The sequence below is a fragment of the Malus sylvestris genome, chromosome 9, assembly GCF_916048215.2.
Source record: "Malus sylvestris chromosome 9, drMalSylv7.2, whole genome shotgun sequence".
NCBI lineage: Eukaryota > Viridiplantae > Streptophyta > Magnoliopsida > Rosales > Rosaceae > Malus > Malus sylvestris.
The window spans coordinates 11,512,474-11,573,421 of record NC_062268.1 but is presented as its reverse complement, the minus strand read 5'-3'; the positions used below and the strand labels follow the sequence as shown (position 1 = coordinate 11,573,421).

At 36.6% G+C, this 60,948-nt stretch overlaps 6 protein-coding genes, 1 long non-coding RNA gene and 1 pseudogene across 9 annotated transcripts; 2 read left to right on the top strand and 6 right to left on the bottom strand.

Annotated features, from left to right (window-relative positions):
• Positions 1-1,128: 1,128 nt before the first annotated feature.
• Positions 1,129-11,018, bottom strand: LOC126583955 (GDSL esterase/lipase At4g10955-like). Its single transcript, XM_050248511.1, has 2 exons — positions 10,672-11,018; positions 1,129-2,324 (listed from the first exon to the last, which is right to left on the bottom strand). Exons 1-2 carry the CDS (start codon positions 10,884-10,886, stop codon positions 1,304-1,306), a joined length of 1,236 nt encoding a protein of 411 aa, XP_050104468.1. The 5' UTR covers positions 10,887-11,018; the 3' UTR covers positions 1,129-1,303.
• A 2,458-nt stretch (positions 11,019-13,476) lies between these two features.
• LOC126581884 (uncharacterized) lies at positions 13,477-14,934 on the top strand. Its single transcript, XM_050245813.1, has 3 exons — positions 13,477-13,757; positions 14,404-14,478; positions 14,584-14,934. The coding sequence occupies exons 1-3, from the start codon at positions 13,577-13,579 to the stop codon at positions 14,877-14,879; spliced, it is 552 nt and encodes a 183-aa protein (XP_050101770.1). The 5' UTR covers positions 13,477-13,576; the 3' UTR covers positions 14,880-14,934.
• Positions 14,915-18,264, bottom strand: LOC126581882 (cytochrome b561 domain-containing protein At2g30890-like). Of its 3 annotated transcripts, none has more exons than XM_050245809.1 (5): positions 18,220-18,264; positions 17,748-17,889; positions 17,502-17,666; positions 16,656-16,804; positions 14,915-15,744 (listed from the first exon to the last, which is right to left on the bottom strand). In XM_050245809.1, the coding sequence occupies exons 1-5, from the start codon at positions 18,240-18,242 to the stop codon at positions 15,432-15,434; spliced, it is 792 nt and encodes a 263-aa protein (XP_050101766.1). In that variant the 5' UTR covers positions 18,243-18,264; the 3' UTR covers positions 14,915-15,431. The 3 variants fall into 3 exon arrangements, with proteins under 3 accessions (XP_050101766.1, XP_050101767.1, XP_050101768.1); XM_050245810.1 differs by having other exon boundaries at positions 17,502-17,663; XM_050245811.1 differs by lacking the exon at positions 18,220-18,264 and adding an exon at positions 18,069-18,134.
• A 2,636-nt stretch (positions 18,265-20,900) lies between these two features.
• LOC126581881 (3-hydroxyisobutyryl-CoA hydrolase-like protein 5) lies at positions 20,901-24,860 on the bottom strand. The gene is made up of 16 exons (XM_050245807.1): positions 24,662-24,860; positions 24,436-24,504; positions 24,232-24,315; positions 23,669-23,737; positions 23,486-23,549; positions 23,332-23,405; positions 23,146-23,229; positions 22,970-23,054; positions 22,807-22,892; positions 22,419-22,540; positions 22,249-22,309; positions 22,049-22,147; positions 21,675-21,776; positions 21,517-21,558; positions 21,290-21,396; positions 20,901-21,181 (listed from the first exon to the last, which is right to left on the bottom strand). The coding sequence occupies exons 2-16, from the start codon at positions 24,463-24,465 to the stop codon at positions 21,127-21,129; spliced, it is 1,164 nt and encodes a 387-aa protein (XP_050101764.1). The 5' UTR covers positions 24,466-24,504; positions 24,662-24,860; the 3' UTR covers positions 20,901-21,126.
• Positions 24,861-27,137: 2,277 nt separating this feature from the next.
• On the bottom strand, positions 27,138-29,221 carry LOC126581883 (60S ribosomal protein L18a-2-like). The gene is made up of 4 exons (XM_050245812.1): positions 29,027-29,221; positions 28,720-28,835; positions 28,122-28,185; positions 27,138-27,654 (listed from the first exon to the last, which is right to left on the bottom strand). The coding sequence occupies exons 1-4, from the start codon at positions 29,204-29,206 to the stop codon at positions 27,313-27,315; spliced, it is 702 nt and encodes a 233-aa protein (XP_050101769.1). The 5' UTR covers positions 29,207-29,221; the 3' UTR covers positions 27,138-27,312.
• A 7,341-nt stretch (positions 29,222-36,562) lies between these two features.
• On the bottom strand, positions 36,563-39,037 carry LOC126581880 (aspartyl protease family protein 2-like). The gene is made up of 2 exons (XM_050245806.1): positions 38,890-39,037; positions 36,563-38,473 (listed from the first exon to the last, which is right to left on the bottom strand). Exons 1-2 carry the CDS (start codon positions 38,901-38,903, stop codon positions 36,772-36,774), a joined length of 1,716 nt encoding a protein of 571 aa, XP_050101763.1. The 5' UTR covers positions 38,904-39,037; the 3' UTR covers positions 36,563-36,771.
• An 11,823-nt stretch (positions 39,038-50,860) lies between these two features.
• On the bottom strand, positions 50,861-55,194 carry LOC126583421 (persulfide dioxygenase ETHE1 homolog, mitochondrial-like; annotated as a pseudogene).
• An 868-nt stretch (positions 55,195-56,062) lies between these two features.
• Positions 56,063-57,551, top strand: LOC126582855 (uncharacterized). The gene is made up of 2 exons (XR_007609604.1): positions 56,063-56,446; positions 56,615-57,551. It is a non-coding gene; the product is annotated as an uncharacterized LOC126582855 (long non-coding RNA).
• The last annotated feature ends 3,397 nt before the right edge of the window (positions 57,552-60,948 follow it).

Here is a 60,948-nt window from a genome sequence, read left to right as displayed (position 1 = left end):
AAATAAAAAATAACGCAAAGCTTAGGGCGCATTTATACTTCATTTGAGTACAAGTTTTTTTTAACTCAAAAATCGCTTTTGAGTCACAAATTTTAAATTCTTGTTTGGTACATCATTTTTTAAAACTGGACTTGAGAATAACTCAAAAAAAAAAAAAAAAAAAAAAAAAAAAAAAAAAAAAAACATGTCTAAGTCCTGAAAACACAAAAAATGAGTTTTTAATTTTTTTCTTTTTCATAGTCCCGATCTCTTCTTCGCGAGTCGAGATAGTCGCGTTCGGTCCACCAGTCGAAGAAAGAGAGAAAACCACCGATCGCCGATCGAGAGATTTCCATCGACTAAGAGGTATCACCTGCCGGTGATGGCCAGCGCCGACACCACCGCTTCGCAGCCATCGGGCCATTCCTCACTGGCTTCTCATCCTCTCCCTCTCTCTCCCTCCGTCCCTGTTACTGTCGCCGTCATCGGCCACCAAACACAATCCAATTTAATTCAAAGCTTATTTGACGCTGGTGATACACAAATCAGTAGAATCATGTGTGTTATGCATGGAAGCATGTAAGATCAGAGGGAAGCTTTTAACTGATTTTATAGTGTACTTCTGCAATGAAATTTTATGATTCGAGCTAATGTCTCGGACATGGTTACTCAACCGAGAGCTATAATATTTCTTTTCCGCCCACGCACCCCTTTTTACTTCTTTCACACCCTTTTAATTTTCGGCCTTCGAATCAGATGAATTGAAAAAAATCAAAGGATAGAAATTAAGCGGGAGAAGTAAAAAGGGGATTGTGGAGAGCACACCCCTTCTTTTCCGTCTGATGCAGTTGTTGGCTTTAGCACCAAAGTCTATGTCCAAAAACTTGCATTGGGCAGGAAACCACTCTAGCTAAGGGTGCTTCTGCCCTTGCTCATCTTCACCGTGATGCTCAAGAAACTGATGATATAACAATTCTAAAGATCACTCTAATCAAGGACCAAAGAAGTTCATTGCAGAAAGCACTTTTCAAAATACCTTGTATGGAAAACATTGCTGAAGCTTACTCCTGAAGAACATAATAAATCTGGTGAAGCAAGCACTTTGAAAATTCCGAAATAACACACGCACACACACAATTGTGCTCAGAATTTATCAAACTGATTAGATCATATATGTTGGGCCAATTTAGAGCAGTTGAAAAAATCGAAATTACAATTAGAAAACAGTGTAGCTTACCAACACGAGCAAATAAAAACATGACAGTATGATAGACACCGATCGAAAACGAGTTATTTAACAAACGAAGAAAACAAGAAGCCTTTGTCATCTAGCTTGTGTTTGTTGTGGAGCTGGAAGGGTATACAAGGATTTCAGTTGTCTGCTAATAAGCTTACTGTTATGCATAGCCAGTTGAAGTTCCAAGTCATCCGACCACCATTGCTCTAACCCGTGAGCCTCCAGAAACTTCTGGTTTCCTTTGGACATCACAAACAGCTTCGCTGCTACTTGCCCGTTGGTTGGACGCACATTCTCTTTGTCGGCATTGGCTCCTTCTATTCCATCATGTTCGGTGTAAGAGCAGCAGATATAGTCACTATTATTTACGTATAAATGAGGAACCCATTTTCCCAAGCCTACGCCAGGATTCTTCAAACCCGAAAAATTTGGTATCCAATTCTTCAATGCAGAACCAGGAGCATTATCCCCCTCTTCACTGCTGACCTTAGTTGCACTGCCCAAAGGGAGCATTGACTTAAACCTCTTCCAAGCAAACCCTGCTTTCTCTCCAATATTTCTGAAGCTCATTGCTAGCGATACGGAAGGCGGGTTGAACAGATGAGTCTCCACATACATCCCTTCTTTGGCTAATGCTTTTCCTACTTGGAGAGCAAATCCGGCCCCCAATGAGTGTCCTGCAATACACACATTACTGCTTCCATACCGTTCAGCAACTGATTTCAAAGCTTCCATAGCTGTTTTGAACCTCACAGAACCCTTCAAGCTCTCCCAAGCAAGAAAACGAAGGTCGTCTTCAATATCCCTTCTCATAGTTGGACCTTTGAGTAATGTTCCTCGAAGTGCTAGAACCACCTTTGGCGCTCCGCTTGGTCTGATAAGTACAAAGTCAGCAAGTGCTGCAGATCGATCCCATTCCAGTATTGCCCCAAATATGGATCCATCTCTTTCATCGATTAAGGTTTGCGACAATTTATACTTAAAGGGTATCCACCATTTGGGAGCTAGAGCATGTGCTTCATCTCTATTCTCTTGTCTGTCGAGTTCAAGCAAATATATTGATTGTATGAAGCACGCGATTACAGTTCGTTTATAATTCCCGTCCTTCCTGTATGAACAGAAATACGAGTCATTTAACAAAATTGAAACCCTACATGTTTCTCCGTCCCCTAAACTACAGCTTCATAAGAATTAATTACTGCATAGCCATATGAGTGAGGCAACATATATACTAGCTAAAATAGAAATATTCAACATGATCTAATCTCAAAGGTTTAGTATAAGTACAACCCCGAACCAATTGCGCCTACATTTGAACCAAAGATAGCATTTGATTAAGCGATTTTAAATTCAGATCACGGAATCAACAATGTCAGAAACATTCTATCTTTATTTGTAATCATGTAATTTATGCTCTTGATATATGTTGCCAAAGCAACCAACAAACACAATCGAACCGGAAAGTCCATAATTTATCAATGTAAACATGGATTAGTAGAATCAAATGAGATAAAACTCCCAAAACCCCAGAAATATAGGATCCCAAAATATAAGAAAGTCCCACTAAAATGCAGCAACATTTGATACAATCACAAATGCACATTGGGTGAATCAGGTGGTGATGGGTCTGTTGACCCTAGAAATTACAAAGCCTACGTGGCGCGCAGGCCGAATATATTCTAAGCTAACTACGTCCTTCGGTGATTGCGGGGCGTGCCAACTCGTCGGCCGAGGCTCGGCCGAGGAGTAAATTTGATGATGCTGCGTTGGGTCGCGCTACTGACTTCTGCGTCTTGCGATTGCGGCCGAGAAAGGAACGCGTCTCGGCCTCTTGGGTTCTCGAGCCTGAAGACAAGGCTGCTATTTCTTACAAAGTTCACGAACCGAATTCGGCTTACAATGTGCCGAATGTAATAACTGTAACACCTCACCTCGCCGAGAAGGCTAATGAGATGACCTCGACCAACAAGGATTCGAAAACCCTTCTCGACCGAGACTTGGATAGGCAGTCGACCGTTCTCGCCGCAGTGCTGTTGATGCCAACGGAAGATACTGCGAGACCGACCGACTCTACAGTGACAGAGCTATCTATGCCGACTTAAGATATCACCGGTTGCTTCCACAGTGCTGTTGATGCCAACGGAAGATGTGTCAGCGAAAAAGGAAAAGAAAAAGATCTCAAGTTGTGAGAGTTTGCGCAGGGCAATTTTGTATTGATTTTTGTGGGGCTTTGAATGGTGCGCAACCCTCCCTACTTATAGTGAAAGTTACACCCGTCCGCTTGATACTCTTGGAGAGTCCTAATTGGACTCTGTCTTGTGGAATTGCATCTGGTTGTACATTCGTCTTATATCCTTTAGCCAAGGATCATATCCCTTTATGCCAATAAGCTTCCCGCCTTGAAATATGCCAATAATATGCATGTATGGCTGACCAACGCCAATCATGCGGCTGATTAAATCCAAATTGGCATCCTTATCTTTATGCATGCGCAAAAATCCATACCAATCCATAACCATTCGCCAATAATCAGTAATGCATTAGGATTCTAATGCCCCACCATCCTACGAATAAATTGGGGTTTTAGATAAAAACTAGGTTTAATAAATTATGATTAAAATCCCAACATTATCTCAATCATAATTTATTTCAACCACTTTGTCGTTCAACGGCCTAAAACCCTGCTCATCCGACGGCCTTGATTGCTCGGGCCGATATTGTAAAAATGGGTCCAAACATTGCCCCCCAGTTTCCTTGAGCTTCAGCCCGTAGGCCGAATGGTTAAGGAAATTAGCTCAGTCGAAGAAATGTACGGTCGAGGAGTCCACTCCATAGCATGACACGTCTTGAATATGATCAAAGAAGTAATAATCTTGGTAGCCTTATGGTCCCCTCAGTCAACACAATGCCAAATGAACTACCATCCCCATTTGTTTTCAGCCACCATCTGTGAGATAGCAACAAAACTGGGGTCGAGGGTAAAGTGGGCCGAGGCCGAGAAGAATTGAGGTCGAGGTCGATAAGAAATGGTCCCTATGAATTCGGCCTGCCTATATATATATATATATATATATATATATATATATAATTCGACCCAGCCGTATATCATCGAAGGATGAAATCCACTCTATTCATAAACTCCTCTCGGCCAAATCAATACCTGCCGAGTCATCACCGAGAGCCACCGTCTAGCACCCACCATCGAATAAAGATTGGTCGCTGAATTCCGGGGAAAACAAATAAAACCACTTTACTTCGTTCGGTCGTAAAAAAAACCTTTGGACACAACCGAACTCGTCGTACTGAGGCCAAGCTCAACAACATATACTGGGTAGCTCGGCCCATGCGTCGGTAATACGAAACCAACTCATTTACCAGCGGAGATCATCGTCGAACAGCAAAACCTTTTCAATACATGACTCGGCAAAAATTTGATGGACCTGCCGAGCTTGGTGAGAACCATAACAAATTGGGCCGAGGTTGATGATTTGGCCGAGACTCCAATTTGTATCTATGCCGAGATTGTTGTGTGAGTGAATGCATAAGGCTGCCATGCACTCACTTTGAGCCGGCCGAATGATTTTTTTTTTTTTTTTTTTTTTTTCGGCCAAAAGCAAATATATATATAAACACCCATACACACACACGGCATCAGGCCTATATAGACACATTCGACCAAAAGCTAATATATATATATATAAACACCCATATATATATAAACACCCATACACACACACGGCATCAGGCCTATATAGACACATTCGACCAAAAGCTAATATATATATATATAAACACCCATACACACACGGCATCAGGCCATAATGATGTTGGCTTGAAATAATATATAAATATATATATATTTGTTGCCCCCCCTTATTTTCTTACGCATCGGCTTGCATAGCCGTATGTTTAAGAAAATAATATATATATTTAACAAACGAAAAGAAAAGTGGCCGAACCATAGTCAGGAGGAGGCCAACGATGCTTTATTCCAAGTCGAGATCTTGTAAAATCTTCAAATTGATTTCGCTCTAGGCCGAATAAAGAATTTCCTCCAAATATTTTTGACTTGGAGAAATATTTTTCATTCTCGGCCGCCGAATGTATTGAACAATTATTATGCCCCCCAGGCATAATTTCGGCTTTTAATTCAAACCACTTAGCCGAACAGGATTTCTCCATATCGGCTTTATTGCCAATAATCATATCAATTGGCGTATTTTCTTGGGCTAGGCCAATATCTTGGCCTCGTTCGTCATTGGAGCATTCCTCTGACGAATCATTTTCCAAGTCAATTTTTGTATCTAGCTCAAGAACTTGAATTTTTTCTTCTAGGCCTACCACACTTTCGGTCTCGACCGAAAAAATAGGTGGCTTTTGTTCTTCGGCCAAATTAACAATTTTCTTAGACCGATGTCTGATTACGGCCGAAGCGAAAAATTGCCCCCCGGCCTTTGGGCCTAACCATTTTTCAAATGGAATTGATCTGTAGTCGGAAACGTAAGGAAAATTTTCTTCATCTAGCCAGACATTAAATCGAGCCCTGTCTTCATTTACCCATTGCCCTTGTAGGATAACAGGAGCTTTTATTTTCAACATGCAAGCGAATGACTTTTGCATCTCTCTATGGCCACGAAGAACTTTTTCTGCTTCCAAAGATTTTTTACATTCCTCATTATGTTTTTTCAATTCCTCCAGGAGCTCGTACAATCGGCTACGTTGAGCCAGATTAGAATCTTGATATATCATATGAACTTCGTAGTATAGTACTGGGTCCCACTGGGCGTGCCAAAATGTTGACCCTAGAAATTACAAAGCCTACGTGGCGCGCAGGCCGAATATATTCTAAGCTAACTACGTCCTTCGGTGATTGCGGGGCGTGCCAACTCGTCGGCCGAGGCTCGGCCGAGGAGTAAATTTGATGATGCTGCGTTGGGTCGCGCTACTGACTTCTGCGTCTTGCGATTGCGGCCGAGAAAGGAACGCGTCTCGGCCTCTTGGGTTCTCGAGCCTGAAGACAAGGCTGCTATTTCTTACAAAGTTCACGAACCGAATTCGGCTTACAATGTGCCGAATGTAATAACTGTAACACCTCACCTCGCCGAGAAGGCTAATGAGATGACCTCGACCAACAAGGATTCGAAAACCCTTCTCGACCGAGACTTGGATAGGCAGTCGACCGTTCTCGCCGCAGTGCTGTTGATGCCAACGGAAGATACTGCGAGACCGACCGACTCTACAGTGACAGAGCTATCTATGCCGACTTAAGATATCACCGGTTGCTTCCACAGTGCTGTTGATGCCAACGGAAGATGTGTCAGCGAAAAAGGAAAAGAAAAAGATCTCAAGTTGTGAGAGTTTGCGCAGGGCAATTTTGTATTGATTTTTGTGGGGCTTTGAATGGTGCGCAACCCTCCCTACTTATAGTGAAAGTTACACCCGTCCGCTTGATACTCTTGGAGAGTCCTAATTGGACTCTGTCTTGTGGAATTGCATCTGGTTGTACATTCGTCTTATATCCTTTAGCCAAGGATCATATCCCTTTATGCCAATAAGCTTCCCGCCTTGAAATATGCCAATAATATGCATGTATGGCTGACCAACGCCAATCATGCGGCTGATTAAATCCAAATTGGCATCCTTATCTTTATGCATGCGCAAAAATCCATACCAATCCATAACCATTCGCCAATAATCAGTAATGCATTAGGATTCTAATGCCCCACCATCCTACGAATAAATTGGGGTTTTAGATAAAAACTAGGTTTAATAAATTATGATTAAAATCCCAACATTATCTCAATCATAATTTATTTCAACCACTTTGTCGTTCAACGGCCTAAAACCCTGCTCATCCGACGGCCTTGATTGCTCGGGCCGATATTGTAAAAATGGGTCCAAACATTGCCCCCCAGTTTCCTTGAGCTTCAGCCCGTAGGCCGAATGGTTAAGGAAATTAGCTCAGTCGAAGAAATGTACGGTCGAGGAGTCCACTCCATAGCATGACACGTCTTGAATATGATCAAAGAAGTAATAATCTTGGTAGCCTTATGGTCCCCTCAGTCAACACAATGCCAAATGAACTACCATCCCCATTTGTTTTCAGCCACCATCTGTGAGATAGCAACAAAACTGGGGTCGAGGGTAAAGTGGGCCGAGGCCGAGAAGAATTGAGGTCGAGGTCGATAAGAAATGGTCCCTATGAATTCGGCCTGCCTATATATATATATATATATATATATATATATATATATATATATATATATATATATAATTCGACCCAGCCGTATATCATCGAAGGATGAAATCCACTCTATTCATAAACTCCTCTCGGCCAAATCAATACCTGCCGAGTCATCACCGAGAGCCACCGTCTAGCACCCACCATCGAATAAAGATTGGTCGCTGAATTCCGGGGAAAACAAATAAAACCACTTTACTTCGTTCGGTCGTAAAAAAAACCTTTGGACACAACCGAACTCGTCGTACTGAGGCCAAGCTCAACAACATATACTGGGTAGCTCGGCCCATGCGTCGGTAATACGAAACCAACTCATTTACCAGCGGAGATCATCGTCGAACAGCAAAACCTTTTCAATACATGACTCGGCAAAAATTTGATGGACCTGCCGAGCTTGGTGAGAACCATAACAAATTGGGCCGAGGTTGATGATTTGGCCGAGACTCCAATTTGTATCTATGCCGAGATTGTTGTGTGAGTGAATGCATAAGGCTGCCATGCACTCACTTTGAGCCGGCCGAATGATTTTTTTTTTTTTTTTTTTTTTTTCGGCCAAAAGCAAATATATATATAAACACCCATACACACACACGGCATCAGGCCTATATAGACACATTCGACCAAAAGCTAATATATATATATATAAACACCCATATATATATAAACACCCATACACACACACGGCATCAGGCCTATATAGACACATTCGACCAAAAGCTAATATATATATATATAAACACCCATACACACACGGCATCAGGCCATAATGATGTTGGCTTGAAATAATATATAAATATATATATATTTGTTGCCCCCCCTTATTTTCTTACGCATCGGCTTGCATAGCCGTATGTTTAAGAAAATAATATATATATTTAACAAACGAAAAGAAAAGTGGCCGAACCATAGTCAGGAGGAGGCCAACGATGCTTTATTTCAAGTCGAGATCTTGTAAAATCTTCAAATTGATTTCGCTCTAGGCCGAATAAAGAATTTCCTCCAAATATTTTTGACTTGGAGAAATATTTTTCATTCTCGGCCGCCGAATGTATTGAACAATTATTATGCCCCCCAGGCATAATTTCGGCTTTTAATTCAAACCACTTAGCCGAACAGGATTTCTCCATATCGGCTTTATTGCCAATAATCATATCAATTGGCGTATTTTCTTGGGCTAGGCCAATATCTTGGCCTCGTTCGTCATTGGAGCATTCCTCTGACGAATCATTTTCCAAGTCAATTTTTGTATCTAGCTCAAGAACTTGAATTTTTTCTTCTAGGCCTACCACACTTTCGGTCTCGACCGAAAAAATAGGTGGCTTTTGTTCTTCGGCCAAATTAACAATTTTCTTAGACCGATGTCTGATTACGGCCGAAGCGAAAAATTGCCCCCCGGCCTTTGGGCCTAACCATTTTTCAAATGGAATTGATCTGTAGTCGGAAACGTAAGGAAAATTTTCTTCATCTAGCCAGACATTAAATCGAGCCCTGTCTTCATTTACCCATTGCCCTTGTAGGATAACAGGAGCTTTTATTTTCAACATGCAAGCGAATGACTTTTGCATCTCTCTATGGCCACGAAGAACTTTTTCTGCTTCCAAAGATTTTTTACATTCCTCATTATGTTTTTTCAATTCCTCCAGGAGCTCGTACAATCGGCTACGTTGAGCCAGATTAGAATCTTGATATATCATATGAACTTCGTAGTATAGTACTGGGTCCCACTGGGCGTGCCAAAATGTTGACCCTAGAAATTACAAAGCCTACGTGGCGCGCAGGCCGAATATATTCTAAGCTAACTACGTCCTTCGGTGATTGCGGGGCGTGCCAACTCGTCGGCCGAGGCTCGGCCGAGGAGTAAATTTGATGATGCTGCGTTGGGTCGCGCTACTGACTTCTGCGTCTTGCGATTGCGGCCGAGAAAGGAACGCGTCTCGGCCTCTTGGGTTCTCGAGCCTGAAGACAAGGCTGCTATTTCTTACAAAGTTCACGAACCGAATTCGGCTTACAATGTGCCGAATGTAATAACTGTAACACCTCACCTCGCCGAGAAGGCTAATGAGATGACCTCGACCAACAAGGATTCGAAAACCCTTCTCGACCGAGACTTGGATAGGCAGTCGACCGTTCTCGCCGCAGTGCTGTTGATGCCAACGGAAGATACTGCGAGACCGACCGACTCTACAGTGACAGAGCTATCTATGCCGACTTAAGATATCACCGGTTGCTTCCACAGTGCTGTTGATGCCAACGGAAGATGTGTCAGCGAAAAAGGAAAAGAAAAAGATCTCAAGTTGTGAGAGTTTGCGCAGGGCAATTTTGTATTGATTTTTGTGGGGCTTTGAATGGTGCGCAACCCTCCCTACTTATAGTGAAAGTTACACCCGTCCGCTTGATACTCTTGGAGAGTCCTAATTGGACTCTGTCTTGTGGAATTGCATCTGGTTGTACATTCGTCTTATATCCTTTAGCCAAGGATCATATCCCTTTATGCCAATAAGCTTCCCGCCTTGAAATATGCCAATAATATGCATGTATGGCTGACCAACGCCAATCATGCGGCTGATTAAATCCAAATTGGCATCCTTATCTTTATGCATGCGCAAAAATCCATACCAATCCATAACCATTCGCCAATAATCAGTAATGCATTAGGATTCTAATGCCCCACCATCCTACGAATAAATTGGGGTTTTAGATAAAAACTAGGTTTAATAAATTATGATTAAAATCCCAACATTATCTCAATCATAATTTATTTCAACCACTTTGTCGTTCAACGGCCTAAAACCCTGCTCATCCGACGGCCTTGATTGCTCGGGCCGATATTGTAAAAATGGGTCCAAACAGGGTCAAATCTACAATTATGTACCAAATTTATCGCCAATCCTGGTTGAAATGATCTGATTTGAGATCCAACAATGCATTTCCCTAATTAATCAACCAATTAACAAAAGCACAAAACATAGACAGGCAAAAACTCTGTTATCTTCTCTGTTCCAAAGGGAGTTTCCTTTTATGTTCCACAAAAATAAATAAAATTCAAAATTAATCATTCATCTCCAAAATTTCATGGGCAAGTTTCTAAATTTCCAAATTTTGTAAAAAAAATCCAAAACTGAAACCCATTCTGCTAAAACAATTTAGCAACAATCCAACATATTTCAAATCTGTAAAGTTCCAGAATTTATGAAAATCTGAAATGAGTACTTACCAACTCGAGTTTAGAAGGTCTCTCCAATTCGGAGAGGTCAAATTGCGAGGTCCGGATACATGGAAAGCGTATGGATGAGCAGCCTCTGCTGCCACAACTTCCTTAGATATCTCCTCTCCGCCGCCGTGCTCAGTCATTAATGCACCGCCACCAGAAACAGCACCGCCTCTTTCTGCTGCTTCTTCTTCCTCTCTTTGTTCTGGGTTTCTTTGCATGATGAGGGGAGAGAAAGAGAAAGAGAGAGAGAGAGATGGAGTGGGGGTACGGAAAAAGGAAGGTGAAGTCTTTGAGTTGGTATCTGATTCGAAGAAGTTAATGGGAAATAGGATTATCGGCTTCCCTTTTAATTTTAATTTAATGATTCGAAACGCCTGGATTTTGTAGGCCTCCAACGGTCATATTACTGGCTATCTCCGTGGGTTCAATATCAAATGACCATATCACCCCTGCTCGATTTCAAGAAAAAAAATATCCTTATTTAAAAACATAAATGTTCAATTCTCGTATAGTGAAAAATTCAAAAATGCAACATATATCATGAAAATAATGTTTATTTTTTTTAAATTTTATAGAAAGAATATAAAATAGTTGGCTTGATTTAAAATCAAAAGCATAAAATGCATTTTTTAGATTGCAATAAGGCCGAAGGATGTTTTGGTCATTTGACTGTCCTTCCTGGAGTTTTAGCGTTTGATTGTACGCTGGATTATGTTGTGTCCCCGGTTAAAGAAAATCAAATTGAATATTGTGAATTTAGGATATCCTCAGGATCCTTCCTCAATGGTGATCCTTTGTTAGATTGTGGGGTCCATAGTGGCTTACTTAATCTAGAAGTTAAAAATATTTGGGAGCCAAGCCAACAACATATGTTGGAATAAAAACAGCCAAATCAAACCAACCCATCTCAATTAGGTTGGAGAATGTTCTAGATTCTGATTCATACACAAAGTGGCGTAGTTAGGATTTTCAAATAATGGGGTCATAATATCAGTAAAAAAAATTTCATTGGACCATTTCGTCGAGCACCTTGTATGCACTTGTCAATTCCTGTCAATATATGTCAAAAGTTTATGCCAACATATGTTGACAACTATTATTATTTGTAAAGGCTTGTCTATGGTGGATACTAGATATGGAGTAATGTTCAAAACTGTCAGGCTTTTCAACTAAAGTATTTCATCAAGCACATAATCGCACAATAGAGTAATTGGAAGTTAGCCCTCGTGGTGAAAAAATTCGGATTTACCACGAGGGTTTAAATCAGATTTTTTCATCACGGGGGCTATCTTCTGATTACTCTATCTACACGGGGACCGGTAATTCAATTTAGCCTAGAAGAAAATAGAAGAAGTAGGAGGAGGAGATTGTAATTTAATTTGCCTTAATTGTTTATAGATGTCAAATATAATACACAAACAAATATACATGCGGTTTTCGAAGTTGTTGGGGTCAAGAACAAGTGACCCCATGTTGGCTCCACTATACATACAGATGCGAGTGAAATGTATAATTTGTATTGAGTTTGATACTTGGTTATAATTCATTGTGACTTGTTATGTATAGATTAGCACCACGTTATAAAATAAATAATCGAAAAATCAGACCGAACTAGAGAGAGAAAACCGAAAAAAGAAAGGGAAAACTTGATATAAGTCCAATTTTTTCAACCAATAGTAAGAATAGTCTAATTTATTAAAATAAGTCCAATTCCTTAAATTTAATTATTTTATTATCAATAATTATCTATTCTATGATCAGATTTATTATAAAAATCAAATTTCTTCATAATTATCTCTTTGATTATTTATTTTTATTTTTATTTTTTGTTATTTCTTGTTCTTCCTCCTGCTTTAAACCACATTTATAGATTTTATTTTTAATTTTTATAATCAACCTATATCACAGGTTAATTATTTTTATGTATCTATGTGACATATTCTTTTTTATAATCAACGTGCCACAAATTAATGTGTCTTGCTTGTAGGTATATTATGTTTTTTCTTACCTTTTAGTTAGGTTTCATATCTCGCTTACATGTATAATATATATTCATATATTTGTTACTTGAGTTAAGGTAGAATGTTTTGTAGATAATTTATGTTAGTATATTAGTTTTTGTTGTTGTAAGATATTACTTAGATTTTTTGGAGTTGAAAAATGCATAATATTAGAAGATTTTAATTGATTTTTAATATTTAAAAAAAATATAAAATGAGTATAAAAGAAATAAAAACATGTAATTAGATAACTAGACTCACTCCTAAAAACCATCTATGTTTTTGGACCTAGATCTAAAAGCTCCAAAAAGAAATAATGAGTTGACTAAATAAGTCAAAACTCAGATCAAACCAACCTTCCAATTTGGTTCTCGATTTGAAGAAAATGAAAACCGACTTACCAAACCGAACCAAAAATTAATCACTAGATAGATTAAGACTGATCCTAATCACTAGATAGATTAGTTTGATTCAATTAGGCTACTAAATGTGGGTGAGAAATAATAGTTTTTTTTAAGTACAAAGATATATTTTACACCAAGAGGAGGGACAAGTTTGGTTAAGCTACACAATGGGGCTACCTAATTTAGTATCGAATTCGTCATCCACGAGATTCAAACCTAAAACCTCTCAGTCACAAGTAAAGAGAAATATCATCGGTAGAGAAATAATAGTTATTTTGCTTCACAAATATTTGTTTAATTTTCCACATGGACAAAAGACACGTTCAAGTGGTTTATGTGTCAACATGTGGAGGAGCAATTTCCCGCATTTATTTTAGTCCATATAAATAATAAATTGAGGTGTGGGTGTAATGCGACAGGAGGCGCAACTGAAGTATTAGCCTCAAAGGCCTACATGGCCAATGAAGAACCTTGTAAACTCACACAACCAAATCTCAGAGAATTATGGCCCTGAATTTAACTGCTGCTTCTTCATTTTCTTCTTCTTTTAGTCCTCCTCCTCCATTTCTAAACCCAAAGCACAAACCCCACCTCAAGTTGTATCCTTTTAGAACATATGCAGCTCATTCGTCAGACGGAACTGAGAGTTGGGTTAAAGAGGAAGACCCTCCCGCTTCTTTCTCCGGTATGCTTTTTGTTAGCGTATTATCGATTCAGTTCTTATGTGATCTGGGTTCGAAAAGTATGCTTCTTCATTATTTAAAACACTAAACTTTACAGGATAAGTCACTTTGTTTGAAGTAACAAGTCCTCTGTTTGATCAATTTAGTCAGCCCTTGAGCGTATCAAGAACACTGGAGGATGTCGTTAGTGGCTTCCTCTATAAGCACTTCTAAACAATCTAATCACAGCTTTTCACTTTCTGCTACATAAACAATCTAATCACAGGTTTTACACTGTCAGCTATATAACAATTTGATTCAACTAGCACCTAAGGAATTTAGCATGCCACTAACACTCTATTTGCGGCTTCTTATATCATGTTTTTTTTTTACGGGAAGTGATTTCTGCACACCCTTTTGACCTTTTGCACTCTTCTGTTTAATTATGACCCTCGATCTCCGTTTTAACGTAATTGATAATAATGGAGAGAATTTCATAGCTATGTAATCTGGTATTCAACTTCTGGTTGCCAGCATCTTTTATTTCGTTCCCTTTGAAAAGCAGTTGATTTTCTTTTGGCATTGATTACCTGAAATTTAGAGTACATTGACTTCACTTTGTAACCCTAAAATGCTTGAAACACTTTTGATATGCCTTCTTCTTTATAGGATCATCGTCATCTGCTCGCACACAGCTGGATCTTTTGGAGCAACTTACCTCTTCTAGCTCATCAGTTGACGCCAGTATGCAATTCTGTCCATATACCGAAACAGACACAAAAACGTATCATGTGTTGCTCAGAAATTTGAAGAATGAGAATGCTAATAAGTTACATATTTGATTGCCAGGTTATGTTAGTGATGGCAACTCCCGAAAACTTACAATCCGTCAGCAGCTAGCGCAGTTGGTTGGGGACAGAGACGGGGATTTCGTCATTCCACTCGGTAAAAACTTTAAAAAGGTGAGTGCCAAGGCTCTAACCGTCTCTCAGAAGCGAAATATCAAACGACAGGCTTACTTAAACGAAGTATCGAAGAGGAATGATTCAGTTTTCTTTGCCACCATTGGAGCATTTGTGCTTGTTCCACCTCTTGTAATATTAGGAATCGCCATATTGACAGGTTATGTACAGCTTTTCCCATGACATATATACTACTGAACCAGTATAGAGAAATTCAGTTAACTATAAAATTTGAAGATGCAATGCTTCAAATGCTTCATTTTTTGTTTAAAGTGGGGTACATACACCGACTTCTTGGAATCGCATTCCCTTAATGACTTAGTAAAAATCTACAATCTGTTTATAATCACAGAATCTCCAAATCTTATACAGAATCCTACTTACAAACTTCAGTTAATGGTGTCTGTTACCAAATAATTTCAAAATATACCAGCAAAAACACCATTAGTTCATCTTATTGGAAGAATTCCTCATCCCAACACCCAGTGTTTCACCTGCTATAAACACCAACTATTCCTAGAGACGAAGGGAAAATGATTCCCGCAAATCCCATTTTCTCCTTCTACACTCCTCCCTTTGCTTGTCCCTTGATTCTCCTTTCGATCTATTCAATCCAACGGGAGAAGAATAGGGGAGAGAAAGGGAATGTGGAAATCATTTTCTGTGAAAAAGTTGAAGACATATATATATATATGTATATATATTTTATGTATTAAGAATAGGAGGGAACACTTCTCAGCAAGAATCAGTGACTGCTCGCTTTTGCTTTTCTATTGGCAAAAGGACTTGATCTGTAGTGGGCCTTACTGGTTCACGGCCCAGAAGCACTCCTTGCTTTTGGATGTACCACCATTTGTCTTGGAATAGGTAGAAGAAGGTCATGAAAGAGACTTGAGCAGTGAAAATTATGGTCCAAAGCTTTATGCCTTTTGAGGTCCTCTCATGGTAGGCTTGTAGTCCTGTGTATATGTTGAGGATCCCAAGCAGTGACACTGCAGTTCCAAGAATCCAATGCACAGAAAACCATACGCTTCTTCCCTTGGATCCCCTGTATAGGAATAAAGAAAAACTGTAATTAACTCGTAAGTTAAATTATTTTTCGCCTTTTGTTTCCTCTCACACACTTACTGAAGACTCGTTGCGGAGTTTCTGTACTTTTAGATTTGTTGTTTTGATAAGGCGATATTCAACTACTTTAAACTATGAAGTGGGGGGTCAAGCTTTGGTAAATGGAACAGGCCGACTGTTCAACTAGCCTAACCCACATTTGCGTATTTTTGCTCTATCAAAGCAAGTTCAGCGTTGTGCATTGCCAGGGGACCGGCTGCTCAAAAACCCAAATCGCCAACCTTCCTTGCTCCAGCCCATGCGGGCAATTGGGCTAGGGGCGGGCCCGTGGGAGAGGGGAGGCAGGAATCCACGGCCCGAGCACCTAAGGCGCGCTGATGCAAGGCTGACTTCATCATGACGTCAGCCACGTTATAAAATTAATAAAAAATGTAAAAAATTAAAAATTAAAAAAATCTAAAAATTAAAAAAAAAGATTTAATTTTTCTATAAATATCTTATCATTATCTTCCAACTTACACCACAATTTTGTATTTTCTCAAATACTTTGGGTTGTAATTTCTTATCTAATGACACGTGGTACAACGAGACTGATTAAAAATCCTATCCGAAATTACAAATATTTTTTTTTATTATTTTATAAAATAATAAATACTAATATTTTATTGCATATTGCTATGGCTATTCAGTTTAGGGATGGAGATGCAAAAGATAATTACTGTTTATTAAAGGTAGTTACTATTCACTGTAGGGGATTCAATACGCTGTTCCCCGGGGGGGCCTTCCAACACTGGAAGTGCTTTCAAACAACCACACTTTCCTAGCACCCCAAAGATAAAGCACATTCGTTTTATTTTGTTTTGGTGAGGACATTTGGATTTGATAATTTACCTTTGTGGCCTTATAAACCCTATTAGGGCTTGCAACCATATGAGGCCATATAGGCCTAAGCCAACTCTTTGGTGTTTATTGTTGAAGGAGTTGTTGAAGTTTCTGAAGGACATCACTGCTGCTGCTGTTGCAAGAAGGATAGAGAGCATCTGTTGAACAAAACTAATCAAGCAAGAATTAATTAAAGTCAAGTCATGTCCTAATTAATCGAATCGAATCAAAAGCCACTACATATAATTAGTTGTGTGAATGATGGGATTTGACATCAGGGAAATTCAGCACCTAACACTATAATTATGTTCCACACACACATGTAATTTAAAATGAAAAAAAAATCAGAAGCTTTGAGTTTCTAATTACCCAGAAAATTATAAAGATACTCCTGTCTTGCTCTCTAAGCATTAATCATAATCTCCTTTAAACAAAAAAATAATAATTTTTTTAGTTTTAATTTCCTTTCACCATCTTTATAAGTAAGAGCGGGGTATCTGACCCTAATAAATAAGCATGTAGCTTAAATAATTTAGTTTTCATAAACACTGTAGTCTTTTTATTTATTTATTTATTATTATTACATGGAAGGTAGGGTTTGAATCTGCGAAACTCTTCATTGAAGAGAAATATCCTATTCACCACGGAAATCTTCCACTTGCAATTTTAATCTTTTTTTTTTAACCAAAAACACAAAGCAAAATAGGAAAGACGGGTGAGTCAGGTTTCATGAACAAAGCAATTTTAATCGTTTTTAAGTGAAAGAAATCTAAAACTATTGAAATGTCTAATTCAATGTTAATCTAGATTATTAGAGAGCAGAATGATAATGTAACAGTAAATAGATGAACTTGCCTCTGAAAAACCATGAACATAGAAAAGAATTCTGAGCCTTCTTCCACATTCCTCTCTCTGTGACATTCTGATAGCAAGTATTCCTACAGGCATCAAGAACCCCATCGAAGCCCAAAGAAGAAACCCGTGGAGTCTGATTTCAAACGATAATTTGTGACTCATCTGCTGTAAAAGTCATGCACCAAAATTCTGAGTTATGAGCATTTGAATTCCTTCACAAAGTAATTAGATGGAGTGGAGTATTACCTTATGAATGTTGTCTTTGTGACTGCCTCCACCCTTCATGTGTTCTTGAGAGGAGCTGACGAGCGGCGAAACAAGAAAAAGAAGAAGACTTGAACGAATGCAGAAGAAACCCAGTTTCTGCAGAAACTTCATCTTGCTTTCTCTATGATAAAATGAAGAAACAAACCCTAAGCTTAATATTATATATTTGGAAAGCGCTTTGGATGTCAGCTGCAGACAATAAGGCACATGCAAAATACCCCACTTCAAAAACAACAGATATGTCAAAATGTAAGAGAACAAACTGATCAAGAAAGATGCTTAAAAGTTTGTGAGATTAACCATTCAGTCTGTTTCTTTTGGCTTAAAAGAATGCTAAGTGGGATGTCTTTAATGTAATAAGGATGGGAATTGCATGGACGTTGATGGTCTAAATGAATGAGAGTAAGAAAAGAAAGTGGAGGATAATTGAAATATGAATTGATGTTTCAACCTTGTGGGGTTCCACTTTGACATACTTTTTGGGTTGATGGAAGAGTGTGGAATTTCATCGAGCAAAAAAAATGTCAGGTTTTCTGCTCTCCACTAACCAATATATGGTGTGCCTGTACATAACTCACAAGTCTAACATGTTGCACCAACCCATTGAAAAAACACAAAGCATTTCACACTTAACAGTAAAGGATTGTCCTAGCACTCGAAGTCCCAAGTTCAAATCTTCCGTTTTTCATTTTTGTTTTGTATAAAAAATAAATAAAACATCAGTAAACTTGTTTTTATTGTTTTCTTTATTTCCATTAGAGCTTGCTTTAGTGTGAATTTTAACAAAAAAATATCAAAGATCTGATAGCGGGCGGGCGGACCTTGACGAGGATGTTAGGCAATCAAGCGAGGGAGGTCGTGACACCCCTGGTATTGCGTCTCACATTGGTAAATTACTAGATCGATTTATTTAGTAACTGATCCTTTTAATTTTAACTCAGACTAATCCAAGCTGTTAAATTATCCATGATGTAGAACAGATGGTAAGTGAAGTAATTAGTGAATAGTATGGATCATTTCTCGGTATTTTAAGAGGCAGGTGGACCAAGACAGCGTAGGTCATGCATATATACTTTTTGGTTGTGGGAAATCTAATCTTTGATTGCATAAGAAAAGCTCTGTGTGTGTTGTCCTCCCTTTTCAAATACAGCCACCTCTGGATTCCTTCAAATTCATGATTACCATTTTGTAACTTATACGTGTTTGACACAGACCCTTATCTTATTTTGATGTTTTTTAGTTGGTAACCTCAATCAACAATCTAATATTCTAAACCATATTAATCTTAAAGCATAAAAACGTTTGTGTTCTCCTGATAAAAATAGAGAATGATTAGGCGAGATTAGCTCTTTGTAACAGCGCATGCAGAGTACGAAAAAGGCCATTGCACTCGAAAAGCGTCTTTGCTTTATGTTTTTATGGGTTGGGAACTAAAGTAGAACATAATGCACATTATTTGATCTTTATCAAAACTCTAATACAGTTTTGATTGAAAATGATGATAGCTCGACAATAGCAGAAACTTGTATATTATATGAAACTCACCTAGTTGTCAAATGTACTAGTAATAGCAATAAAATGGATGTAATTATAAGAAGCTTAGGCTTAATCAAGTCAAGAATAACTTTGTTTATGAATTAATGAACTTTCAGATAAAATTATTTCTCCTCATATGATACATCATATGATTATTTGTACACAAGAAATTGAATCCCTGTTGTAGGAGATAATTAAGAAGGAAAAAGGTTTCACCATACCATTGATAGGATTTTTAGTACTTACGCAAAGAGGGTTAAAATCACATAAAATACTTGTAAGAGTACAAGATAGTTGCAGTAAGAATGCTTATGCAAGGTGGTTCTTGACATGAATTATTTAAAACAATTAGCACTTCAAAAATCTTATTTGACACTTCAAACTTTCTATAATTAGAAAAATACACTTGGGAGGAGTGTAGAATGAGATTTTTGTAGTACTAATAACAATTCCCTATGTGAAAACCAAATCTTAATTGATTATTTGAAACAAAATTTAGAAAATGTTGATTTTGAAATTTAAAATAACAAAGTTTAGGAAAAGTCGTTGATTTTGAAACACAGTTTTACTGCAGTGATTTGCAGATAATTGATAGGATTAGGATGTTAAACATCCTTAACAGGCTGTACGTAAGAAGAACCATGATGAGATATGCTGTTTTATAATTACCACATACTAAAGGAGGGATACATCAGAATATCACATGAACCAATCATAAAAGTTCCTAGCTAATGTTGACATGTCACATTTGATTTTAACATACCAACTGATGGCATTTTGGGTGAGGGTTGACCCACAGAAAAAGAAAAAGCTAAATAACCAAAATGGTCCATGAGATTTGCATAATTCATCATTTTGGTCCCTAACATTTCAAATCGATAAAAGTGGTCCCTGAGATTTTCCACCATTCATTATTTTGGTCATTCCGTTAAAAACTCCGTTAAGTATCCCGGAGCTGTTGGCCAGAAGTTTGGACAATTTTCAAAGCTTCGTAACTCAATTGTTTCTTAACCAAATTCGACCCATAATATATCAAAAGGAGGATTGGGATTTCAAGATTTACATGCCTGCAATTTGGCACTACTAGCCAAGCAAGGCTGGCGATTTTTACAGCAGCCGGACTCCCTGGGCACACCACATGTCCATTTAAAGCGAAGTATTCTCCGGATTGGCATGGCCAAGGAAGCTGCTGATGCTGCCTCTCAAGCGAAAGATGGTGAATTGCTTGGTCGACTCAAATTGACTCTCTCACAAAATGTTGCAGCTTCATCAAATTTTCACACTTTTAGGGACCGATTCGTTTCTTAGTTTTTTCTGCCTCCATCCTATCCCTTTGTTTTAAATTTATTCTTGTCGACGATGCGTGTGCATATTCTTGACATTGTACACGACAGGATGAATATGTTTTAAGGCGAAGGAGTTTCAGTTTCATACACGATATATTGTAAGCATTTGTGAATTGGGGCCATCAGTTTATGTCATATGATCATAGTTTAGTTTTGGTACTACAAAAAGGATTTCATGAATTTTAGTCGTGTTTTTCCAAATTTCCCGCTCTTTTTTCCGCTCGTCTGTGACCACATTTGATATCTATCCTGCCAGAACAAGGGAAACACTCTAGTTTATTACATTATGTTATCAGAGTCTCGGATGGATAATCGATACTCCGAATCTGAATTACATTACAACGGTTTTCATCAAGGCGAACAACTCATGCAAATAGGCTGGAAGAAATGCAACACAAAACGTCGATACTTGCGCTAATGACATAAGATAATACTTTTAAGGAACAAGCTCAACCGTGACCAGATATGCATCTTGTTTACTCGGTCACCTTCAGGGATGCATAAGCTGAATTCTCATACTTGCCATCCCACCTGCAATTCAGTAAATAAAAGCGTACTCGTCATTCTTTCTTTTCTTCCGTTGAACTACCGATTAGCCACAGCGTTGTTCAGATACAAGAGATACGAAGCCGCATTTACCTGTTTTCTTCCTGTTCCTTTATCTGGAGCTCCAAATCTTCTTCGAACGGCTGGAAGACCTGGTCTAGTTTCTTATCCACCACATTGTCAAGAGACGGCGGGTTCCACTACAACCAACAACAATACACATTTTCTCGTCTTTAGATGTGACTGTAATCTTTAGATAATTTGATCTCTGGTCGTAACACATAGAACCGGTAAACGATTAATGGAAAGAGAGGGATTACCTTGGGAGCATTATCCTTGTCAATAGTGAGAGCTCTAATACCCTTCATATCAAAATACAAGATTAGTACACTCCGGAAGCAGGGAGCGAGATGGTATATTCAGCGTAGGAATGTCCATAGTAATATGGTCTAGTTAGTTATCGTTATACAACAATTACCTCATAAACATCCTCAGAAATTTTGGACCGCAGTATATTTATTGTGAGTCTAAATTCCTTCTTCAGAGATTCAGGCAACGTTTGCTTCCTGCCTTCTCGAATCTGGAGAATAAAATGGCAGAGGCAACTTAAGCACGCAATGCATCTATCGAAAGCAAAACGAATTACGCATGGGTTGGATTCCCGTGGATGTTCAAATCAAGAGAGACACAGACCACAACAGATGATGCATCTTTAGGTGAGTCTTAAAACATAAATCCTTTCAGGCTTGCATTAACCAAAAACACACGAAAATTCCCCCCTAACCAAACAATACCATGGCCACGAGGACTCAAAACGCAATATGCATCTGATCAAACTGCAAGAAATCGTACCGATCTCAGTGTTATTCTCAATCCCGTAGGGGATGATCTTTTTAAGCCCTTGAGATGTGGACCTATCCATCCATTTCCTTCTTTCTTTGCCTCTACTTCCTGGGAAACAAACACATTTGTTGAATTTATGCTTGAGAAAATGCATGAATCTATAATTGTTCGTTTATCTGTTAATTAAGAAATGAGAAAAAGCAACTTACAAATGATTGTATAATCTCAGCCACTGTATCTTTGGAGAAGCACTCGTCAATTATTGACTGCCTGTAAGGGGAGGAAAGCATAATGATATCGACATAAGGAGCTTAGTATGTTGATTCAAAGGATTGAAGTAGAACTAGAAATTAAGAATCAGCTAGTAAGATTTTTTTACTTGTTTAAAACACTTTCTTCATCAGGCTTGACTTCCACAGAAAATTCTTCAATTGCAGCTTTGACCGCGTTCTCATTTCCGGAGTTCAAACTTATCAAACGCTTCTCTAGATCGGATAATTTCTGATGTACATTGTACAAAACCCATTCAATATAAAATTTCAGTTTGATATAATAACTACAAAGAAGACTGAAATCAACTTAGCTGATATCGTTACCGATGACTCAAAACAACCATAGAAAATGTAGTAAGGTAAAATGCAGTCATTTAGATTTTCAAATCTTCTGAGGCAATCCTTCCAACTTTCCAAGACTTGGTTTTCGGTGGGGAAAAAACTATAGTGAAGAGTGAGAAGGGGAAAAACTATAGTGAAGAGTCAGAAAATTACCTCAAGAGGGACAAAATGGGTTGCCAGTCCAACCGCAACCAGTTCCTTACCATTCAGTCTTGCTCCTGTTAAGCCCAAAAACTCCCCTGCATTCCCCACATGATATCAATCAGTTTCCGAAAAAATGCTGGAAACTTTGTTTTCCTTTTTTCAGCATGCTTACCGAGAAACCCAGGAAGATGGGAATGCATATATGAGAAACCGCAATCTGTATGAAATCCAATACTAGCTTCTGGAGTGGAAAAAACCTATCATGAAATATACCACAGAAAGTTTTGATGTCACTGTGCAGAAATAGATATCAAGCCGATGAACACCAAAGATAGAGATGTTACTCACAGTTTTTTCAGTGACTACTGAGAACTTCATTGGGACCATCAAAGATGCGCCTCCACCCATTGAAATTCCGTGGACCAGAGCCACCTAACCATAACATGAATGTTTCGGTGATACCTTCAACAACGACGTAAACTTTAAATATATGCATCACACGAAAGCTAGGATTACTTTCTTTTGAAGCATTACCTGTGTTTTCTTGTAAGTATGAATGTGGTAGCAAAGCCAATACATTCTGTAAACAACTTCAAGGCAGGAATCCTCTGCCAAAAGAGATTTATGAGCAAGTTCACTTTCGGTATACATTAGGAACTTAAATATTTTCGAAAAAGAGAGCGCTTACTTGATTTCCTGCCGTCATAGAACATTTTCAAGTCCCCGCCAGCTGAAAAAGCTCGGCCTGATCCCTACACAAGAACACCAGAGCATGTCAAGTGGCTAGGCCTAAAATCTGTATTGTTATGTTTGTAGCCGAAGTTGAACTGCTTCGTAGGAAGTTCAAGATTCCGGGATCGTTGGAACTAACCTTGATAATTACAAGCTCAGCATTGTCATCTTTTTCCCACTTTTCCAAGTACTCAGCTAGCAAAGAAACCTGATTGCAGTAAAAAACTAAATTAAGAACCTATGTAGCATGGATACGGATACAAATACGACGATACTACTATTTTCTAAATATTGGGATACGATACGGCATGGATACGTTAATTAAAGATATGCATGAATATATATTAATAATTGTATATAAATATTACGGCATGGATGCTAAAAAATATGCGTTATTTTGTAATATTAAATATAAATATATATGGCATTATTTTCTCATAAAACAGAAAGCCTGGTTTGAGAAAAAAATATCACGTGACTTCAAAAAAATCCCTAAGTACCTAGCACAATAAAATCTGCCGCCGTCACCTTCTTTCCAATTGCAGATCTCTCTTCTACACAGATATCTGTCCCCCCCACCTCCTCTGGTCAACGGATGCGTTCAGATACGTATCCGGAGCATATCGGCACGTATTGGGCACGTATCGTATCCCAACCCTACCGAAAGCACAAATAGGAGCATATCGACTTTATTTAACGTACCACTTTGGATGAGATGACATTCAATTGACGAGGCCTGTTCAGTGTGATCAACCTCACCCGCTCTATTTCTTCTCCAACAAGAACCTAAAAAATTATTCCCACAAACACACGCATCAAGTAATTCGCAGGCGGTAATTTAGCAAAAGTAAAAGAACAAAGTTTCTCTTTTGATTCAGGCAATTAGGAATGCACAAGGTAGATTACCTCATCAGAAGTTACAACTTCCTGAGCCATTTAAACGAATAATTAACTCGCGGGTTATAATCCAACAAACTGTACAAACAAATTAATGAGAAAGTGAGGAAAATATGAACTGTTTAATCCCAGATAATTAAGATAATTAGTTCCAGAATTAGGAGCACTGAAGTTCAAAATTTTGAGATGAAAGCCGAAACAGAAACAATTTATCAAACGAACAATGACAACTTACGTTATCAGGAGAAGAAGAAGTTGCAAAGAGGAAAGTTGGGTTGTGAAGAGAAGGTGATGGGGTTATTAATGTGTTGTTGTTGATGGCAACCCAAGCAACTGGTCTGGTAGAGAGAGAGAGAGAGAGAGAGAGAGAGAGCATATAATTTGGTTTGGTAGAGAGAGAGCATATGTTTTGGTTTGGTAGGGAGAAAGCGAGCAAATGCGTCTAATATCTACCCACCACCACATTCAACTATCCTTTGACTTCATTACACCTCTACTTATTTACGCCATTTAATTCTTTTTTTATTTATTTAATACAAAATTCAGAAATAAATAGGATGTCTAAAAAAAATGTGGAAATCACTCTATTCTTTTCGTATTTTGGTTCGAGGATAACTTGATTATCTACATTTAAAGAATCGTTCTTTCTAGAAGATAAATAACAGTTTGATATATGTGCTGAAGTGTTTCTTTACTTTGTTTTATTTAACATATTGTCTGATTTTCATACATGTAGTTGTCATCTTATCAAATGATATTGGTGAAGGCGGAAATTCAAACTCAAGGCGTTTGAGGTACGTAAATGTTCGCTGCATCCCTCCACTTAGACCATCTTCAACCGAAGAGTCTAGAGGGTCGAAAAAACCGTCTCCAACTGAGGGCTAGGCCTGAGGTGTGAAATCTCGTCCTTGAAATTTCACTATTTATTACGTATCCCGTTATTACAAACGATTAAGTACAAGCGTAGTAAAAATTGGAACTTGAAACCAGAAAAATTTTACATAACTTCCTCCTTTACTGACTTCACCCCTTGCAAACTATTTTCAACATAACTTCCTCATACAATAATGAAATCACACGAGGCCGGAAGGTATACTTTCGTAGCAAAGCCGTCTTCAATCTGATACCATACTCACCCTTTGCAAACCAGTGCACAAAGAAAACAAGGTCCAAACCTATTGACGTTTTCCGGTGACTTTCCCCTGATTTTGGCCAACCCCGCTGGAACCTGGCCTCGACCCAAGTGAAAATAATGATTCTTTCACTGTGGGCTCTCCTCTAGTGTAAGTTTTTTTTTTCCAAGGTGTTAACTTTCAGTTTTGGGATCAGTTCTTGATTTCGAATTTTAATTTGGTATTTTGCATGAATATTTAAGATGATACTCATTGTATTGTTTAGGAGTTGAATCGGAACTGGGCAAGAAGGATTGGTTGCATATTTAGGGAAGAACCTTGAAATCCTAACCTCAATTTGGTTCTCTTTAGAAATGTAAGAGTTGGGTTTGTTTTATAAGTATCAATGTTATTCCCTAATTGAGGCCAGATACATTTGCATATTTGTATGCCATATTTGTCCTACACTTGAAGAGCATTGCTGAATTTGAATGTGTTGTAGCCTAAGTTTGTGTAGATAATTGGAGCTCTAAAACTACTGCGTGGTTCTACATTTTTCCATGGCATTGTCAGATGCTAATGCTAAATACTTGATTGGACAATGCTATTACTAGAGTAGTATATGACTCTTGGTTTTGGTTATTGATTTATTAGTGGTTCCTTATTTCATGGGTTAATCTCAATTTACTACTATGAAGTTTCGTGGTTTTCAACATTTGGTACATGAAGTTTTTTACATCCCAAAGTCATAACTCAAGTCTTGATTTTGGGACAGTTTCATACATCCGTTAAGTTTTCCGTTAGCAACCCAAGTAACTGGTTTGGTAGAGAGAGAGAGAGCATATGTTTTGGTTTGGTAGGGAGAGAGTAAGCAAATGCGTCTAATATCTACCCACCACCACATCCAACTATCACCACCGCCGCCACCAACGACTACACCATGGTTTTTATCCTTTGACTTCATTACACCTCTACTTATTTATGCCATTTAATTCTTTTTTTATTTATTTAATACAAAATCTAGAAATAAATAGGGTGTGCAAAAAGAGTGCGGAAATCACTGTATTCTTTTGGTATTTTGGTTCGAGGAAAACTTGATTATCTCCGTTTAAACAATCGTTCTTTCTAAAAAATAAATCACAGTTTGATACAAGTGAAGTTGGTGAGCCGTATGATGGGCAACTATCTCCTGCGGTTCGGTGGAGAATTAGATTCCTATCCCACTCGTCGGTTTATCTATTTATGATTGAGCACGGAGACCGGCCTATAGCTTTCACCGAAGATTGTGTTTGATACATGTGCTGAAGCGTTTCTTTACTTTGTTTTATATAGCACATTGTCTGATTTTCATACATGTAGTTGTCATTTGATCAAATGATATTTGGTGAAGGCGGAAATTCAAACTCAAGACGTTTGAGTGCGAAAATGTTCGCTGCATCCCTCCACTTAGTTGCTGGGAAATCTTAGCAAGATACAAATCGAGTGAAACATTGTCCATGATATGTTCATCTGCAAATGCAGATTACATGCAGCATGGCGTATGCATTAACGAAATCAGAGCGAAAGCGAAGCATCATAGACGAAATTGCAAGCATAAAATAAAACACCAAGCTCATTAAAGTCATTATAAACTTGTAAAGACACGTCGAAACTGTAACATCGCAGATGATAGAAAAAAGGATGTTCACTCCCACAAAACAAAACTTGCATAACTGGTTTAGCTAATTAAAATGCAAAGCCTTCGGAGGAAGGGAACCCGCAGGAGGTAACAAGATTACATAAAGAGGTTGGGCCTGGATGCCTTGTATGTCGTCTTGAGCTTCCTGGATGGGGGCCTAACCTTCCTGAACACCAACGGGAACTTGATCTTGGAGTTATGGAACTGCTTGGTGCTCTCCCTCTTGCAGAGTTTTGCTGGGATGGTAGCTGTCTTGATGATTTGGATGCACGGAAACCTCACCCTGTGACGAGATGCCAACTCAGTGTACATGGCTTCAACAGCACCATTGAGAGTTGTGTCTCGGTACTCCTTGTACATGTTGTGATAACCAGTTCGGCTCTGATATCGAAGCCAGATTCCATAGTTCTTGATGGTAGTTGGATATTTCTCAAAAATCTGCAATCAACAATATCAGAATTACTCTTTTCAACCCAAATACCCTGAATATTACACGGTAAAGAACACTAGCAAACAGTTCATCTCATTGTCAATATGTTCAACTTAGTGTCTGCAATAATACAACAGAAGTAACACATCATCCAATATATTAACCGGCAACAATATATTAAAAGTTAAATCTTAATTTGAAACCTTAATACAGAAGCTGCCATCGCATAATATAAGCATATATCTAAGGAATAAAAACCATAAACTTTTATCATAACAATATATGAAACATTATTACAAATTGGGTTCACAGTCAATTCAGTTCTAGGTTAAGCATAAACAATCAAACTAGACTGAATTTTTATATGAACTACAGCCCAGCTTAAGAAGCCAGCAAACATTAGGCAAAACAACAAATTAGATCATGTTGGTTCATATAGAGTACACGAGAGATGACAGAAACATAAAATGCATACCTCATTGATGGCCAAAACTTGTCCATTGCTTTTCTTCACTTTCTTCAACTTCCTCAAGAAGTACCTAATAAAATAAAATCAAACAAGAGAACAACACCCAATCAGATTGAAACCCCGAAAACATAACAGAAGTTGACGCGCGAGTGAACAATGAAAATTTGATTAATCTTATACAAATTTATATATTTCTATCGCTTTTCGGTTTACAGGCAGGCCAAGATCAAAACAAACATGACAACAACCATTCTAGGACTCGACTTCCTGGCCCCTACTATCATTCTATAGTAAATTCAAAATGCAATCAGTTGGTTTATCTCACAAGTGCAAACAAGTTTCTCACTTTCCATGGTTCTCAAACAAGTTTTTCACTTTCCTTGTTATACTTTGATATACACCATTCAGAAATTTAAAAAAAAAAAAAAAGATAATACCAAATACAAATTAGTAAGATTCGCAGGCATGGTCAAGTGTGGGTTTAGTTTATCTGGTGTCATAAATCCTAAATTTGTCAAAAATCTTAAGATTAAAAATTAAATCTTTTTCCATTTCCAATATTTTTCAGCAACTAAATAAAATAAACAGATGAAAAAGCTCTTACCAGAACTTGGATTTGGCACGGACCTCATTGGTGGCCCAGAGCTTCATCCGGTAGATCTTGGGATGCTCATCCTTCTCAGTCGGGAGGGCTCTCCCCACCACCTGGTACTGGTGAAACTGTTCCCACAAAACAAAACCCACCATTTTAATCTCTCCAAATCCATGTTTTCAGAAACCAAAAAGCTAAAAAAAAACGATTGAAAACGAAATAAAATCACAAAAATAATGAAAGCATGGAAATTGATTTCTGAAAACAAAAACTGGGTTGTGAAAGATAAGATCGAGAGAGTAGGATCATTGCAGCTCACCCTGAAAACACCCATTTTTTTGCGATGAGGGAGAGAGACGCCGCTGCTCTGGCTACTCTGGCTGCTGACTGCTGACGGCTGCTGGCTGCGAGAGCAGTTTGTCTTCCACAACTCTATAACAAGCGAAGGTTTAAAAACCCTAATTCCTCTGGTTGGTGTGTATGGGCCTTCAAAGTTCATGTAGAAGCCCAACTTTAATTTTTCTGCTGACAAAAGCCCATATTTTATGGGCCCAATATTTTAATTCATGCCCAAAAATATATAAGTCGGAACGAAATTGGATTTTCGAGTTTCTTGCATTACTAAAATATCAGAAGATTACAAGTCTCTTATTGAAATTTATAATCAAATACTAAAAAATAAAAATTAAATTAACTAAAAAAAGGACTAGTTGATTTGATTCCCTTTCCTGGTCAAATCTTCCCATGAATTTTGATTGGACTCAAGTAGCCCATCATGGTTTTGATTTGTTTTCCGACTCCTGAGTGTGGGCTGGGCTAGGTTTCATTGAACTTTCATAGGACTCAAGTAGCCCATTATTTTCCATGCGTTGAGAGGCAAATGTATGGGAAATGCACAAAAATGACACCCTAAAATTTGCTATTACAAAAAGGGGTGTAATATCCATCACCACTTTTTACTTCTCATACACTCTTTATTAATTTTTATCCTTTGATCTTCTTCAATTCATTCGATCTGGCGGCTGGAAATTAAGATGGTGTGTGAAAAGTAAAAAAAAAAGTGTAGATAACACACCCCTTACAAAAATGACTCCAAGTTGTGATAGATAAAACAATGACCGTTTTCAAAAACAAAAATATGGATGTAAAAAGACGAGACTATTCTTTACTTGCATAATAACATTTACGGAAATGATAAGTAACTGTCGTATATTGATTATATATTGACGACATAACGATAATATAACGACAACACAACGATGATATAATGATGATACAATAATCACTGATAATTTCTACAACAAAATGTCAAAATATGTTTATTATATCGTCATTAAGTCATCGTTGTGTTGTCGTTATATTATAATTGTGTCCTTCGTAGGGAGAGAGATTTAACATGCTTCTCTAAAAATTAAAATTAAGTAAAGGAGAACCTCTTCTTTTTGCGTCCATAGCGATTACAACTTGGTGTTAATTTTGGAATATTAAGGGTGTCGTATTGCTCATTTTCCCAAACATTTCTAGTAGGGTGCACATTCTAGCGTTTAACTGGTTGTTTATTCCCTCTTCTGTATCACTCAATTTACACACTGGTCACGAGAGATATAAAAGAGAGACATAAATATTGGGTTACATATATAAGAATTTGCCTTTGGAGAAAGCCACAAACAAGAGCATGAAAGCAAGAGAAACACTTATATAGAATAGATTCACAACCATCGTAGCGTTTCGCTCTAATAATACAATTTTTATGTGTAATTTTTTAACATTATGTTATTAAAATGAAATGTTATGTCGGTAAAATTCGTTTCATGTAAATTGATCTCTACAGACAGGTCTAGCTTGTGAATGTTAATGGAAACCCTTGACTTCTAGTCAGAAGCATTGAAAATAGTTAGTTGATTGGTCTCGTCTTCTCGGACCCCGAATCCCAACTTGCAGAGACAGATAGTTATGAGTCATGATGCTTTGTACCTTGCAATTAAAGGCAAGAAAATGCAAGTCCTAATGCCCTACGTATTCATGTTACGTGTCAACTTTAACAGGTAACCTTCTGAACATTTCGACTTGCTAGAGTCGCCTCAAAACCTTTTCATTGTCAAATCTCACTTGGCTTGCCCTCATCCAATTTTAGACATGTCAAGGTCTTCAAGTAACAAAGTTGGAGATAACACCGTTACAATAGGAGCTGAGGAGCGCTATGGCGGTGAAGCCACTAATGCATGTTGAAAATTTTGAGTAGAATTTCATTGTCCCACATTACTCACCATCACAAGGTTTCTTCTCTTTATAAGGCTTTATCTCTTATAAAAAGTGATTGGAGTGATAAACCTCGGAGAATAGAATTGGACTCACCCTTGGAGTTGGGCTTTGGGGTGTAATAATTAATATATAATTAATTATAATTAACATATACTTAATTATCAAAAGATGGGTCTTGGCCCTTGGGGCTCTTGTACTTTGGGGTGTAATAATTAATATATAATTAATTATAATTAACATATACTTAATTATCAAAAGATGGGTCTTGGCCTTTGGGGCTCTTGTATACATTGTGAAAATATGGCCGCGCAATCAAGGGCCAAAAATCATGTATAAAATGGAAAGTCGCGACACATCAGGCATCGGCATAATATTCTTAAGAAGTTGCTCTCCAATGGAACAATATCCATTGATTATGTAAAGTCAAAGGAAAATATAGCTAATCCTTTAACAAAAAGCCTACCAAGAGAGCAAATATTATTTACATCGAGGGGAATGAGTCTCGAGACAATTCAATGAATCGAACTAGGCGGAAACCTAACCTAGCTGATTGGAGATCTCATGGTCTAGGTTCAATAGGCAAACTGGTTGAGTTTGATTCACAAGTTGAACACACACCTTACCCATTCTTATGATAAAATGTGTGTTGTCTGTTGAGTTTGAGGGTTTATGTTTTATACATTTAATGACATTAATATCTTGTTATCAAGAGAAATATGGCAGACTATTCTTAATTAATGTCACCTATATAGGAGTAAATGGGGCCACATTTATGAGAATTGAAAAGGCTAAATTCTCTAAAGCTCCTACGAAATTCAGGATCTATTCAGGGCCAAAATGAACACAACCGTATGAATTGACATGTGGCAGACATGATATGTGTGTAGCATATTGTCTCGGTTTATTATTGCGGTGAACAGTTCAAGATCTTCCACATCCATTGCGTCACCAAGTAAACCCGATATGTTCTCACTAGGGTAAGTTCAAGCTCAAAAGACACTTCACCCGATGCATATCACGTCTATTCTCTCTCAGTTTTAGGCAGCCTAGTCATATATTTGCATTCAAACGTGGGGTGTTATATGTAAATTGGTGGTGTTTGAATGAAATTTCAACTCAAATGTCGGGTATTGTTGGAAAATTTGAGTGGAATTTTATTGTCCCACATTGCTCACCACCACAAAGTTTCCTCACTTTATAACGCTTTGTCCCTTATAAAAAGTGATTTAAGTGATGGACATTGGAGAATAGAATTTGGTTCACCCTTGGGGTTGGGCTTTGGGATGTAATAATTAATTTATAATTAATATATAATTAATTATCAAAAGATGGGTCTTGGGGCTCTTAGGCTCTGAAAATTAAATTCTTTAATTAATTATTTTTTAATTAAATTCGAATTTAATTAAATTATTTTTTAAGAAAACACTCATCCTTTCAAATGAAGTCTGAGAGCGTATGAACATATCTGAGAAACAGATGAAGCAACACACCATTTGCGTTGAACAATCGCCTCCCAAAAACATGTCTGTTGCGAACAGACATATGCTCGCTATAAATACATGCATCTGCATATCATTCAATATACTGAAAATCATCAATCCCTATATACCAAGCATACTGACATTCTAACTTAGATCGTTGAATCCTGATGAAGTAGACGTTCGTAGAACTACAAGCACTGAGTATGACGAAATTTCTGTTTCAAGGACATTGCAGTACGCAAGCCTGGATCTTATGTTTCTCTGCTTAAATAATATTTCATCTTGTTTATTCTCTGTAATATATTTATTCGCATTTATTATTAGTATATATAATCATATATTGTTGACATATTTCCAACAATACATGGTGGGTCAGACAGTTTTGAGAAAAAGAAGAAGGCATGTCAAATTGGTCTCTTGGAAGCCCTCAACGATGACTTAGCATCGGTTGTGGTTTCAGATGATCTTCTCCAATAAGCCACCTTGCAAAGCAATATTTGGCAAATTTCTTTCTACATAACATAACAAGGCTGACTTGGCTCTTATGACAAAAGCTATGGTCCTCTAAATGGGAATCTATTCATTTCTTCTACGATGACAAATATATCCAAGGCATTATCACAAATTGTTATGCGAAAATTAACGTTTTGTAGCGGTAGTTTAAGTCAACTATTGATGTCATGTATGTAGACCGCCTTTGAATTGTGTAAGCTTAATTATACTTGTAAATTTGTAATATCTCTTATAAAAAGTGATTGGAGTGATAAACCTCGGAGAATAGAATTGGACTCACCCTTGGAGTTGGGCTTTGGGGTGTAATAATTAATATATAATTAATTATAATTAACATATACTTAATTATCAAAAGATGGGTCTTGGCCCTTGGGGCTCTTGTACTTTGGGGTGTAATAATTAATATATAATTAATTATAATTAACATATACTTAATTATCAAAAGATGGGTCTTGGCCTTTGGGGCTCTTGTATACATTGTGAAAATATGGCCGCGCAATCAAGGGCCAAAAATCATGTATAAAATGGAAAGTCGCGACACATCAGGCATCGGCATAATATTCTTAAGAAGTTGCTCTCCAATGGAACAATATCCATTGATTATGTAAAGTCAAAGGAAAATATAGCTAATCCTTTAACAAAAAGCCTACCAAGAGAGCAAATATTATTTACATCGAGGGGAATGAGTCTCGAGACAATTCAATGAATCGAACTAGGCGGAAACCTAACCTAGCTGATTGGAGATCTCATGGTCTAGGTTCAATAGGCAAACTGGTTGAGTTTGATTCACAAGTTGAACACACACCTTACCCATTCTTATGATAAAATGTGTGTTGTCTGTTGAGTTTGAGGGTTTATGTTTTATACATTTAATGACATTAATATCTTGTTATCAAGAGAAATATGGCAGACTATTCTTAATTAATGTCACCTATATAGGAGTAAATGGGGCCACATTTATGAGAATTGAAAAGGCTAAATTCTCTAAAGCTCCTACGAAATTCAGGATCTATTCAGGGCCAAAATGAACACAACCGTATGAATTGACATGTGGCAGACATGATATGTGTGTAGCATATTGTCTCGGTTTATTATTGCGGTGAACAGTTCAAGATCTTCCACATCCATTGCGTCACCAAGTAAACCCGATATGTTCTCACTAGGGTAAGTTCAAGCTCAAAAGACACTTCACCCGATGCATATCACGTCTATTCTCTCTCAGTTTTAGGCAGCCTAGTCATATATTTGCATTCAAACGTGGGGTGTTATATGTAAATTGGTGGTGTTTGAATGAAATTTCAACTCAAATGTCGGGTATTGTTGGAAAATTTGAGTGGAATTTTATTGTCCCACATTGCTCACCACCACAAAGTTTCCTCACTTTATAACGCTTTGTCCCTTATAAAAAGTGATTTAAGTGATGGACATTGGAGAATAGAATTTGGTTCACCCTTGGGGTTGGGCTTTGGGATGTAATAATTAATTTATAATTAATATATAATTAATTATCAAAAGATGGGTCTTGGGGCTCTTAGGCTCTGAAAATTAAATTCTTTAATTAATTATTTTTTAATTAAATTCGAATTTAATTAAATTATTTTTTAAGAAAACACTCATCCTTTCAAATGAAGTCTGAGAGCGTATGAACATATCTGAGAAACAGATGAAGCAACACACCATTTGCGTTGAACAATCGCCTCCCAAAAACATGTCTGTTGCGAACAGACATATGCTCGCTATAAATACATGCATCTGCATATCATTCAATATACTGAAAATCATCAATCCCTATATACCAAGCATACTGACATTCTAACTTAGATCGTTGAATCCTGATGAAGTAGACGTTCGTAGAACTACAAGCACTGAGTATGACGAAATTTCTGTTTCAAGGACATTGCAGTACGCAAGCCTGGATCTTATGTTTCTCTGCTTAAATAATATTTCATCTTGTTTATTCTCTGTAATATATTTATTCGCATTTATTATTAGTATATATAATCATATATTGTTGACATATTTCCAACAATACATGGTGGGTCAGACAGTTTTGAGAAAAAGAAGAAGGCATGTCAAATTGGTCTCTTGGAAGCCCTCAACGATGACTTAGCATCGGTTGTGGTTTCAGATGATCTTCTCCAATAAGCCACCTTGCAAAGCAATATTTGGCAAATTTCTTTCTACATAACATAACAAGGCTGACTTGGCTCTTATGACAAAAGCTATGGTCCTCTAAATGGGAATCTATTCATTTCTTCTACGATGACAAATATATCCAAGGCATTATCACAAATTGTTATGCGAAAATTAACGTTTTGTAGCGGTAGTTTAAGTCAACTATTGATGTCATGTATGTAGACCGCCTTTGAATTGTGTAAGCTTAATTATACTTGTAAATTTGTAATATCAAATGTATATACATAAATTGAAATCAATAGAGAAGTTACGACAGCCCAAACCAAACGGTTGAATTGTTCTTTGTTTTATTCACACTATATGTTAAAGTTTCCATACACCTAAATAATTGACCAGGTATTCATCATAGTAATATATAGTCCAAAGAGTGTTAGGCTTCCAGATAAACAAAAATAACGTAGAAAAATAAAAGGTTAAGAAAGAATTAGAATTTCATAATATCAAATCAAAGTTGACAGACGGAATACAGCCAAATTCGTCAGAGTAACGTGTTTCTTTCTGCCAACAAGCAGCGAAGAATTCTAGGTCTAAAACCAAGAAATTAATTAAATTTTAAATATAAGCCTCCCTCCAAAATCTCTATTTACATAAAGACATTCATAACTGGTTCATGAAAGAATGATTCATTCAATCAAACTACGGTGTTTTTAAGATTAGTCCTTAAAAATATTGAAGTTAAAAAAAAAAACTTGTTGTTAGATTACATATTAATTTTAATCTTTTGAAGGGTACTTTTATTTAATTCATATTCTATGTTTGTTATTTAATGTCTCCACATTAAAATTTTGATTTTATTAATATGCACATTTTAGTTCTTCCAATTATAAATCAACCCAAATGAGAAAACATTAAAAGAAATTAGTGTTACATAAGAAAAATATGTAAATACATAAGTGTACATAAATGGTTGTACCGAAATATATTAAATTGACTTCTTTGTACGGAAATGTATGTACCCAAATATATTATAATAAACCTAAAAGTTTGTACTGAAATGTATGAACCTGAATGTCTGTACTGAAATATATTATATTGAATTAATGTACATAAATGTTTGTATCGATGAATATACTAAAATATATTAAATAAATTAATAAATGAAGAACACTAATTATATCGAAATATTGTATAAAAAAAATTAGTTCACCTAAATGTCTGCAATAAAATAATTATGAGGAATGAAATGAAAATTAGAAATAAATGTGATAGATACATTAAAATTAGGAAGAAAAAGAAACATAAAACATCAAAATATAATTAATAAATAAGGTGACTAAATGTATGAAGGACGAAAATTAAATCTTAATCTTACATAAGTTATAGTATATAAGTCATATTTTTCAATGATTAAAATGAAATTTTCTATTAAATTAAACACATCAAAAGGCAATAACAAGAACCAGTATAAAAATGTGCAAAAAATGCATTAATATTTCTTTATTTTTTTAAATACAGGTTATAGCCCTTTCTAGCTATCAATATGTAATCACTTAAAACTTCAAAAAATCAGAAGAAGAAAAACAATTAATATAATTTCTGTATGTCACCTATGCTCCTTGTCAGAAGGAAAATCTTAAAGAAAAAAAAAATGCTTACAATTTTTCCCCACCTTCTAAACATCAGCACATTTCATGGGTGCATATCCTAACCTAGACTTCTTTGTATCATAGAGGATATGAAAATTCTGCTGCTGATAGTTACCGATGATCGAAAGGCCGGATTTCGGAGTCCCCAACACCGCCAGGCAGACGATTTCCTGCGGTTCGATCTGGATGAAGTAGTTCTCAACTGGGAAATCCCACACAGCTCCGTCCGCAAACACAATCGCAAATTCCGGCAGCTCTATTTTCTCAACACCTGACACATTGTAACAAGGTTCCAAAAATGGAAAGTCATTCACTACTGGATACCCTTTAACCTTTTTCTCAAAAGCGTCCTTGATAATTTGATAGGCTGGATCAGCAAAGTAACTCAACGTGGTGCCGGAATCAACGATTGTCCCACCCGCACCCTCCGGCGACAATTTCCAAGTCTCAGCCGGTATGTCCACCGCTTCTCCGCCGACCATGATGGATTTTATCTCGACATAGTAGAATGTATCAGCAGGGTTTTCTTTCCCTCCCACCAAGGAAGTGTAGGTCAATTTCGGGTGGCTCAAGAGGTTCTTGTCCTCCCCGAAAATCAACTTGCTGCTGACATTCGCATCGCTGTTTCGATCCACAAGGCAGTAGGAAAACGAGTGGCCGTACAGCGATTGGAGCTGAGAAGCAAAGGAAAGAGGACCTCTGCCAAGACCTAGCAACCCTGCAGCCCCATGGAACAATCCTCTGTTCCAATGGCCGCATCCAAACATCACATTCTCCACCCTCTTGAACTCCGCCTTGTTCGATGACGTGAGGTTGATGGTAAAGGTTTCGAGGGCGAAGTCGCCGGTGGTGTTGGAGCTGTCTCCGTACCAGTAGAAATACGGACACGTTTGATTTTCGGACTTGCAGGGCTGCGGAGGATCCGGGGACGAAACTAATCGACACCGCGGATCCTTGCAGCTAATGTCAAGAAAAGAAGTTGAGTCTTTGGGGTCGTAATGCGGACCGTGCTGCTCGAAGCAGTCATGGCACGGCGCGCATTGGACCCAGTTAAGGTCACTGCCAGTGTCGAGAATTAAAGAGAAGTGTTTAGGGGGTGTACCGATGAAAACATCCATGAAGTACTCGCCGGAGCCGAGGCTGACGCCGGACTTCAACGTGGCCTGAAGCTGGCCAGAGAGCTCGTTGGTGTAGGACTCCGGCGAGGCTGCTGGGGCTACAACCGGATTTGATTGGTGGTGCTTCGGTTTCTTATCTTTCTGCAGCCTTGAAAATGTGTTCTGATTCTTCTTCTCGACGATTCTTGTGTGGAGGGTTTGAATTCTGACTAAGTCTCGGACTGTGGACTCGATCACTGAACTTTTTCTTTCGGATTGTTTGTTCTGTGATCTGTGCCGTAGGTGGAGCTTCATGGTCTGTTTATGGGGGTTCAATTCGGGTGCTGCTTCGTCGGTGTCGGAGTCTTCAGCTTCTTCCATGGCTGAATCTGGTTGGTTGGGTATTTTGGAGCTGCTGAGGCTGCAGCCGGTGTGGGATGAGGAGGAGACGGCGTTGAAGCTCATGTGCTTCGGCAGTTGTATGCCGGCGAAAGTGGAGGCATTTGAGTTGTGATTGCGGTGATTGTGAACTCTGGCAATTGCTGCTAAAGTGGAGGAGAAGATTACAAGGAGAACCAGTAGGATTGAAGCCTTAACAGCCATTCTGATGGTTTCTTCTCGTTTCAAATTCCTGCATGAATAAAATCGAGAAGAAAAAAAAATCGGAGAAAAACCAAGAAAGATTTAAACTTTGCTGAATGTCCAAATCTTTGGATGAAAATTTGAAGAACCCAGAAACGGAAAAATCAGATGGGACTAGAATTCCGATGGAAAAAGAATGAAAACAAAGAAGGGAACACCCAGAAACCAAAAAACTTCAATTTAAAGCTAAAAAAAAATAGGAAGGGTTTCTGGGAAATACTTTGAATCAGTGTCAAAGACTTTGAATGTCTTGATTTGTTTTTTCAAAAGATGAGGGTGCAGTTGAAAACGCGGTTTCGATAAAAATAAAAATAAAAGAAGAAGAAATAAATACCAGAGCAGAGGAGAGGAGAGGAGAGGAGGATGTGGAATTGTGAATTTTTAATATTTAATCAAAGTGCTTACCTGGTCTTCTTCATCTTTCTGCTTCTTTCCTCTCGCTTTCCTGCTTCATTTGTCTCACGGCACTCTCATATACCGTTATGTTTTCACACTTAGCGGCTGCACCACCATGACTGTATCTATCGCTCTCTGTCTCTCTCACAAGTGTTTTAGGTTTACTTTGTAAAACTCTGTGGTCTTGGTTTTGAGTCTTGACTTTGATTTACTTTCGTATATTTTAGGAAACGGTTTAATTGTTTTATATTACAAAACGTCCAAAATATTAGATTAGTTAAAATGACGGAAATAGAAATGTTGGACTTTTATCTATTTGTGAATTTTTTTATTTGGTTAACCTACATTATGTTTGGATGAGAAAATTTAAGATTACTAAGGAATTTCAAAATGACGAAAATAGAAATGCCAGAATTTTAATTTCTAGACTTTTGAATTTTCTTATTTGGTTAATTGAAAAGAAAAATGAATTTTGAATACATAATTTTTTATTTTTAAACTCTCACTTGCAGAAATTTGGAAATGACACATATTTACGTGAATATTAAACTTGAGAATTTGAGGTCTTAAATTCCAAGTTTTTTTTTTCACACGGAAATTCTAATTTTCTTGTTTATGAATTTAAACAAAGAAAACGACATATTTCTATGTCAATATTTTTTAAGTTTTATTCATTTTAAAGACAACGGCATATTTCATTTATGAAAAAGATGAATACAGGATCACGAAGAACATGATCTCCATAGGAGGGTACTTGTAAATAGAGATCTGAAGCTACAAAATAATAATCTCAAATGTGGCAACAAATTAAAAAAGACAAATGTTTCATAAAAACCAATGCATCTTGTGCTGAAAATCATGTGAGAGATGAAAGCTTTCAAATCAATTATGGGATAGAAAAATGACATGCTTATATCTATATTTTGTAGATAAGGATGTCACATTTGTAAATCACCTTACCATCCCAAAACACCATTTAACAATAGATCCAAAAAAACTCAATCAACTCAACTATAGTAAGAGACTATAAAACTCGCCTATATGAGAAACCGGACAACTTAATTATATTGAGTTTCTGAAGTTATTACAAACACAAGATGACTTGAATAAACGACAAAATGAAAAATCACACAACTTTACTCAGCAAGATCCTCCTATGGATGTCTCAGTTGTCAACTCCCAACAAAACAAATCGGATGGTTGTCATTCCCCAAATCAGATCCAAACTTTGATTCCATAATGCATAGGTCAAGCCGATGTAGCTAGCACATTATAAGGCTTGGATAAACATAACTCATGACTCGAAGGCCTTAAACGCTTGTTGGATCAAAAATTGAAAAGTTGTTCTGTCGGGAATACAAGAAATCAAGACAAACCAACCCGAAAAGGAATAGTAATAGAATGTCAATATGTTTGATATAAATCTTAATCCTAATTAAGCTTTCATATGTATGAAAAAAATGCTAAGCTTTCGTGAATATTTAATTCTTCTTGGTTGATGACTCAACAGAACAATTTGTTGTTATCAAATGATGTTTTTCGGCTAACTAAATTCTAAGAACTAACTCGATCTATCCGTAATCTTGAATACGAATCATCTTTGTGAGGATTTCGGGGATCCGTGAATTATATTCGTTCATTGTACATTGTGCGATCAGAAATCATTTTTAAATATTTTTATTTAAAATTAAATACAAACAGTACCTGACAAAAACTGATCGTACAATATACGATAATCAGACACGATTTATGAATCTCCAGAATTCTCACCAAAAGATCCGGAGAGGATTCTGTTGGCGTAATCTTTTATGTTAACAAACATAGTTTCTCTATAAATGATACGATAAACAAAAACAATCATCAAGTCAAGGCACTTTCGATGGCGGAGAACTATTCCTTCTTATTTAATTCATTAATAATTGTCAGACATGCGAAGTCAAAGTTTATTTTCTTTTCCTTTCTTTTTTTTAAGGAGTTTTAACGAAAAGTCTGCAGTACTGTTTATTTTAACGAAAAACCATATAAAACACTAAAAAATCAAATATGGTTTACTTTACCCTTTATTTTGTCCTTATTGTTAAAACTCAAAGTTTTCAAGCAATTTCTATTAGTTTTTTTTTATTTTTTTATTTTTTATAATCATATGCACTCGTTTCATTTTAAAAGAATTAAAAAATTACAAAGAAGATTCTCTACAGATCTTTAAAGCATACACTCCTTAAGCATTGTTCAGAAGGTACGTAGCATCACAATTTTGATCAGATAATTGTGACCAGTCAATCATGCAATGCGATTAAGAGATCTCTTCATGGAGCTGCAACACGGGCATCTTAATCGATATACATACATACATACTATCTAAGCATGCTTAATTTTCCATTTTTAATAGAAGTCTCACACACAATAGTGTAGTGTTGTCTGGTAATAAAATTTGTTTATTTTTCCTTATATATAAAAAGATATATAATCACTTTTTATTTCAATTTATGCATGTCTCTTTATGCATATAATTACTTTTTTAATTTTCATCCGTCTGAGTTTGGACCACAATAATCACCCGTCAGAAATCGAAAGAGTGAAGTTTTCTTTATCTGAACATTTTATTTATCAAACAAATATACACATATGTACATTCTTTTTTCTTTTAGACATATGTTGACTTGGTTGGGAAATATGACTTGGATGGTGTAGGTATTTTAACATAATAAACAGTAAATTAATGAAAGCCTTGACTTCCCTAACGAGCAGTTCGTGACAAAGACTATATAATGAAGCATATGCTTGAATCTAGGTCAAACTATATACCATTTCTGTGGTTGAACTTGAAGGTTATCTTGATGTGAGAGGTCTTCTATAATTTGCACATTGCAACAGGATTGTTGCATTATTTAAACTGAAAGTGATTATATAAAATTTCAGATAGTGTAATGACCAAAACATTAGCTTTGAGTCGTTATTATATTCTCATATATATATAGATATTTATGCTGAGTACATTTTTCCGAACGGCAAAAGAAATAGAGGATTCGAACTCTAACATGAGGTACATGGGTGAATGCTCATTGAAAACTGAAGATACAACACCCAGTTTGAAGTTAATTAGTTTTCAACTAAGGTACTAGGAATGACCTAAAATGAGTGTTATATAATTGTTCGACTCTTTTTTTTTTGGGTAATTTTCAAGTTCAACTACGACATCGACATGATATCATATAGTTAGCTAGAGATACTAAATCGAATGATTTTCATTCTCTTCATTCATAAGGTGAAGTTTTAAGGATTAAGATTCCTTGGGCGGTGAAAAAAAAGGCTGCTAAATCACATTTAATTACAATATTTGTGGGAAAAGAAAACTTTAATTTGGGTTTTACCTTTCTTTAATTTTATGAAAATGATCATGATGATAAAAGAAAATTCAAGCAAGCTAAGGTAGCAAAAGGCACCAAATCGGACTTCCACATTTAATTTCCTCACGATGGACCAAATACATATGATATTCTTGACGTAATTAAATATGGGAATGTCTGCCATTAATCAATTTAATCTACATGGAATGTTCAACGGGACCCTACGTACCCATGAATGGAAACACGCCTACAAATACGAACACAAAAAACACATAAAGTGGGTTTCCAAAAAAAAAACAAACACATAAAGTGGACAAACAGAGAGAAACGAGAGTAGCCGTGGAATTTGGAGCAGACATGCTTGTAGTTGCAGCCATTATTTTATTATATTTATTACGTTTGATATTTATAAAAAATTGCGTGAGAGCAGGTGAAAAAATAACAATATTATCTAAATTACATATTAGTTAATTTTCTTTGTCAGTTAAAAGAAGATGAAAAAATATTTAATTTTATTATACAAAATAACATCATGAGCAATAATATAATTTTTTAGTAATAAAATATTATTTTTTCTTCTTTCTTCACTCACATGTTAACATAGCATATTTCTAATTTTAAAAAACAAAAATCAAAATATAAATATATCTCCACTCCTACATTTTATCTCTTCCTCATCAATTCCTCTTTTTTTTTCACGTTTCTCTCCAACTTCTCTCTCCACATATTTTCTAAATAAAATAATAATAAAACTACTTCACATACAAAATGTGTGGCCTTAGGCTAGTAAATGTTTAAACTAAGGCTTTGAAATTGGTGTGCTATCGTGCTCCTGTATAATTCGTCTCTGCTCCCTTGTGATGCTGACTTTGAAAATATTTTGGTTCATATATATGTCGACTCTTTTTCTACTCCAAGTTTTGAATGTATAATCAAAATTTATATTTCATCAAAAAAAAAAAAATCGAAATTTATTTAAGTAAAAAAGTCTTAAGTATTTCTTCAAATAAGATGTTTTGCTTTCAGTTTCTTAGGTCGGTGCGTTTGGAAGAAAAAAAGTGAATAAAGTACTATCATATAAAAGACCCTGAATACGCATAAAAAACTTACATAACATAAAATTACTGTTATCACAAAGTTTTAGTTATTATTAAATTCTAATGTTACGTGACTATGTAGCCGCTGCATATATATCTTACTCTTTAATAGAGGCATGATCATGTAATGGTTGAAAACCTTTATGTTTTCCCATTAAATAAATAAAATGTCAAGGGAGGAAAAGACTAGCTTGTAGCTACCGCACGTTGAATTTTCATTTTTATTTGATGAACACTACAGTAAAAGCAAGCTATTAATTAATTAGTAAGAAGAGAGATTGCAGTCCGAGTATTCAGGTCTTGTAAGGTTAACTATACTTTTCATACTTGCAGAATATTTTACTGAAAATATGATTTTAACCCTTTCAACTTAATTTTCTTCATATAAAACTCTACATAACTTTTTTACTCAAAGAAAATCCAATGACTAGGATCCATATAAGCAAATTCATTAATTTCATATTACTTCACACATTTTACATTTTTCACATGCCTAAAATACCCCTATTACATATTTGATGTAGACAATTAATTGTAAGGGGAGAGTAAATGATTTTGCAACAAGAAAAAAAAAAGACATTAATGTTAAAAATTTATTGCATATTAATTTTTTAGAAAGACTTTGAATTTTCATAAAACTATTCGATTCAGTTTTTTGCACCCTACTCTTGAATATTTTTGAATTTATCCTTTTTTTTATTAATATATTAGAACATTGTATTTCATTATCTACATGCACATTAATTTACCTACAAGAATTATACCATGGGTGTAATATAATATCTCTTTTTTACAATGATGCAAAATAATGTTTATACCAACAACAAAGCGTGCCTAACATATGTACTAATACATGGAAAATAATTTACCTATATTAAGAAGAAATGTAGTTCGATGCACAGTATTAACAACAATAAAACGTGCCTAACATATCTAACAATACATGGAAAATAATTTACCTACAAGTTAGATAAATGTTATTTGGTTGGGTGTAGTATAAATTTTTTTTAATAATTGGAAAAATTAAATATAACTAGGTGTAGTGCAATTTTTTTATATAATTAGAACAAATTAATTTACCTACCTACTATTTGAAATGTTCATTTCTAATGATGCAAAATGTTCATTACCTAACTACAAATTAATTTCCAATAATTTACCTACAACAATTATACCATGGGTGTAATTTAATATCTTTCTTTACAATGATACAAAATATTGTGTGTACCAACAACAAAATGTGCCTAACATAAGTACTTGTACATGGAAAATAATTTACCTATAACAAAAGAAATGCAGTTTGATGTATAAATCAACAATATTATGTTCCACTCATGTTTATACAACAACAAAACGTGTCTAGCATGAATAACAATACATAGAAAATAATTTACCTAAAAGTTAGAGGAATGTTATTTGATTCTAAATATATAATATAGGTGTGGTATTTCTTTTTTAAATAATTGGAACAAACTAATTTATCTACCAATTAATATGGGTAAAATTGCTACAAAATATATCACGAAAAAAAAAAAAAACTAATTTTCTAGTTTGACATGGATATGGTTAATGCAAACACTTTTTTACATTTTATTTCACCTTTTCTACTACTTTTAATTTGGCATAAATTTAGGAATTTGGAAAAGGGACCATAAAGTATGAGTGACATGAGTGTAAATAAATTGTATTAATAGGTCAATAGTGTTCCCATATATTTGCAAATTTTAAATTTGGGCTTAAACTGAATCTTTAAAGATAGATGTGTTTTTATCTAAAAATAATGAGTTGTAAGAGCCAAAATCTAAAGCACCCAATATTTTATCCCTACATTATTTAACATCCTTATTAGTAATTATAATTTCAATAACTTCTCTATCACATATGTGTATTTTATTACTCCTGTGTCATTACGTGATCAGATTAAGAATAAGAAAGATACATGTAAAAATAACACTTGTAACATAAAAGTTTTATTAGGGTGATGCTATCTATACACTTCTTTTACCTCTCATACATAGCTTATTAATTTTTTCATTCAATTTAACAGCCATAAACTAGGAGAGGTGTGTGAAAAATAAGATGAGATGTGTGAATAGTACCACCCAAGTTTTACTCCAAGAAAATAGTTTTTATCTCCAAAACAAGGCTTTTATTTTTCCTTCCTTGTTAACGTATGGCAAAAATAAAGACTGAAATCATATTCAACCGTGCACTCTAATATCTACAGAAATAATTTATCAGTCCATCTATAGTTGAGCAATTAGATCACAATGCATGTCAAACCCAAGTTTGCAACGATAGGGAATGTAACATCCCACATCGTCCAGTGGAGTGGATCCTCTATGCCTTAATTATATGTACATGCTTACCTCTATACAGCACGAGGCCTTTTGGGAGCTCACTGGCTTCGGGTTTCATCGGAGCTTCGAAGTTAAGCGAGTTCGCGCGAGAGCAATCCCATGATGGGTGACCCCATGGGAAGTTCTCGATTGTAACATCTCACATCGCCCAGGGGTGAGGATCCTGTAAGCCTTATATGTATATTCTCATCTCTACTTAGCACGAGGCCTTTTGGGAGCTCACTGCCTTATATGTATATTCTCATCTCTACTTAGCACGAGGCCTTTTGGGAGCTCACTAGCTTCGAGTTCCATAGGAACTCCAAAGTTAAGCGAGAATGGGCCAGAGCATTCTCAGGATAGGTGACCCACTGGGAACTTCTACACGCGTGAGTTCCCATAATCAAAACAGTGAGGGCGTGGTCGGGGCCCAAAGCGGATAATATCGTGCTACGGCGGAGTCGAGCCAAGGATGTGGTAAGGACCCGGGTCGAGATGTGACAATTTGGTATCAAAGCCAATCCCTTGCCGGAAGTGTGCCGATGAGGACGTCGGGCCTCTAAGGGGGGTGGATTGTAACATCCCACATCGCCCAGGGGAATGGATCCTCTATGCCTTATATGTAAATGCTCACCTCCATATAACACGAGGCATTTTGGGAGCTCAATGGCTTCAGGTTCCATCGGAATTTCGAAGTTAAGAGAGTTCGCACGAGAGCAATCCCATAATGGGTGACCCCTTGGGAAATTCTCGTGTTAGTTCTCAGAAACAAAACCGTGAGGGCGTGGTCGGGGTCCAAAGCAGACAATATCGTGCTACGGCGGAGTTGAGCCAGTGATGTGGTGGGGACCCGGGCTGGGATGTGACAATTTGGTATCAGAGCCAATCCCTGGCTGGAAGTGTGTCAACGAAGACGTCGGGCCCCTAAGGGGGTGGATTGTAAGATTCTACATCGCCCATGGGTGAGGATCCTATAAGCCTTGTATGTATATTCTCATCTCTACCTAACACGAGGCCTTTTGGGAGCTTACTGGCTTCAAGTTCCGTATGAACTCCGAAGTTAAGCGAGAATGAGCTCATTCCCAGGATATGTGGCCCACTGAGAAGTTCTGCTCGCGTGAGTTCCCATAAACAAAACCGCGAGGGCTTGGTCAGGGCCCAAAGCGGACAATATCGTGCTACGGCGGAGTCGAGCCCGAAATGTGATGGGGACCCGGATCGGGATGTGACATGGAATGTTATTGTTAGCAGTGGTTTCAACGATCAACAATTACTGCCACATCTAAACAAATCTCAGTGTTTGAAATAATGTATCCAACACATGAAAAACGTTTATGGTAAGGGAATGTATGTAGTTGTGTATATATGGTGAAGAATCATGCCTAGGATGCTAATATGCTATGAGACTTTTGTTTTTAAATATAGTTTTCCCTTCTTCTCATATATGAGCCTTTCTTTTTCTATCTCTTTGGTTTCTTAACTTTTGTTGAACTTTAGGGCTTATTTAGCATCGACGTAAAGTTATCTATAATTAGTGTAAAAAACTAAAATTTATTTCTCTTTGGAAATTCTCTTTGTACATCTTCGTGATCTTTTAATAAAATTTTAGTAAAGTCGTTTTTGTTTTTCAGAGAGTCTAATATGTTTTCTTATCAAGCAAGATTACAAATTTCGTAAAATTATACTTAAATATACAGTAACTGAGTTAAATACTCACAACCAAATATATCAGAGTGTTTAATAGGACCTCTTTTCGATTCATTTCAATATTAGTAACAATATAGACCACACATTTGTTTCTGTAAAGTGAATGCACTTGCGAGGTTTACTTTATCTAGTTTTGAGCCAGTTATTTAGATAAAAAAATGGAATGTGTTGGTCTTCAACAAGGATGTGGCGATCCCTTAAAAAAAAAATGTAGAACATATATTTTATTAAGCACTTCAATATAGTTAGAGCACACTCCTTCTTGCTTTATTCTTTAATAAACTACTAAATGTAATAAACTACTAAACATTGTACACGTAACGTATAAAATTTGAAGTTGTGCATTATGTTCGCAATGTCATTTTTATTGCCCTAGGAATACTGCTAACCTTAATACAAGGACAAGCGTGGTGGACCGGAGCAGAGTTTTGGTTTGACACACAAAGGTAGGTGGTGCTGTGGCAGTCCCAACACGCAATCACGTTTTAGGTTTTCCTCAAGTTCGAGTTTAACGACAACCAAAGTTTAAGAGCCACTAATAACAACTAGTGCTTGTTTCTTGGAGAAAGTAATTTAAACATCTTGAAGGTTGGGAAATTTGATGAGAATTTCCACCTCGAAATATGTCATCTAGCATTTGAATACGAATCAAACTATGGATACCATCACGCTCATTCTTCTAGTTAAGGGGAGAGATATGAAAAATATTAAGGGAACTTTCTTAAAAAGTGAATTTTTTAAGGAAAAACTTTATATAAGTCCAATTTTTTTAGCCAATAGTAGGATAGTTCAATTTATTAAAATAAATCCAATTCCTTAAATTTAATTATTTAATTATCAATAATTATCTATTCAATGATAAGATTTATTATAAAAATCAAATTTCTTCCTAATTATCTCTTTGATTATTTATTTTTATTTTTATTTTTTGTTATTTTTTGTTCTTCCTTCTGCTTTAAACCTCATTTATAGATTTTATTTTTAATTTTTATAATCAACCTATATCACAGGTGAATTATTTTTATGTATCTATGTGATATATTCTTTTTTATAATCAACATGTCACAAATTAATGTGTCATGTTTGTAGGTATATTATGTTTTTTCGTACCTTTTAGTTAAGTTTCATATTTCACTTACAGGTATAATATATATTCATATATTTTTTACTTGAGTTAAGGTAGAATGTTTTGTAGATAATTTATGTTAGTATATTAGTTTTTTTTTTGTTGTAAGATATTAATTAGATTTTTTGGAGTTAAAAAATACATAATATTAGAAGATTTTAATTGATTTTTAATATTTAAAAAAATATAAAATGAGTATAAAAGAAATAAAAACATGTAATTAGATAATTGGACCCACTCCTAAAAACCATCTATGTTTTTGGAACTAGATCTAAAAACCCCAATTTTTTATGGATCTTCTATCACCTTATATTTTTAGCAGAACATTTTATAATGTTGACATTAGGATTGAGGTTAAATTGATTAGCAGAGAGTCCACAAAGAGTCCCAATTTTAAAAGAGTCCCCTTATCATTTCTCTAATTTTTATTATTCGAAACACAAGTTGGTATGCTATTGTCATAATATAAGTGAAAAAAAATATATAAAATCAGCATTCTTTTAGTTGTATTATAATACGATATACCAACTTGCATTCCGAGTACACTGAAAAATTTCTCTTTCAATTGTCTGTATCTTCCTCACCAACCTTTCCGAATTGCTTGACTTGGACTTTTATAATTTCATTATTCCTCCTCCTCTTTTCCTTGGAGATTATTTTGCTTAGACTGCAGTCTGCAGTATTCTTGTTCTTTGTTAATTCCTATCATTTTCTCCCCCTTTGAAAATGCGAAGTTACGTAATTGGGTTATGTCTTTTAATCCCTCAAGAACAAGTCCTAGTTAGACTTGCATCTCAGTCATTAGACCATATATCTTCAACTTAAGTCCTCTAACTTGATCTAAATTAGGTCAAAGTGATCTCTTTAACAAAGCACGTGGTTAGTGATTACTCTACTCCTAATTTAAAAGACTTAATTGCACAAAATTTCAAATTCTAAAAAATTGCAAGGTATAGGAATTGTGAATCCCGGAATTCCAATATGCCATTGATTTTGAAATTAAGTTCTGAAAATTTTAATATTCCGAATAATTCCAAAAATGAAAAGAAAATGTGATTTTGAATTTTTTTTGGGTTGAAATTAGAAACCCAATTTCCGATCTGATTCATTAAAAAAATCATCCACAACATCAATTTAAAGCGTATACGACTAAAACAGAAGTTGAAAATACCTAAAACATTTACAAGGATAGAAATGATCTCTTCGGTAAAGCTGAAAGAGAGACATGCAAGTTGGCTAGTGCTTAGTGGTTAACTAATTGCTCCCCTGATTGTGTTTGGATAAGGAATTTTTACGCCCTAAAGAGATTGAGACCTTCCATTAAAAAAAAAAAAAAATAATAGAAAAAGAAAAAAAGAGATTGACCAATTTATCAAGAAATAAACCAAAATGTTAAATTGCGAGGCGTGCGGAAAAGATTTGCAAATGACACATTCCAAGTAGGAATTTACACATTACTCTCACACTAGTTTGTAATGCTCATGCGGGCATTCCTAATTCCCCCTATCTAATATTTCGTTGTCCATTCTTGGTCTCAATCCTTGAATCTTGAATCCCTCATCTAAACACAGCCTAAATGAAAGCATGGATTCAGGTTTCAAAAGTTCAAACGATGCCCAAAATGGATAACGTAATTGTGGTAGAAATTATGGATTGATGTTCTCTGTTTTCTAAGGTGTCAAATATTCAATTTCTGAACAAATGAGAAGGAAATTTAGAATATGTTTGGTATTCTACTTGAATTCAACTTTTTAAACTCAAAAACAATTTCCAAGTTTTAGGCTTTACAAACTTGTTTGGTAAGATTATTTTAAAAAACTGAACCCAAAACTAACTAAAAAAATATAGTCTATTATCTAAAGGCACAAAAAGTAAGTTTTTATAGTTTTTAAACTTAAACTCACTTATTTCTTTTATCTCTCCCCTCCTCTCTCACACCAAATCTCTCTCTTTTCTTCTCTCTCCCCCTTATCTTTTTATTTTTATTTTTTTCGTCGCTCTTCCAATCCTCTCTCTTTATTCTCTCGATTCTTTCTCACACTCTTCCTCGTCATCTCACTTCCTTCTATTTCCTCTAATCATCTCTTACTTTATTTCCTCTTCTCTCCTTTTCTCTCTCGATCCCTTTTGTTTGAATCTTTTTGTTCAGTTTAAGTTGTAAGATCCAAAATTTTTAAATCACATACCAACAACTTTTTAAGTCCTAAAAATAATTGATTTCAAGAAAAATTCTTAAAAAAATGTTTTGAGAAATTACAAATTTTTTTAAATAGGATACCAAACAAGCCCTTAGATTTCAAAACCGCCGAGAGGGGCAGTGAAAACTTCTACAACTAAGATGTTATGCTGGAGCAGCAGAAAATGTTGCATGCCAAATAGTAAATAAGAGGTTTTATGTAGTCAATCCAATACAACAGCCGCAGGTAGCTGGCTCTTTCATTCATCCAGACATTTTTTTTCTCTCTCGTTCCGTTTTCTTTTTCTTTTTCTTTTTCTGCACAACAAAAGAACTCACACAAGTATCTCTTGAAACGAACAGGAGAGGTATCATAGGATATAGAGCTGCCTTTCGGCACTATCAGTATATGCATTCAAAGTCTAGTGCAGTTAATTGTAGTAGTAGATACATCATGTATGGTGGAAACCGCCAGCTCCCTTTAGACGTTCTTGTCTGAAGTACAAACCATAGGAGCAACTGTACCTATTTTGCCACAGACTCGGCAGGCCTTTCAGACAAATCTTGCAATCCACAAACCATATTTGCAGGCACTGCTATGTCAATCATTTTTGGGTATGAGAGTTTTAGATCTGTCAAACAACATAAATTTGTCTTAATTCAAACCTAAAACGGTTGGATATGTCGTAAAACAATGAATCGGCACTTTATACGTTTAGATGCGATAAGTTTACTTACTTTCCATGATACTTTTAAATCCCTCCTGCAGAAAAGAACTCAAAAATCAAATTAGTTAGATATATAGGCAAAAAGTGTCGAACATACCCGTATCATCGATGAGAGATAAAAGTGAATTCATGCTGCGGTTATGGTCAAATGCATGCAAAATTCTCTACAGTGGGTACTACTTTATTAGCTAATAATCTCCAGACGACTGCAGAATCTATATCTCATTGCTTTCCCTTAAACTTCAGCAGAATTCTTTTACAACATCCCAGAAATATTAGTGTTAACAATTCGTAGTAAAATTTAAGTGATTGCTTTTAGGCAGAAGCTCCTTCACATTAATATCTGCCCTTGTCAGTACACATCTAGTTTAAATATTTGTTGAACCAGAATATGCAGACATAAAACATTGACGATTAGATTTATTAGAGTAAAAGGAAGTTATTATCTGCTTGTCAACCAGATAGCAGTGGTTACATCTTTCTGAAGAAAATAAAATTTAGTAAATGCAAGGGGTTTGGCGATTTTGACGAAAAACAATTATATACCTCATCTTTTGTGAGCCGAGGATTATAAAGCATCTCCTCCCCCACAGTACTAACCTGCATGTCAAGCAAACCAGTGGCATAAATAGCTGCGTAGATTCAACTTGGTATGGAAGAAATAGACAGTAAATAGTTCCTTACAGTGAATCCCTTGTAATCATGAGCAGGATAGATAAATGTATCCTTTGGCAATGTGAAAATCTGGATATGTAAGCACAAGTGTTAGTGGTTTCTCTGTATATAATGTTATGGATCAAACTCATTTATTTCCCATGGTATTGAAAGTCAAAGTATACTATCTCGTCACGTGCTTGCCTGTGAATGAACTGAGTTGTAGAGTTGATGTGAACTGCCACCCTGCAAGCAGATTAGAGAAATCAAAACAACGAACTAAAACTGCCCTTCACAGTTCCATTTACGAAACAACCCAACTTCAACTACCAAGATGCTGCTAGTTTTTCGTTTTTCCTTTTCATTTTCCTTATAGTTGATAAAGGGCAGCAGAAATTGTCACAGAGAAGTGACATTATAAAGAGTTTGAAAAGTTTAATCTGTACCTGAAAATCGGTTCTCCCACATCCACGTATGAGTAGTGCATCCCCAGTGAAAGCCATCCTCGGTTGGGGTTGATCAGGCCCATCTCCTGTAACATAGGTAAGACAACCTAATGTATGCCCAGGAGTAGCTCGAACCTGAAACAAAAATAAACATATAAATATACATGTCCAAAAGACGCACACACCAAACACAAAATTAAACTTTCTAATTCCAAATCAGACAATACCAGACAAATTTGTTTCAGCAGGTTGTTTCTACGTGCTGATCTGTTTCGTCATTACACCAAATTTGCACGCAGCAGACCACAACATAAAAACTTAAGATACATATCCACACACACATCACTACTAGGCTACTAGCACATGCACATGCACACACACCCAACACAGAGATTCACACATAAAAATAACTTCAATCAGTATATAGCAGACAAATTTTTTATTACAGTAGGTTATTTCTTTTGGTCATTTTTTACATTTCACCATAGAGGGATGCAGTAGCTCACAACCTATACCAGTACATATTAGCCGAGTACAAAAATGAACTTTTAACATTTGTGAAATGCCACCCTACCATACTGCATTGTTTCTTCTATTTTATCAACTACAGGCAATTAATTTGATAAAGCTGATCTTGGTTTTCAAGCCGCTACTAGGTTTGGGTTAAACACTCCAATTCATTCAACCAAGTTTTTGTTGTGCTAGGATAGCACCAATCCCATTGGAACCAACTCAAGCTAACCCACAGGAAATTTATCAAATGAAATGCAAGAACAAAATATTAAAGACACCAAGATTTTAACGAGGTTCCTCAACAGTCAGTGTAACTGGAGTACGTCCTCGGAGCAGTAGGAGCTCACCCAATAATCCACTATCAACCAAATGGGAGTTTACAAAGTGTTGGCAATCTCACAACCCAAATAACCCAATACACCCAATAACTCTCACTCACCAAAGAAACAAATAGAGAGGGAAATATAGTGAATAATTTCCTCTCTATACAAAGCTCAAAGCTAATACACAAATACAACTTTGATTAAGTACCAACAAAGAAAGAAATCACCTTTCTTTCTTCTCTTTCTGCTCTCAGTTTTCTGCTCTCTGCAGCTCTCTTTGCTCTCTCAAAGATGGGCTACTAAAACTGAAAATTAGTGCACTCATCCTCTTCTCTTTTCTTCTCCGAAACCAAACATATTATTGCTTTGAAAAAGCCACAAAACAAGCCATAAAACAAGCCATAAAACAAGGAAACATAATCATGTTGTCCTTTCCTTTTTTTTTCTTTATAATTTTTTATAGCCAAAAGTTGGCCACTTGGCCACATACTCCAACAGTTTTTACCTTCACGTAGCACATTATCATTCAGTCTGTTTAGTCAGTGTTCATCATTCTATTGTGAGTTGTTAGTTGTGACAAAAGTTGATCTTACATCAAATTCTAGCGAATAAGAACTGCACAAGATGGCATAGGTACTCTTATGCAACGATCACTGGGAAGCATATACCACATGTATAATTATTTCTGGGGCTCGCCTAACAAGCATTACAATAACTCCCCACTTAAAATAATTCTCGAGCTCTCATTAATCTAAAAAGAGGGGAATATAATGGTAAGCTTGTTTATACATTTACTCCCCCAGAAACCATCAGAACCTTCCGATTGGCATGTTACATTGTGCAAGAAACTTAAAACATAAATGACAATAAACCCAAGTGTTTGGCATACCTCCAAAAACAGATCTCCAAAATATATTTTATCGCCGGCTTCAATCAAAAGGTCCGCTTTTGATTTGCTCGCCTTGGAAATGACAGATTTCACACCAGGAAGCTTAGTCTGCCACAACAAAATACATGCACATCAATCAAAAGCAAAAAAAAACGCCAGAGATTGGTAATTCATTTGCCATTGAATTCCACCAAAGAATACAACTTTTACACAAACAGCATCTTTCGAAAGGAATTCTTCATTTCATCATTCATGAATAACACAAATGCAGTAACATTAACAAAATAATTAAAAAGATTCGCGAAAAAAGCTCGAAAGTTGGAACCTTGATGAGGCCAGTGCCAGTGACGTGATCAGCATGAACATGAGTGTTCATGGCGTAGATCAACTTCAACCCCAGTTCTTTGACAAGGGAGATATCCCTATCCACCGTCTTGTCCACCGGGTCAATCAGCTGCAAATTCAACCAAATTAAAGACCCAAAATTTGCATCATCATCATCATCGTAATCACAATTAAGACCAAAATTACTACTTGAATAATTAAGATTTAATACAAAAGGGCTGACCAGAGCGGGTTTGTCGGGGTGAGAGACATCGGCGAGCAAGTAAGTGTAGGTGGAGGACTCCTTCTCGAAGAGCTGGCGGAAGAAGAACCAGACGACGCCGTATAAGCCATGGTTCGGTAACGGGAAACGAGCTTGGTGCGGATTACAGGAGGAGGAGGGAGGGATTTGGGAGAAAAGGGATTGAACAAACGGGAAGACGAGGAGGAGGAGGAGGAGCGAGGGAGAGCGACGAATCTGAGGACGCCGATTCGAAGCATTTGTCTTGCTTGAATCGTAGTGGGTGTCAGGGTGTGGTGGACGCAGCGATGAAATCGATTGAGCGATTTGGTGGTTGTGTCTTGTGTGTGTGTTTTTAAGGGGTATTGATTTGATAAGATCAGCGAGAACGGTGATTGGTTTGCGCGCCAATTCGGAAGAGGGGAAGTGGCCAAAGCATTCGACTACAATCATGGAATCACCGAATAATTGCGTCACCTACTTATGTTGGACGCTATTTTATCTGAAGGTTAGTTTGGTATTGCTGATCTTTGAAAAAAACTGATGTGAGAATAGGTGGTTGTGTTGTGAGAATAAGCGACTGTGAAATAAATCAGCAGAGTGTTTGGTAAATTTTTTTGTAAAAGTGCTTTTGGAAAAAAAAGCAGTCTGATAGTGGATCTTTTCATTAAAGGAGCACTGTAGCTCCGTATGCTTTGAAAAAAGTCAGTTTTCCAAAGCTGCAAATAGCAGCTTCAACTTTTTCTTTTGATTTCAGCTTATTCTCACAGCAGCTTCCAAAATAAGTCTTTTTTTTAGTATACCAAACACCTAAAACCCTCACAGCTTTTTTTCATAGATGTTTTTTTTTTAAGCATCTCACTTCCAAACCACCCCTAAAACGCATTACGCCTTAAGGCGCTAGTTGATAATGGAAAACGCTTTTAGAGAAAATATTTTTTTATATTAAAGGCACTTAAAGTGCTTTCTGCAAGAAGTATCGGTTATGTGCTTCTTCTAGGAAGCATTGTAAGTGCTTTTCTAGAATATACTTGCATTTTTACTAATAATTAGTTTCAAAAACATTTTTAACAAAAACGTTTTCAATCATTTTAAAAGTATATCCAAACGAGCTCTTAGCGTTTAGGCAGAGCTTAAGGGATTTTTTTAATTTTAATTAAATTTAAAGAGTTATTATTAGCACTAAAAAAATCTCATTTTTTACTTTTTACAAGTATTTTTCTTTTTAAATGTGAAAATTTAGAACGCAAATCTAGAATTTTGAAGTGCATATACCAATTCCTGATTATTTGTATTAAAAGATTGCAACTTTGTGCCTACATTGTCACACCTCACAACATTCCTTTTTGGGGGCGCCAAACAGGCCCACATAACCCCAAGCCCAAAAATCTCGCCTACAGAAAAGGTTTATCTCCGGCCCAGTTTCCCACCAATAACCCCAAAAGCCCGATTGCGGAACCCCCGAGCTTCTGCAACTCAAGCAAAAATGCTGGTGGTGGTGCCGCTGCTGCTTCCGCCTCCTTGAATGAAGAAGAAAGCTAGCAACTTGCTCAGAACCATCAACACCTTCATCCCCAAGCACCACAAAATCATGGATGATTTACCAGAGCGCTACACTTACAACCCAACTCTCCGCTGGAACGCCGACCTCGAAAGGTACTTCTCCAACGCCTACGGACCCCACCATTTCTCCCGCATCTTCGATGCACTAACGTACCCCTCTCTCTCCCTCCCTCCCTCTCTGTCCCTCCCTCTCTTCAATTTCAATGGTGCATTTCATTTTTCTCATGATTTCTGTTGTTTTTGTTTGTTGGGTTTGATCAGCGGCCGTCTTGCTACTCCTGCATACGCGTGAACACGCTGAAGTCGACGCAGGATGCCGCCATTGAGAAGTTGAGGACGGTTCTGAAAGAAAAAGGAGCTGACATTTCCAAGTGTGAAGTGGAAGGGATGGACTATGTTCTGTTTGTCAAGGGTTCGGGCCCGCACGCCATTGATTATGGCTGTGCTGCAGATAGGAAGCCTCCGAAAGAGGTTCTTGTGAGCCGGAAATGTGCCGAGGCAGTTCTTCGAGTTGCCTTGTTGAAATCGCCCCATTCTTCGTGTTGCCAATGAAGTCGAAACCAACAATCCTAGAGTTGCTTATCTCTCTCTGAGTCCCCCGTTGACGACCACACCACTCCTAACGTTGGCCGGTGCGCTAGAAGCTGGACTCGAAGGGCCTCCTCACAAGAAGCAGAAGCTAGACTCGAATAGTAGAGAGCTGCTGGTGTGGGCTCTAGTTAAGGTGGATCTCAAAGCTCAAAATCTATAGAAGAACGTCAATCAAGAAAAGCAAGTGCTGTCACTCTAGAGAAAAGGAATACAGAAAGCAAAAGTAAGGAGCGGGGAGATCAAGAAAAGCAAAAGATAAGCTCCCTATTAATTCTATCAAGATTCCTTTTGTCTGCCAGGTGGAGAGACATAAAGAAAAGCAAGAAAAACAAGTGGGTGGTGTCAAGGCTGTCCAGGCAGCTGTTACGTTTTACAGGAGAACATGCAGGAAATGGAAAAGAGAAAGCAAAAGTAGAAAGCAAAAGAGAAAGTAAAAGCAAGGAATAAATACCCTACCAGAATGATGTGGTTTACTTTCCTTATTTTTGCATGATGTAATTTATTTTTCGTATCTTTCGGAGATATCTGTATAAACCCCATCAGAGGGTAAAAAAAAAAAAAAAAAAGCCACAAAGACCAAAATAAATGGGCTGGAATGTTGTGTGGAGGGCGAATGTCCATAAGCCTAAAATAGCACCAAACATGTGATCAAAAGTACGCCCAGTACTCCAAAATTATTCGGCAACCTGCCGCTATTACCACCAACCAGGTGATCAAAAGTACGTCCAGTACTCCAAAATTATTCGGCAACCTGCCGTTATTATCACCAACCAGGTGATCAAAAGTACGCCCAGTACTTCAAATTATACATGAGCATTACTCATGTCAATCATACATAAACATTCATGAGCATCACTCATGTCAACATTCATGAGTATCACTCATGTCAATCAACTTCAAAAGCTTCATTTACAAAAGCTCTAGCTTCAAAAACTTCATTTACAAAAGCTTTAGCTTCAAAAACTTCATTTACAGAGCTTTAGCTTCAAAAAGCTTCATTTACAAAAGCTCTAGCTTTAAAAACTTCATTTACAGCTCCAGCTTCAAAGATTCACTTGCAAAGCTTCACCTACAAAACTTCAGTGCAAGGTATACAAATACTGCTTCCGAACAATCGCCACTTCGGCCCATACATGGATTTAATTCGAAGTCTCCAGCCAACAGACTCTATTGACTGAAGACTTGGGGGATTACACTATGTACCAGCGATCCCTTATTCTATAAAAGGGACTTCATCACCTTCATTAGAGAGCATCGCTGCCTATGGAGCAACCGCTTCCTCGCGAGCATCACTCATAACCCATCATTTATGTATTGGGGAGCGAGCCCTTATTCTATAAAAGGGACTCCTTCACCATCATTAGAGAACATCGCTGCCAGCTGAGCAACCGCCTCGCCGCAAGCATCAACTTTTAGCCCATCACTTATGTATTGAGGAGCAAGTCTTTATTCTATAAAAGAGACTCCCTAACCTTCAACGCCACAAGCCGAGCCAACCAAGGCAACATAAGCCACAAGCAGAGCAGCCTCGCAACATGTGCTACTTCTAGTTGAGCATCATTTCACTTTGAGCACCACCTCATATCCAGTATCAGTTCAAGACGACATCTAGTTACTTCAGCCCACAGATGGACTAAATTTCAAGTCTCCAGCCAAAAGACTCTCTTGACTGAAGACTTGGGGGGCCTCCGTATTTAGATCTCGTACAAATACTCGGAAGACTTAAATGTAATTATGTAATAAAGGAAGGGGCAAATATGTAATAAGTGAGAAGCCCTTATTCTATAAAAGGACTCCTCACCCTCACAATTAGAGGAGACCAATTCTTAGGCCTGAGATCCTCACACTCTCTCCCTCACAATCCTCTCAGAAATACAATATCAGTATGGACGTAGCCCAAACCTTGGGGTGAACCACGATACATCTTGTGTTATTTACATTTCTTGTAGATTCACGGTCGGATTTACGTTGTTCCAAGACCTCCAGTTTTGTGCATCAACAAACTCGTTCAGAGGTTTGATCCATCGTCCTCGCTCAATACAATAGGGTTTTTCATAGCCAAGTTCTCTGTTGGATCAAATGAAGCTGACTTACAAAACTCTGCATCTTGACAAGATCAGAACTTCAGCGTTTGCATACCACAAATAGTCTTAACACGAACTCAGAGTCCACCTTGCATACAAATACTGCAAGTAGGCTAACTCAAATTCAGAATTCACCTGATAGATTTGTTTCCAGCCAGAATATTCAAGCGGGGTCATGATTAACAACTTCTATATTTTCATACACTAGAGAAGAAGACCGATGAATCACAACTATACCTTCTATACGTTTTTGTATTCGAGAAGCAGTTCCTGTTGCACATTGTAATCTTCTGTTAAAAAAACTTGGTTTGTGTGAAAATCTTGCTCATATTTCCTTTTGGTTATCTTTCAAATCCAAGTTGGTGTTAGTTATGTACCAAATTTGCTGATAAAAGTAAGTCCTTTTGTTTTCAAGTGTGGTCGTAGTGCCGTACGGTGCAAGGCACAGCCCTTGGAAACTTAGCTTAAGTATGCACCTCAAGCTATCATGAGAATAATGTTTTGTGCCCACAAATTGTGGTGGTTTTTTTTTCTTTTGTTCAACTTTTTTGGGCTAACTCTTAGGTTAAAAAACCTCCAACCATTTGATTGACCTATTTAACTAATCCACTTAATACTGTTAGGTTTAGTTTATCATTTACAACGCGTATACATTGGCAAATCTAGTTGCAACTACATGCCCCTGTGCTTTAAATGTTCGTTTTTCACCCCATGAAAAAAACTTTGGTACGAGGTTCCACATAAATATTGACGAAAATTTACATTTCAGTATCATTGATGGTTGCCACTTAGTACTACAGTCTAGTGATATTCTTTTTCACTTGTAAGTGAGAGGTCTTAAGTTCGATACTTGCTAAAGGCGAATTTGAACCACATTATTTCTAGCCCATTATGAGGCTTAGCTCACTTCCCCCCACCCCTTTAGAGTAGATAATATCGTTATTAAAAAAATATATATATCATTGATAGTTCATGAAAATGATGAAAATGTGCACGAAATCTTGGAAATTTATCGTGAAACTTTAGAAAATAACCCAGGAATGCATATATAATACAAGTAAACATCATAAAATACCACATATATCATAAGTCGGGGATGCAATAGGCATGTAATGACAAATAATAAACAAAATTTTAACGAGGATGAAAAACCACAGTTTTCAGAACTGAAAATAAAAAACTAAAGTAATAAATTGAAAACCACTTTATTGAATATTTAAAGTTTGACTTTGAGGTTTAAGACTGCCCATAAAGCATAACTTGATTGCTAATTTCTTCACGAGAATGCACTCCTCATTGAATTTGAGTAAATAAGACATGCTCCTTCACCCCATCAAATGTATTCTTGCACACAAAATCCATACGTATCTATTGACTCCATTTGGGTTGTTACTTGTTACCGTGTTCGGTTTCTAAACTGGTGTAGTCGAAACTAACAGCTATGTAATCTTCATTAGATGGATTCCCTGAATTTATACTCATAATTTTGATATGATAACCAAAATTAACTTCATTAAGTTTCGAATTTTGGTGCTTGCAAGTTTACGAATCAGATGACAGCATGGCAAATAAGCACAAATATCATCTCAAAAATATTGAATCGATTCTAAAAATCTTACTAACTAAATTGAAACAACTTCTACATGACATGACATCTAGTCGGATCAAAAGTAACCCTACATGTCAATTATCAATGACATCCAGACGAATTTAAACAAGTAATAACCCATTAAGCGCTATAGAAAATCATTGGAACATCACACAAACCCTAATAGCATGACATCTACAAATATGAATTCATGGTATCGATGACAAGAAGCTAAAACCCAAGTTAAGTATGACATCTACTCTAACTTGCATCAAATCAACTTAATTAAAGCCTAATGATGATCAAGCATCTGAATAAAAATCAAGCGTATT

Coding starts and splice junctions, on each gene's coding strand:
- LOC126581883 (XM_050245812.1), bottom strand. CDS start 29,206: ATGAACTTTGAAGGCCCATACACACCAACCAGAGGAATTAGGGTTTTT. Junction 28,186..28,719: donor CGTGCCAAATCCAAGTTCTG/GTAAGAGCTTTT, acceptor TTATTTTATTAG/GTACTTCTTGAGGAAGTTGA. Junction 27,655..28,121: donor AAGTTTTGGCCATCAATGAG/GTATGCATTTTA, acceptor TGTTGATTGCAG/ATTTTTGAGAAATATCCAAC.
- LOC126581881 (XM_050245807.1), bottom strand. CDS start 24,465: ATGGCTCAGGAAGTTGTAACTTCTGATGAG. Junction 23,406..23,485: donor CTATGACGGCAGGAAATCAA/GTAAGCGCTCTC, acceptor CTCTTTTGGCAG/AGGATTCCTGCCTTGAAGTT. Junction 23,230..23,331: donor ATACTTACAAGAAAACACAG/GTAATGCTTCAA, acceptor TGTTATGGTTAG/GTGGCTCTGGTCCACGGAAT.
- LOC126581882 (XM_050245809.1), bottom strand. CDS start 18,242: ATGTCAAAGTGGAACCCCACAAG. Junction 17,667..17,747: donor ACAAAGACAACATTCATAAG/GTAATACTCCAC, acceptor TGACTTTTACAG/CAGATGAGTCACAAATTATC. Junction 15,745..16,655: donor GGGTTTATAAGGCCACAAAG/GTAAATTATCAA, acceptor ATTCCTATACAG/GGGATCCAAGGGAAGAAGCG.
- LOC126583955 (XM_050248511.1), bottom strand. CDS start 10,886: ATGCAAAGAAACCCAGAACAAAGAGAGGAAGAAGAAGCAGCAGAAAGA. Junction 2,325..10,671: donor GACCTTCTAAACTCGAGTTG/GTAAGTACTCAT, acceptor CTGTTCATACAG/GAAGGACGGGAATTATAAAC.
- LOC126581884 (XM_050245813.1), top strand. CDS start 13,577: ATGGCCCTGAATTTAACTGCTGCTTCTTCATTTTCTTCTTCTTTTAGT. Junction 13,758..14,403: donor CCCTCCCGCTTCTTTCTCCG/GTATGCTTTTTG, acceptor TCTTCTTTATAG/GATCATCGTCATCTGCTCGC. Junction 14,479..14,583: donor TAGCTCATCAGTTGACGCCA/GTATGCAATTCT, acceptor TTTGATTGCCAG/GTTATGTTAGTGATGGCAAC.